At 39.7% G+C, this 68,446-nt stretch overlaps 1 protein-coding gene and 2 long non-coding RNA genes across 5 annotated transcripts; 1 reads left to right on the forward strand and 2 right to left on the reverse strand.

The window, feature by feature from the left end:
• Positions 1 to 9,903: 9,903 nt before the first annotated feature.
• On the forward strand, positions 9,904 to 14,828 carry LOC149746978 (uncharacterized). The gene is made up of 4 exons (XR_016388399.1): positions 9,904 to 10,777; positions 11,054 to 12,317; positions 13,327 to 13,422; positions 14,584 to 14,828. It is a non-coding gene; the product is annotated as an uncharacterized LOC149746978 (long non-coding RNA).
• On the reverse strand, positions 11,659 to 47,439 carry LOC149746979 (receptor-interacting serine/threonine-protein kinase 2-like). 3 transcript variants are annotated; one of them, XM_089898949.1, is made up of 7 exons: positions 47,048 to 47,431; positions 45,207 to 45,287; positions 42,208 to 42,361; positions 39,421 to 39,576; positions 31,175 to 31,332; positions 30,047 to 30,096; positions 11,659 to 29,206 (listed from the first exon to the last, which is right to left on the reverse strand). In XM_089898949.1, exons 2-7 carry the CDS (start codon positions 45,248 to 45,250, stop codon positions 29,040 to 29,042), a joined length of 729 nt encoding a protein of 242 aa, XP_089755075.1. In that variant the 5' UTR covers positions 45,251 to 45,287; positions 47,048 to 47,431; the 3' UTR covers positions 11,659 to 29,039. The 3 variants fall into 3 exon arrangements, with proteins under 3 accessions (XP_089755075.1, XP_089755074.1, XP_089755076.1); XM_089898948.1 differs by having other exon boundaries at positions 45,207 to 45,288; positions 46,949 to 47,431; XM_089898950.1 differs by lacking the exon at positions 39,421 to 39,576 and having other exon boundaries at positions 45,207 to 45,288; positions 46,949 to 47,439.
• A 16,783-nt stretch (positions 47,440 to 64,222) lies between these two features.
• Positions 64,223 to 67,167, reverse strand: LOC149746980 (uncharacterized). The gene is made up of 2 exons (XR_016388409.1): positions 66,740 to 67,167; positions 64,223 to 65,724 (listed from the first exon to the last, which is right to left on the reverse strand). It is a non-coding gene; the product is annotated as an uncharacterized LOC149746980 (long non-coding RNA).
• Between the last annotated feature and the right edge of the window lie 1,279 nt (positions 67,168 to 68,446).

Here is a 68,446-nt window from a genome sequence, read left to right on the forward strand (position 1 = left end):
GTGTGTTAGTTTCCGCTTTATAACAAAGTGAATCAGTTACACGCATACATATGTTCCCATATCTCTTCCCGCTTGCGTCTCCCTCCCTCCCACCCTCCCTATCCCACCCCTCCAGGCGGTCACAAAGCACCGAGCTGATATCTCTGTGCTATGCGGCTGCTTCCACTAGTTATCTACCTTACGTTTGTTAGTGTATATATGTCTATGCGTCTCTCTCGCTTTGTCACAGCTTACCCTTCCCCCTCCCCATATCCTCAAGTTCGTTCTCTAGTAGGTCTCTGTCTTTATTCCTGTCTTACCCCCAGGTTCTTCATGACATTTTTTTTCTTAAATTCCATATATATGTGTTAGCATACGGTATTTGTCTTTCTCTTTCTGACTTACTTCACTCTGTATGACAGACTCTAGGTCTATCCACCTCATTACAAATAGCTGAATTTCATTTCTTTTTATGGCTGAGTAATATTCCATTGTATATATGTGCCACATCTTCTTTATCCATTCATCAGATTACGGGCACTTAGGTTGTTTCCATCTCCGGGCTATTGTAAATAGAGCTGCAATGAACATTTTGGTCCATGACTCTTTTTGAATTTTGGTTTTCTCAGGGTGTATGCCCAGGAGTGGGATTGCTGGGTCATATGGTAGTTCTATTTGTAGATTTTTAAGGAACCTCCATAGTGTTCTCCACAGTGGCTGAACCAATTCACATTCCCACCAGCAGTGAAAGAGTGTTCCCTTTTCTCCACACCCTCTCCAGCATTTATTGTTTCTAGATTTTTGATGATGGCCATTCTGACTGGTGTGAGATGATATCTCATTGTAGTTTTGATTTGCATTTCTCTAATGATTAATGATGTTGATCATTCTTTCATGTGTTTGTTGGCAGTCTGTATATTTTCTTTGGAGAAATGTCTATTTAGATCTTCTGCCCATTTTTGGATTGGCTTGTTTTCTTTTTTTGTTATTGAGCTGCATGTGCTGCTTGTAAATTTTGGAAATTAATCCTTTGTCAGTTGCTTCAGTTGCAAATATTTTCTCCCATTCTGAGGGTTGTCTTTTGGTCTTGTTTATGGTTTCCTTTGCTGTGCGAAAGCTTTGAAGTTTCATTAGGTCCCATTTGTTTATTTTTGTTTTTATTTCCATTTCTCTAGGAGGTGGGTCAAAAAGGATCTTGCTGTGATTTATGTCATAGAGTGTCCTGCCTATGATTTCCTCTAAGAGTTTGATAGTGTCTGGCCTTACATTTAGGTCTTTAATCCATTTTGAGCTTATTTTTGTGCATGCTGTTAGGGAGTGATCTAATCTCATACTTTGACATGTACCTGTCCAGTTTTCCCAGCACAATTTATTGAAGAGGCTGTCCTTTCTCCACTGTACATTCCTGCCTCCTTTATCAAAGATAAGGTGACCATATGTGTGTGGGTTTATCTCTGGGCTTTCTATCCTGCTCCATTGATCTATCTCTCTGTTTTTGTGCCAGTACCATACTGTCTTGATTACTGTAGCTTTGTAGTAGAGTCTGAACTCAGGTAGCCTGATTCCTCCAGCTCCGTGTTTCATTCTCAAGATAGCTTTGGCTATTTGGGGTCTTTTGTGTTTCCATACAAATTGTGAAATTTTTACTTCTAGCTCTGTGAAAAATGCCAGTGATAGTTTGATAGGGATTGCATTGAATCTGTAGATTGCTTTGGGTAGTAGAGTCATTTTCACAATGTTGATTCTTCCAATCCAAGAACATGGTATATCTCTCCATCTATTTGTATCATCTGTAATTTCTTACATCAGTGTCTTATAATTTTCTTCATATAGGTCTTTTGCCTCCTTAGGTAGGTTTATTCGTAGATATTTTGTTCTTTTTGTTGCAATGGTAAATGGGAGTGTTTTCTTGATTTCACTTTCAGATTTTTCATCGTTAGTGTATAGGAATGCAAGAGATTTCTGTGCATTAATTTTGTTTCCTGCAACTTTACCGAATTCATTGATTAGTTCTAGCAGTTTTCTGGTAGCATCTTTAGGATTCTCTATGTATTGTATCATGTCATCTGCAAACAGTGACAGCTTTACTTCCTCTTTTCCGATTTGGATTCCCTTTATTTCCTTTTCTTCTCTGATTGCTGTGGCTAAAACTTCCAAAATTTTGTTGAATAAGAGTGGTGGGAGTGGGCAACCTTGTCTTTTTCCTGATCTTAGTGGAAATTCTTTCAGTTTTTCACCATTGAGGATGGTGTTGGCTGTGGGTTTGTCATATATGGCCTTTATTATGTTGAGGAAAGTTCCCTCTATGCCTATTTTCTGCAGGGTTTTTATCATAAATGGGTGTTGAATTTTGTCGAAAGCTTTCTCTGCATCTATTGAGATGACCATATGGTTTTTCTCCTTCAATCTGTTAATATGGTGTATCACAGTGATTGATTTGCGTATATTGAAGAATCCTTGCATTCCTGGAATAAACCCCACTTGATCATGGTGTATGATCCTTTGAATGTGCTCTTGGATTCTGTTTGCTAGTATTTTGTTCAGGATTTTTGCATCTATGTTCATCAGTTATATTGGCCTGTAGTTTCCTTTCTTTGTGACATCCTTGTCTGGTTTTGGTATCAGGGTGATGGTGGCCTCGTAGAATGAGTTTGGGAGTGTTCCTCCCTCTGCTATATTTTGGAAGGGTTTGAGAAGGATAGCTGTTAGCTCTTCTCTAAACGTTTGATAGAATTCGCCTGTGAAGCCATCTGGTCCTGGGTTTTTGATTGTTGGAAGATTTTTAATCACAGTTTCAATTTCAGTGCTTGTGATTGTTCTGTTCATATTTTCCGTTTTTTCCTGATTCAGTCTTGGCACCTTGTGCATTTCTAAGAATTTGTCCACTTCTTCCATGTTGTCCATTTTATTGGCATAGAGTTGCTTGTAGTAATCTCTCATGATCTTTTGTATTTCTGCAGTGTCAGTTGTTACTTCTCCTTTTTCATTTCTGATTCTATTGATTTGACTCTTCTCCCTTTTTTTCTTGATGAATCTGGCTAATGGTTTATCAATTTTGTTTATCTGCTCAGAGAACCAGCTTTTAGTTTTATTGATCTTTGCTATCGTTTCCTTCATTTCTTTTTCATTTATTTCTGATCTGATCTTTATGATTTCTGTCCTTCTGCTAACTTTGGGCTTTTTTTCTTCTTCTTTCTCTAATTGCTTTAGACGCAAGTTTAGGTCGTTTATTCGAGATGTTTCCTGTTTCTTAAGGTAGGATTGTATTGCTATAAACTTCCCTCTTAGAAGCGCTTTTGCTGCATCCCATAAGTTTTGGGTCGTCGTGTCTCCATTGTCATTTGCTTCTAGGTATTTTTTGATTTCCTCTTTGACTTCTTCAGTGATCACTTCGTTATTCAGTAGTGTATTGTTTAGCCTCCACGTGATTGTAGTTTTTACAGATCTTTTCCTGTAATTGATGTCTAGTCTCATAGCGTTTTGGTCGGAAAAGGTACTTGATACAATTTCAATTTCCTTAAATTTACCAAGGCTTGATTTGTGACCCAAGATATGATCTATCCTGGAGAATGTTCCACGAGCACTTGAGAAAAATGTGTATTCTGTTGTTTTCGGATTGAATGTCCTATAAATATCAATTAAGTCCATCTTGTTTAACGTATCATTTAAAGCTTGTGTTTCCTTATTTATTTTCATTTTGGATGATCTGTCCATTGGTGAAAGTGGGGTGTTAAAGTCCCCTACTATGAATGTGTTACTGTCGATTTCTCCTTTTATGGCTATTAGTATTTGCCTCGTGTATTGAGGTGCTCCTATGTTGGGTGCATAAATATTTACAATTGTTATATCTTCTTCTTGGATCGATCCCTTGATCATTATGTAGTGTCCTTTGTCTCTTCTAATAGTCTTTATTTTAAAGTCTATTTTGACTGATATGAGAATTGCTACTCCAGCTTTCTTTTGGTTTCCATTTGCATGGAATATCTTTTTCCATCCCCTTACTTTTAGTCTGTATGTGTCTCTAGGTCTGAAGCGGGTCTCTTGTAGACAGCATCTATACGGGTCTTGTTTTTGTATCCATTCAGCCAATCTGTGTCTTTTGGTGGGAGCATTTAGTGTATTTACATTTAAGGTAATTTTCTATATGTATGTTCCTATTCCCATTTTCTTAATTGTTTTGGGTTCGTTATTGTAGGTCTTTTCCTTCTGTTGGGTTTCTTGCCTAGAGAAGTTCCTTTAGCCTTTGTTGTAAAGCTGGTTTGGTGGTGCTGAGCTCTCTCAGCTTTGGCTTGTCTCTAAAGCTTTTAATTGCTCCATCAAATCTGAATGAGATCCTTGCTGGGTAGAGTAATCTTGGTTATAGGTTCTTCTCCTTCATCACTTGAAATATGTCCTGCCAGTCCCTTCTGGCTTGCAGAGTTTCTGCTGAAAGATCAGCTTTTAACCTTATGGGGATTCCCTTGTGTGTTATTTGTTGTTTTTCCCTTGCTGCTTTTAATACGTTTTCTTTGAATTTAATTTTCGACAGTTTCATTAATATGTGTCTTGGCGTATTTCTCCTTGGATTTATCCTGTATGAGACTCTGTGCTTCCTGGAGTTGATTAACTATTTCCTTTCCCATATTAGGGAAGTTTTCAACTATCATCTCTTCAAATATTTTCTCAGTCCCTTTGTTTTTCTCTTCTTCTTCTGGAACCCCTATAATTTGAATGTTGGTGCGTCTAATGTTGTCCCAGATGCCTCTGAGACTGTCCTCAGTTCTTTTCATTCTTTTTTCTTTATTCTGCTCTGCAGTAGTTATTTCCACTATTTTATCTTCCAGGTCACTTATCCGTTCTTCTGCCTGTTATTCTGCTATTAATCCCATCTAGAGTATTTTTATTTTCATTTCTTGCATTGTTCATCATTGTTTGTTTCATCTTTAGTTCTTTTAGGTCCTTGTTAAATGTTTCTTGCATTTTGTCTATTCTATTTCCAAGATATTGGATCCTCTTTACTATCATTATTCTGAATTCTCTTTCAGGTAGACTGCCTATTTCCTCTTCATTGGTTAGGTCTGGTGTGTTTTTATCTTGCTCCTTCATCTGATGTGTGTTTTTCTGTCTTCTCATTTTGCTTCTCTTACTGTGTTTTGGGTCTCCTTTTTGCAGGCTGCACGTTCGTAGTTCCCTTTGTTTTTGGTGTCTGTCCCCAGTGGCTAAAGTTGTTTCAGTGGGTTGTGTAGGCTTCCAGGTGGAGGGCAGTAGTGCCTGTGTTCTGGCGGATGAGGCTGGATCTTGTCTTTCTGGTGGGCAGGTCCACGTCTGTTGGTGTGTTTTGGGGTGTCTGTGGACTTATTATGATTTTCGGCAGCCTCTCTGCTAATGGGTGGGGTTGTGTTCCTGTCTTGCTAGTTGTTTGCCATAGGGCGTCCAGCACTGTAGCTTGCTGGTCGTTGAGTGATTCTGCGTGCTGTGGTTGAGATGGAGATCTCTGGGAGATTTTCGCCATTTGATATTATGTGGAGCTGGGAGGTCTCTTGTGGACCAGTGTCCTGCAGTTGACTCTCCCACCTCAGAGGCACAGCACTGCCTCCTGGCTGCAGCACCAAGAGCCTTTCATCCGCACGTCCAGGTACGTGGGGACTTTCTTCCCTTTTGGGAGGTCTGAGGTCTTCTGCCAGAGTTCAGTAGGTGTTATGTAGGAGTTGTTCCTCGTGTAGATGTATTTCTGGTGTATCTCCGGGCGGCGGGCACAGGTGCCCGTTTGCGGGCTTCTCTGGGCTCCCGGCTCCCGGCGGCGGGGAGCGGCGAAGGAACCAGGAGGGCTGGCGGGCGGTCTGGGAATGTGGCGGCCGCGCAAGAACGGCCCATGGCCCTCACTCACCGCTCCAGTGCAGCCGCGACACGGGCCCACGCCCACCACCCTCGGGTTCCGCCACAGCCGCTGGACACGCCGCGGACCCGCACGGCTAAGCGGAGCTGGGCTCAGGCGTCAGCCCTCCCGCTCCAACTAACTCCCCAGAAGTATTGCTTGGTGTGCATTTCCAGGCTCTGCCTTCTTTCTCATCTCTTGGTGGCAGGTTGAGGAAGAGGAGAAAAGGTTAAAGTTTTTCATAAACCGGCAGAATAAGCTTATAACATCCTCTCACTATCTCTGCATAGGTTCTAGTCTCTGCAGCACTACATAAGCTTTGCCCGAAGTAATGAACAGTTAAAAGTCAAGTGTAGTACTTCACCAAACGACTTAAAAATGCTTGCGCACTGTAAAGGATTACGTTGCAGAGAGCACACATGGACCCAGAGCAACTTTTGCCAAAAGAGAATATTGTGCTAAATGTACAGCCATAGCTCTTTTCCATATGAAGAAACAGTCAGAAGGATAAAAGAACTGGGTCAAAATCACACAAGTAAGTAGGACAGAATCTGGTCTGTCTGTCGTAAGGGTTGTGTTCTTTAACCAGCAGGCTAGCTTTTCTCAAATCTGATTCATGCATAGAATAACTAAACACCTCTGTTTGCCTTGAATATTCCCTGTTTATACGTAGGGCTGCTGCGGTTTCTCATATTGCCCACTTTGACTCCCAAAAGCAACCGAGAATACACAATAATTTGGTCATTCTATCCATGGACCACTGTGGTGGGACTGCCCAGGAAGCTTATTAAAAGTGCAGCTTCCTGAGCCCTACTCCACATCTAGATAAGTTTTCTTAGGGTTGGCTCAAGAATCCAGGTACAAGTCTTTTTAAGTGCTTTTGTGGAACCCCCCAGGTGAGTCTCTCGCTCCCGTAGTTAATAAACCATTTATTCTGCCTCCCCCAGATGCCCAGCCAGGTCCTATTAAGGTAGAAGTTCCCCCACCACATCAGAGGGATGCTCCCAGCCAAGTAATCTCTGGAGCCTTGGAGAATCTGAATGGTCTCATGCTGGCCCACCTGCCATGACAAAGCTCCTCCAGAGCATTCCCCTTCACATTTTACATTCTACCACTCCCAAAGGCAGTCTGCTCCAATGGGGCCTGACTTCGTGTGTCCTAACGTGCACCCGCTGATTCAAGCAGTTTAGGAATAGAAGGTGCTGTGGTTTTCAACCAGGGTGGCCCAACCTCTAAAATGGTAGTCGAAGCAGTCTCTACCTCCCGGGCACATCGCCTCTGCAACAGCCCCAGTGAACGAATGTCCCATCTTTGCTTTTTCGAGGTCGGCAACAGGGAGTCCCCTCCTAAAGAAGGTTGTCTCTCATTGCCACACTATCAAAGCCTGCCGCAAATGTTCCTTCCCGTAGGCTTGATCAGGCTAAGGGCAGAGTTGTCTCTTTCCTTCTCTGAGTCGGACCAAATCGTCTTAGAAACACCTCTTCACACTGTTGACCATGTTTTTCATGGGAGCTGCTGCTGAGTCTTTCTCTCATCCTTTCATGGTGGAGAGAAAGAGGATTCTAATGAGTTTTACTTCTAGGGGAGAGGGGAGTGTAATGATCATGTTGTCATTTTCTATTATGTCCTTGTGTCATGAATTTGTTTTCAATTTCATGTTAAAATGGGCCCACCATTTCCACTTTGTGAGGTCATTCAGCACCCTCCTTTTGCTCCTTTAACATCTCTCTCAGTATCACTTGGAAATATTTGAAATGGCATGAGCTTGTCCTCACGTTCCTATTAGCTGTAAATCTGGAGCCCCGACGTGAACCTAACCATTGAGCAGAACACCTCTCCACTACCTGTGTAACACTGGGTAGGCCCCTTAACCTCTTGGTTTTCTTAAGTCCTCAGTTGTAAAAATGTGAGGGTGCTATGGATTTATATTTGGGGCACGACAAGGTCGAGAGGAGTGTGTCTTTTCCTTTATTCTTCCAAACTGGAATGTCTTCCCTCTCTTCCGCATGGGTCCAAATCTCACTTGTCCTTCAGGCCGACTGCCAAGGAGCCTTCCCTGATTCCCCAGGCCACACAAATCTCTGCCTCTTAGGGTCAGTGCCATACAACCTAGCTGTCTCTTACGTTAATCTTGTCTCTCAAGCCAAACTCAGAATATGGGTCTCTCTTGCCCTCCCGTGGCCCCTGCGGCTGTGCCAGCCCACCGGCACGCCCCACGTGGGGTGTCTACTAGACTAGGGCATGGGTGGGGAGGCCCAGGGGTGAGGGGCGAGGCAGAGTACCTTTGCCTCTACCCTGTTCTCCTCCACAAAACTGCCCCTCCTCCTCAAGCCTGCCCCTCAAGTCAAAGGTTCCATATATGACGTCACTGGGTAGTGATGCCCTCACAGGCGTTCTCAGGGTTTCCATGGCAGCATAACTGTGCAAACGGGCTGCACTCAGAGAAACTTCGCTACCCGTTCTCCACCAGATACCGATCTTTTTGGCTGTCTGTGTGAGAATGTGTGACCGGGTAGTGTCTGTGTACTCTAACCTGTGCTCTGTTCCCTGGGTGGGCAGTGCAGCAGGTACACCCAGACAGGGCAACTCTACAGGCGGTGTGATATACACACAACCTCACCCGGCTGGCACATGTTCCTGTGGGGGTTGCCAACTACGTACAGCTGAGCACTTTCCCCCCAGATGTAAGTAATACCAGTGACCTGGGACGCCTTCAGGGACGCACAGTTCTCACTGCTGAGGACAAGTGAAAGCTCATCCCTGGACAAGTGTGCGGGACGGTTCTGAGCTTTATAAATATAGCCTTACCCTTTGGGCTACAGGATGCTTCCATTCAGACCCTTTCCTGATTGGCCTCTTAACAAAAGACAAGCGCATTTTTGTTGGCAAATTGCAAATGGAGCGGTTTGAGGAAGAGGGCCACTCTTGAACCGCACCTTCAAACCCAGGCACCACTGTGCTATCATGTAGACATCTATATCGGTCCCCTCAGACACATCCCTTACCGAGTTGCTGAGTACTAGGGGTGAGGGTGTTGCCATATTGATGGGAAGACCGTAAGAACGAAGGGGGGGGCGGTGATGAAGTGCTAATGAGACTGGAGGGCTGAGGAGATGGTGTCCCAGGAGGCTAGGTTGATGTGAGCCTAGACTTGGTACCCAGAACCCGGTTCTGAGTCTCCTGATCACTCTGCCTCAGTATTTGGCCTTGTTCTAATCGACATAAAAGTATTAGACAGCTAGAGTTCAGTGTGGTTGAAATAGGCAGTATAAATGGGGCCCAAGAGGGGTTGCCAAGGTGGGCGGGGTTCTTAACCAATTTATATTAGATTATTTTTTTCCAAAACTTGAAAGACATTTCCATGAAAGCCCCAGAAGTGACACACTGCAAGAAATGTTTTCTCTGCTGTGGAAGGGAGAGATGGAGAGGATCATGATTGCAATTACTTTCGGGTTCTACTGTTTTCCCTGGGAACGGTGAAGAGACTTCCTCATGTGCTGCAGCCCTAGGCTCTAGGGATTGCTTTTGCAGCCAGTGTCCCTTCTCTAGGGACTCATAGAGATGATGCGCCAAGGCTGTGTTTTGGACGTCAAGTAGATTAAAAGGTCTTCAGCCAGAAACTGGGAGAGACATGAGAGAGGGAAATTCTGGCAGGAGACTGTGCACAGCAGAAGTGACTGATCAGTTCTGATTTTCTTTGCAGCAGCAGTGGCTCCCGCTTCTCATCCTACACCTGGTCATTACCATGTCCTGTACCGCGGGTGTGGAGAAACGCAGTTGGGCTGGCATGGGGAGACATACTGCCTGGTTGGTGGCTACCGGCTCTACGGGGATGTTCCTTTGGCCACGCCAGCTAAGGTAGAAGCAGAGAAGCCAGTCCCCAGACGTGCTCCGAAGAGAAAGCACTCTCTGGAATGGTCGGACGAAGACCTGGGTTGCCCCAGACCCAAAATCCGGCGATTGGAGCTTTCAAGCAGCACAGGAATACAAGGTGCTTTGATTGTCAAGCAGGGTGGCCCAACCTCTGGGCACATCGCCTCTGCAAGAGCCACAGTAAACGAATGTCCCATGTTTGCTTTTTCAAGGTGGCAGCAGGGAGTCCCCTCCTAAAGAAGGTTCTCTCTCATTGCCACACTATCCAAGGTTGCCACACATGTTCCTTCCTGTGGGCCTCATCAGGCTAAGGGCAGAGCTGTCTCTTTGCTTCTCTGAGTCGCACCATATGGTCTTAGTAACACCTCTTCACCCTGTTGACCATGTTTTTCACGGGGGCTGCTGCTGAGACTTTATCTCATCCTTTCATGGTGGAGAGAGAGAGGATTCTAATGAATTTTACTTCCAGGGGAGAGGGGAGTGTTATGATTATGTTGTCATTTTCTATTATGTCCTTTTGTCATGAATTTATTTTCAATTTCATGTTAAAATGGGCCCACCATCCCCACTTAGTGAGGTCATTCAGCACCCTCATTTTGCACCTTCAACATCTCTCTCAGTATCACTTGGAAATGTTTGAAATGGCATGAGCTTGTCCTCACATTCCTATCAGCTGTAAATCCGGAGCCCCACCATGAACCTAACCATTGAGCAGAACACCTCTCCACTACCTGTGTAACACTGGGTAGGCCCCTTAACCTCTTGGTCTTTTTAAGTCCATAGTTATAAAAATGTGAAGGTGCTATGAATTTATATTTGGGGCGGGACAAGGTAGAGAAGAGTGTGTCTTTGCTTTTGTTCTTCCAAACTGGAATGTCTTCCCTCTCTTCCCCATGGAAGATGCTCCTTTGGCCTCGCCAGCCAAGGTGGAAGCAGAGAAGCCAGTCCCCAGACGTGCTCCGAAGAGAAAGCACTCTCTGGAAATGCCGGACGAAGACCTGGGTTGCTCCAGACCCAAAATCCGGCAATTGTAGCATGGTGGCAGGAGGCGGACCCCACAGAATCTTGCAGGTGAGTCATCCTGAAGAGAAGGCAATGGTTTAAATGCCTAAGGCAGCGAATGCCTCTTCCTGCACTGACACCCCCCGCCCCCCACTGCCCACTGCCACAGATTAGAACCTGCATCGTTTTGTCTGAGCCTTCCCCAGCCAGGAGCCTCCTTCTATACTAAATGGCCATAAGCCAGGAGCCTCAGAAACTGAGGTTTGTAATGAGAGTCTGCCCTGAACATCCCAGGGCTGAAGCTGGCCTGGAAGAAACCCTGACGTTCCTCTGCTTAATCCTCAGGGGCCCCTTTGTGAGCTGAAGAAAGAAAAGTCTAGAAAAAACGGATACCTGGGAGGGGAAGATGGCGGAAGAGTAAGACGCGGAGATCACCTTCCTCCCCACAGATACACCAGAAATACCTCTACACGTGGAACAACTCCTACAGAACACCTACTGAACGCTGGCAGAAGACCTCAGACCTCCCAAAAGGCAAGAAACTCCCCACATACCTGGGTAGGGCCAAAGAAAAAACGAAAAAACAGAGACAAAAGAATAGGGACGGGACCTGCACCAGTGGGAGGGAGCTGTGAAGGAGGAAAGGATTCCACACACTAGGAAGCCCCTTCGCGGGAGGAGAGTGCGCGTGGCGGAGGGGGGAAGCTTAGGAGCCGCGGAGGAGAGCACAGCCACAGGGGTGCGGAGGGAAAGCGGAGAGATTCCCGCACAGAGGATAGGTGCCAACTGGCGCTCACCAGCCCGAGAGGTTTGTCTGCTCAGCCGCGGGGGTGGGCGGGGCTGCAAGCTGAGGATCGGGCTTTAGTCGGAGCGCAGGGAGAGGACTGGGGTTGGTGGCGTGAACATAGCCTGAAGGGGTTAGTGCACCACGGCTAGCCGGGAGGGAGTCCGGGAAAAGATCTGGAGCTGCCGAAGAGGCAAGAGACATTTTCTTCCCTCTTTGTTTCCTACTGCGCGAGGAGAGGGGATTAAGAGCGCTGCTTAAAGGAGCTCCAGAGACGGGCGCGAGTCGTGGCTAAAAGCGCGGACCCCAGAGACGGGCGTGAGACGCTAAGGCTGCTGCTGCCGCCACCAAGAAGGCTGTGTGCGAGCACAGGTCACTATCCACACCCCGCTTCCGCGGAGCCTGTGCAGCCCGCCACTGCCAGGTTCCCGGGATCCAGGGACAACTTCCCCGGGAGAACGCACGGTGAGCCTCAGGCTGGTGCAAAGTCACGCCGGCCCGTGGCGCCGCAGGCTCGCCCCGCACTCCGTGCCCCGCACTCCGTGCCCCCCCCTCCCCCCGGCCTGAGTGAGCCAGAGCCCCCGAATCAGCGGCTCCTTTAACCCCGTCTTGTCTGAGTGAAAAACAGACGCCCTCCAGCGACCTACACGCAGAGGCGGGGCCAAATCCAAAGCTGAGCCCCTGGGAGCGGTGCAAACAAAGAACAGAAAGGGAAATCTCTCCCAGCAGCCTCAGAAGCAGCGGATTAAAGCTCCACAATCAACTTGATGTACCCCGCATCTGTGGAATACATGAATAGACAACGAATCATCCCAAATTGAGCAGGTGGACTTTGAGAGCAAGATTTATCATTTTTTCCCCTTTACCTCTTTTTGTGAGTGTGTATGTGTATGCTTCTCTGTGAGATTTTGCCTGTATAGCTCTGCTTCCACCATTTGTTCTAGGGTTCTATCTGTTTTTTAAAAAATTTTTTCTTAATAACTATTTTTATTTTAATAACTTTATTTTACATTACTTTATCTTCTTTCTTTCTTTCTTTCTCTCTTTCTTTCTTTCTTACTTTCTTTCTCTTTCTTTCTTTCTTTCTTTCCTTCCTTCCTTCCTTCCTTCCTTCATTCTTTCCTTCCCTCATTTAGACAAAGAATCATCCCAAATTGAGGAGGTGGACTTTGAGAGCAAGATTTATGATTTTTTTCCCCTATTCCTCTTTTTGTGAGTTTGTAAGTGTATGCTTCTGTATGAGATTTTGTCTGTATAGCTTTGCTTCCACCATTTATCCAAAGGTTCTATCCGTTCGTTTTTTTTTCTTAATAAGTAATTTTTAATTTAATAGCTTTATTATATTTTACTTTATTTTACTTTATCTTCTTTCTTTCTTTCCTTTTTCCTTCCTTCCCTCCTCCCTTCCTTCCTTCCTCCCACCGTCCCTCCCTCCCTCCATCCTTTCTTTCTTTCCTTCTTTCCTTCTTTTCTTCTTTCTTTCTTCCTTCCTTCCTTCCTTAAATTAAATTCAATATAGATATTTAAATTTAAGGTAAAACTAAATTATAATTTGAAATTATATGTGGAGTTTTATTTCCTAAAGAATATTTTGGAAATTTCAACTCCTATTTTAACTTATATTTTCAGAGAAGGTATTTGGTCCAAATGAAGAATATCTTCAATTATTGTTCTTCTATTGCAAGCAAAAAAGGATTTATACTTCTTTTCATGAAGTATGGTTGTTTGACAACAGAAGGATAAATATTTTATATTTTTAGAAACAACAGTCAGGCTACTGATATTCTTAATGAGTTTTAATAAATCTGAATGCTTCTTATCATCTACTCTTTAGCTGGTACCTGAGGAGTTGTATACCTCCGGGAAGATATGTGCTCCAGACCCGTAAATATGCAGTTCACAGAGCCCACCACCAGAGGACAATAATGAAGTAAAATCTTGAAACCATGTAGTGAAAATAGTGGGAGTTTAAATAAAAGCAACATTTCACAGTATGCTTTTCTGACCAATGTTATATCTAATAACCTAATGGATTATATGTACATGGATTCTGAAAAGTCAGCAGCACACTTCGCTGGTCAATTTCTATGATAAGGGGAACGGAATTTGAGTGTAGAAAAACAGTATACTTACATCTTAAAATTCCACCCCTACAGAATCTACTCACTATTGAAAACTGGTAAGAATAATAGCTTTCTGTGTCTCAGTGACCAGTTAACATTTTCAAGAGTAGAATTTATCTTCCTATGATGCTCAAATACACAGGGAAAATGCATATCTAGGACAGTGGATAAACTCTATATGACATGAGAAAATAGTTATTCAAATGGAAAAAGTATAAGATCTACAAGGCACAGTTTTATATGCATTAGTGTGGATATATACGTAAAGAAGCTCTAAGAAACATAAAAATCACTTCCAGGAAGTAATTTTAGGTAGAAGAGAATTAACATGGATGAGGAAGAAAAGAGAGTTGGTTTTAAAATGGTTTCATTTACTTGTTTTTTTGTTTGTTTATTTATTTGGTCTTTGGAATATAAGAAAACGGTGGCTTTCAGATCAGTATCCCAGTGGACCAAAGGGACCGAGGTCTATCCTGGAGCCCGGCCATTGTTTGACTATCTTGTAATAATACTGGTGAAATACAACCAAATCATTTGAACTATAAGCATCCTCTCTGACAATAAACTTAAGACACCAACATTATATATTAAAGAAAGTAAAGAGAGAATACTGTTTTCTTTAGAGAGAAAATACAGACCCTGGACCAAATCAATAATGTCAGCAAACCTCATGGGTATAAAATATTCTGCTGCCTATCATTTAGAACATGCCTCTACAAGAGGGAAACTGGGCGATAATTTCCCCAGATTTTATGTTTAATCCAAATATTTTAGATAAGAGGCATCTCTAGTAAAACATTGTATTATTGATTCTTTCCAATATGATAGCTCACAGGAGTTCCTCTTTCCTTCTCAAATACATATGGGGAAATGGAGGTGGGTGGGGGTTAGAGGAAGTATCTAAATAGAGCATAATAATCAACAGTGTGTTTTTTAAAAATAGAAATTTCTATTCAAATTGTTTCCAGAGACAGAAACACACAGAGACAATTCCATGTGACAAGAGTGAAAGAGACCAGAGTGATGCAGCTGCAAATCAAAAAACTGCCAACACCAGTGATTGATGGCCACCACCAGAATCTGGTTAAGACAAAGAAGGATCCTCCCTCCCCTTGAGGCGTCAGAAAGAACATGGTCCTCTCAACACTTTGAGTTTGAACTTCTGGCCTCTAGAGCTGTGATAAAATAAATTTCTGTTCTTTTAAGCTAACAAGTTTGTGGTATCTTGTTATGGTAGCCCTAGAGATGACAGTATTTGATTCCTGAGCTGGCAACTGTATGTTGATTATGTAATGACTATGCCAAGATAATCAACAGACACAAAGATAAAGGCAAAACTGAGACTAAGCCCAGTTCTTTTTATTCCCAGAATAATAAATGATTTTTTAATTAATTTAGATCTCTTTGTCTAACCCCTCTGCTTTTCAGAAGAGTATGTGGGACCAATCAAGTATTAATATGTTATACTTTCATTTTAATTCATCTCAACTTATTTCTAATTCCCCTTACGAGTTCTTACTTGACCCATGAATTATTTAGGAATATATTCTTTAATTTCCATTTGTGATTTTCAACAAATTTCTTTCTGTTAACGATTTCTTATTGCATTCTGTTGTCATCTGAGAGCACTCTTCGTATGGTTTATATCCTTTAAAATGTACTGAAATTTGTTTTATGCTCTAGCATATAGTATATCCATGTGCATTTGAAAAGAATGTATATTCTGATGCTGTTGGGTGGAATGTTTTTTAGATGGCTGTTAGGTCTACTTGATTGATAATGCTGTTCAAGGTTTTTATTTTCTTGTTGATTTTCTGTCTGTTCTGCTATTGAAAGAAGGGTTTTAAAGTATACGACTATTATTGTAGAACTGTCTGTTTCTCTTTTCTGTTGTGTCGATTTTGCTTCATTGTATTTTGAAGTCCTGTTGTTACGTGCATATAAGTTTATAATTATTATGCATTCTAGATGGAATAATCATTTTATCATTTTAAAATGTCTTTGTCTCTGGTAAAAATTTTCGTCTTAAAATGTAATTTTTTTCTGATATTTTCTTAGCCACTCCGGTTTTGTTGTTGTTGTTTTGTTTTGTTTTTACTGTTATGGTATATCTATTCCAACCCTTTTACACTTCACCTATATATTTTCTTTTTTTTTTTTTTAACATCTTTATTGGGGTATAATTGCTTTACAAAGGTGTGTTAGTTTCCGCTTTATAACAAAGTGAATCAGTTACACGCATACATATGTTCCCATATCTCTTCCCGCTTGCGTCTCCCTCCCTCCCACCCTCCCTATCCCACCCCTCCAGGCGGTCACAAAGCACCGAGCTGATATCTCTGTGCTATGCGGCTGCTTCCACTAGTTATCTACCTTACGTTTGTTAGTGTATATATGTCTATGCGTCTCTCTCGCTTTGTCACAGCTTACCCTTCCCCCTCCCCATATCCTCAAGTTCGTTCTCTAGTAGGTCTCTGTCTTTATTCCTTTCTTACCCCCAGGTTCTTCATGACATTTTTTTTTCTTAAATTCCATATATATGTGTTAGCATATGGTATTTGTCTTTCTCTTTCTGACTTACTTTACTCTGTATGACAGACTCTAGGTCTATCCACCTCATTACAAATAGCTGAATTTCATTTCTTTTTATGGCTGAGTAATATTCCATTGTATATATGTGCCCCATATTCTTTATCCATTCATCGGATGACGGACACTTAGGTTGTTTCCATCTCCGGGCTATTGTAAATAGAGCTGCAATGAACATTTTGGTACATGACTCTTTTTGAATTTTGGTTTTCTCAGGGTATATGCCCAGTAGTGGGATTGCTGGGTCATATGGTAGTTCTATTTGTAGTTTTTTAAGGAACCTCCATAGTGTTCTGCATAGTGGCTGAACCAATTCACATTCCCACCAGCAGTGAAAGAGTGTTCCCTTTTCTCCACACCCTCTCCAGCATTTATTGTTTCTAGATTTTTGATGATGGCCATTCTGACTGGTGTGAGATCATATCTAATTGTAGTTTTGATTTGCATTTCTCTAATGATTAATGATGTTGATCATTCTTTCATGTGTTTGTTGGCAGTCTGTATATTTTCTTTAGAGAAATGTCTATTTAGATCTTCTGCCCATTTTTGGATTGGCTTGTTTTCTTTTTTTGTTATTGAGCTGCATGTGCTGCTTGTAAATTTTGGAAATTAATCCTTTGTCAGTTGCTTCAGTTGCAAATATTTTCTCCCATTCTGAGGGTTGTCTTTTGGTCTTGTTTATGGTTTCCTTTGCTGTGCGAAAGCTTTGAAGTTTCATTAGGTCCCATTTGTTTATTTTTGTTTTTATTTCCATTTCTCTAGGAGGTGGGTCAAAAAGGATCTTGCTGTGATTTATGTCATAGAGTGTCCTGCCTATGTTTTCCTCTAAGAGTTTCATAGTTTCTGGGCTTACACGTACGTGTTTAATCCATTTTGAGCTTATTTTTGTGTATGGTGTTAGGGAGTGATCTAATCTCATACTTTGACATGTACCTGTCCAGTTTTCCCAGCACAATTTATTGAAGAGGCTGTCCTTTCTCCACTGTACATTCCTGCCTCCTTTATCAAAGATAAGGTGACCATATGTGCGTGGGTTTATCTCTGGGCTTTGTATCGTGTTCCATTCATCTATCTTTCTGTTTTTGTGCCAGTACCATACTGTCTTGATTACTGTAGCTGTGTAGTATAGCCTGAAGTCAGGAAGCCTGATTCCTCCAGCTCCGTGTTTCGTTCTCAAGGTTGTTTTGGGTATTTGGGGTCTTTTGTGTCTTCATACAAGTTATGAAATTTTTTGTTCTAGTTCTGTGAAAAATGCATTCAATTTGCATTGAATCAGTAGATTGCTTTGGGTAGTAGAATCATTTTCACAATGTTGATTCTTCCAATCCAAGAACATGGTATATCTCTCCATCTATTTGTATCATCTTTAATTTCTTTTATTAGTGTCTTATAATTTTCTGCATACAGGTCTTTTGTCTCCTTAGGTAGGTTTATTGCTAGATATTTTATTCTTTTTGTTGCAATGGTAAATGGGAGTGTTTTCTTGATTTCACTTTCAGATCTTTCATCATTAGTATATAGGAATGCAAGAGATTTCTTTGTATTAATTTTGTATCCTGCAACTTTACCAAATTCATTGGTTAGTTCTAGTAGTTTTCTGGTAGCATCTTTAGGATTCTGTATGTATAGTATCATGTCATCTGCAAACAGTGACAGGTTTACTTCTTCTTTTCCGATTTGGATTCCTTTTATTTCCTTTTCTTCTCTGATTGCTGTGGCTAAAACTTCCAAAACTATATTGAATAAGAGTGGTGATAGTGTGCAACCTTGTCTTGTTCCTGATCTTAGTGGAAATTCTTTCAGTTTTTCACTGTTGAGGATGATGTTGGCTGTGGGTTTGTCATATATGGCCTTTATTATGTTGAGGAAAGTTCCCTCTATGCCTACTTCCTGCAGGGTTTTTATCATAAATCGGTGTTGAATTTTGTCAGAAGCTTTCTCTGCATGTATTGAAATGATCATATGGTTTTTCTCCTTCAATTTGTCATTATGGTTTATCACATTGATAGATTTGTGTATATTGAAGAATCCTTGCATTCCTGGGATAAACCCTACTTGATTATGGTGTATGATCCTTTTAATGTTCTGTTGGATTGTGTTTGCTAGTATTTTGTTGAGGACTTTGCATCTATGATCATCAGTGATATTGGCCTGTAGTTTTCTTTCTTTGTGACATCCTTGTCTGGTATTGGAATCAAGGTGATGTTGGCCTCGTACAATGAATTTGGGAGTGTTCCTCCCTCTGCTATATTTTGGAAGAGTTTGAGAAGGATAGGTGTTAGCTGTTCTCTAAATGTTTGATAGAATTCGCCTGTGAACCCATCCGGTCCTGGGCTTTGGTTTGTTGGAAGATTGTTAATCACAGTTTCAATTTCAGTGCTTGTGATTGGTCTGTTCATATTTTCTATTTCTTCCTGATTCAGTCTTGGCAGTTTGTGCATTTCTAAGAATTTGTCCATGTCTTCCAGGTTGTCCATTTTATTGGCATAGAGTTGCTTGTAGTAATCTCTCATGATCTTTTGTATTGCTGCAGTGTCAGTTGTTACTTCTCCGTTTTCGTTTCTAATTCTATTGATTTGAGTCTTCTCCCTTTTTTTCTTGATGAGTCTGGCTAATGGTTTATCAATTTTGTTTATCGTCTGAAAGGACCAGCTTTTAATTTTATTGATCTTTGCTATCATTTCCTTCATTTCTTTATCATTTATTTCTGATCTGATCGTTATGATTTCTGTCCTTATGCTAACTTTGGGGTATTTTTTGTCCTTCTTTCTCTAATTGCATTAGGTGCAAGGTTAGGTTGTTTATTCGAGATGTTTCCTGTTTCTTAAGCTCGGATTGTATTGCTATAAACTTCCCTGTTAAAACTGCTTTTACTGCATCCCATAGGTTTTAGATCACAGTGTCTCCATTGGCATTTGTTTCCGGTATATTTTGATTTCCTCTTTGATTTCTTCAGTGATCACTTCGTTATTAAGTAGTGTGTTGTTTAGCCTCCGTGTGCTTGTATCTTTTACAGATCTTTTACTGTAATTGATATCTATTCTCATAGCGTTGTGGTCGGAAAAGATACTTGATACAATTTCAATTTCCTTAAATTTACCTAGGCTTGATTTGTGACCCAAGATATGATCTATGCTGGAGAATATTCCATGAGGCTTGAGAAAAATGTGTATTCTGTTGTTTTGGATGGAATGTCCTATAAATATCAATTAAGTCCATCTTGTTTAATGTATCATTTTAAGCTTGTGTTTCCTTATTTATTTTCATTTTGGATGATCTGTCCATTAGTGAATCTGGGGTGTTGAAGTCCCCTATTATCAATGTGTCACTGTCGATTTACCCTTTTATGGCTGTTAGTATTTGCCTTATGTATTGAGGTGCTCCTACGTTGGCTGCATAAATATTTACAATTGTTATATCTTCTTCTTGGATCGATCCCTTGATCATTATGTAGTGTCCTTCTTTGTCTCTTCTAATAGTCTTTATTTTAAAGTCTATTTTGTCTGATATGACAATTGCTACTCCAGCTTTTTTTGGATTTCCATTTGCATGGAATATCTTTTTTCATCCGTTAACTTTCAGTCTGTGTGTGTCTCTATGTCTGAAGCAGGTCTCTTGTAGACAGCATATATATGGGTCTTATTTTTGTATCCATTCATCCAGTCTGTGTCTTTTGGTTGGAGGATTCAATCCATTAACATTTAAGGTAATTATCGATATGTATGTTCCTATTCCCATTTACTTAATTGTTTTGTGTTGGGTATTATATGTCTTTTCCTTCTCTTGTGTTTCTTGCCTAGAGAAGTTCCTTTAGCATTTGTTGTAAAGCTGGTTTGGTAGTGCTGAACTCTCTCAGCTTTTGCTTGTCTGTAAATGTTTTAATTTCTCCATCAAACCTGAATGAGATCCTTGCATGGTAGAGTCATCATGGTTGCAGGTTTTTCTCCTTCATCACTTTAAATATGTCCTGCCAGTCCCTTCTGGCTTGCAGAGTTTCTGCTGAAAGATCAGCTCTTAACCTTATTGGGATTCCCTTGTATGTTATTTTTTGCTTTTCCCTTGCTGCTTTCAATAATTTTTCTTTATATTTAATTTTTGGCAGTTTGATTAATACGTGTCTTGGCATATTTCTCCTTGGATTACCCTGTATGAGACTCTCTGTGCTTCCTGGAGTTGATTAACTATTTCCTTTCCCATATTAGGGAAGTTTTCAACTATAATCTCTTCAAATATTTTCTCAGTCCCTTTCTTTTTCTCTTCTTCTTCTGTAACCCCTATAATTCGAATGTTAGTGAATTTAGTGTTGTCCTAGAGGTCTCTGAGACTGTCCTAAGTTATTTTCATTGTTTTTTCTTTATTCTGCTCTGTAGTGGTTATTTCCACTACTTTAGCTTCCGGGTCACTTATCCATTCTTCTGCCTCAGTTATTCTGGTATTCATCCATTCTAGAGGGTTTTTTTGTTTTTTTTGTTTTTTTGTTTTTTTGTTTTTTTGTTTTTGCAGTACGTGGGCCTCTCACTGTTGTGACCTCTCCCATTGTGGAGCACAGACCCCGAATGCGCAGGCTCAGTGGCCATGCCTCACGGGACCAGCCGCTCCACGGCATGTGGGATCTTCCCAGACCCGGGCAGGAACCCGTGTCCCCTGCATCGGCAGACGGACTCTCAACCACTGCGCCACCAGGGAAGCCCCTTCTGGAGTATTTTTAATTACATTTATTGTGTTGTTCATTGTTGCTTGTTTCATCTTTAATTCTTCTAGGTACTTGTTAAAGGTTTCTTGCATTGTCTCTATTCTATTTCCAAGATTTTAGATCATCTTTATATCATTATTCTGAATTCTTTTCAGGTAGACTGCCTAATTCCTCTTCATTTCTTAGCTCTGGTGGGTTTTTGTCTTGCCCCTTCATCTGCTGTGTGTTTTTCTCTCTTCTCATTTTGCTTATCGTACTGTGTTTGTGGGTCTCCTTTTTGCAGGCTACAGGTTCATACTTCCTGTTGTATTTGGTGTCTGTCCTCAGTGGCTAAAGTTGGTTCAGTGGGTTGTGTAGGCTTCCTGGTGGAGGGGAGTACTGCCTGTGTTCTGGTGGATGAGGCTGGATCTTGTCTTTCTGGTGGGCAGGTCCATGTCTGGTGGTGTGTTTTGGGGTGTCTGTGGACTTATTATGATTTTAGGCAGCTTCTCTGCTAATTGGTGAGGTTGTGGTCCTGTCTTGCTAGTTGTTTGCCATAGGGTGTCCAGCACTGTAGCTTGCTGGTCGTTGAGTGAAGTTGGGTGTTGGTGTTGAGATGGAGATCTCTGGGAGATTTTTGCCATTTGATATTACGTGGAGCTGGGAGGTCCCTTGAGGACGAGTGTCCTGAGTTGGCTCTCCCACCTCAGAGGCACAGCACTGATTCCTGGCTGTAGCACCAATAGCGTTTCATCCACATGGCTCAGAATAAAAGGGAGAAAAATTAGAAAGAAAGAAAAAAAGAAAGAGGATAAATAAAATAAAGTAAGGTAAAATAATATAAAGTTATTAAAATAAAAAATAATTAGAAAAAAAATTTTTTAAAAAGTAAAACATAAAAAACAAAAAAGGATGGATAGAAGCCTAGGACAAATGGTGAAAGCAAAGTTTACAGACAAAATCTCACACAGAAGCATACACATACACACTCACAAAAAGAGGAAAAGGGAAAAAAATAATAAATCTTGCTCTCAAAGTCCACCTCCTCAGTTTGGGATGATTCGTTGTCTATTCAGGTATTCCACAGATGTTGGGTACATCAAGTTGATTGTGGAGATTTAATCTGCTGCTCCTGAGGCTGCTGGGAGACATTTCCCTTTCTCTTGTTTGCACAGCTCCCGGGGTTCAGCTTTGGATTTGGCCCCACCTCTGCTTGTAGGTTGCCGGAGGGCGTCTGTTCTTCGCTCAGACAGGACAGGGTTAAAGGAGCTGCTGATTCGGGGGATCTGGCTCACTCAGCCCGGGAGGAAGGAGGGGTACGGATTGCGGGGCGAGCCTGTGGCAGCAGAGGCCGGCGTGACTTTGCACCAGCCTGAGGCGCGCTGTGTGTTCATCCAGGAAGTTGTCCCTGGATCCCGGGACCCTGGCCGTTGCGGGCTGCACAGGCTCCCCGGAAGGGAGGTGTGGAGAGTGAGCTGTGCTCGCACACAGGCTGATTGGTGGCGGCAGCAGCAGCCTTAGCGTCTTATGCCCGTCTCTGGGGTCTGCACTTTTAGCCGTGGCTCGCACCCATCTCTGGAGCTCCTTTAAGCAGCACTCTTAACCCCCTCTCCTTGCGCACCAGGAAACAAAGAGGGAAGAAAAAGTCTCTTGCCTCTTTGGCCGGTCCAGACTTTTTTCCGGACTCCCTCCCGGCTAGCCGTGGTGCACTAACCCCCTGCAGGCTGCGCTCACACTGCCAAACCAAGTCCTCTCCCTGTGCTCAGGCCAAAGCCCGATCCTCAGCTGCCAGCCTCGCCTGCCCTGGCTGGTGAGCAGACAAGCCTCAGGCTGGTGCATGCTGGTGACGACCGATCCTCTGTGCGGAAATCTCTCTGCTTTTCCCTCTGCACGCCTGTTGCTGTGCTCTCCTCCGCGGCTCTGAAGCTCCCCCCTCCGCCACCCGCAGTCTCTGCCCGCGAAGGGTCTTCCTAGTGTATGGAATCCTTTCCTCCTTCACGGCTCCATCCTACTGCTGCCAGTCCCATCCCTATTCTTTTGTCTCTGTTTATTCTTTTTTCTTTTGCCCTACCCAGGTACGTGGGGAGTTTCTTGCCTTTTGTGAGGTCTGAGGTCTTCTGCCAGCGTTCAGTAGGTGTTCTATAGGAGCAGTTCCACATGTAGATGTATTTGTGATGTATCTGTGTGGAGGAAGGTGATCTCAGCGTCTTACTCTTCTGCCATCTTCCCACACTGAGATTTTTAAATCGAACAATTGTTTTTTGATGTCAAAGTGTGTTTTGCTTTGTTGTGTATTTTGTTTTTTAAAGTATGTAGCCATTTTTTCCTTTTTTTTTTTCGGAACGTGGGCCTCTCACCGCTGTGGCCTCTCCCGTTGCGGGGCACAAGCTCCGGACACGCAGGCTCAGCAGCCATGGCTCACAGGCCCAGCCGCTCCGCAGAATGTGGGATCCTCCCAGACAGGGGCACGAACCCATGTCCCTTGCATTGGCAGGCAGACTCTCAACCACTGCGCCAACAGGGAAGTCCCATTTTTTCCTTTTCTGTTCAACCGCAGTTGTCTTATTCACTTTTAAAAGTTGCCAAAGGGCTTCCGGAAATATGGTGGAATGGTAAGATGGGGAGATCACCTTCCTCCCCACAGATACACCAGAAATACATCTACACGTGGAACAACTCCTACAGAACACCTACTGAACGCTGGCAGAAGACCTCAGACCTCCCAAAAGGCAAGAAACCCCCCACGTACCTGGGTAGGGCAAAAGAAAAAAGAATAAACAGAGACAAAAGGATAGGGACGGGACCTGCACCAGTGGGAGGGAGCTGTGAAGGAGGAAAGGGTTCCACACACTAGGAAGCCCCTTCGCGGGCAGAGACTGCGGGTGGCGGAGGGGGAACCTTCAGAGCAACGGAGGAGAGCACAGCCACAGGGGTGGGGGGGCAAAGTGGAGAGATTCCCACACAGAAGATCGGTGCCGACTGGCACTCACCAGCCCGAGAAGTTTGTCTTCTCCCCCATCGGGGCGGGTGGGGCTGGGAGCTGAGGCTCGGGCTTTGGTCGGAGCGCAGGGAGAGGACTGGGTTTGGCTGCGTGAACACAGCCTGCAGGCATTTACTGCGCCACGGCTGGCCTGGAGGGAGTCTGGGGAAAAGTCTGGAGCTGCCGAAGAGGCAAGAGACTTTTTCTTCCCTCTTTGTTTCCTGGTGCGCGAGGAGAGGGGATTAAGAGTGCTGCTTAAAGGAGCTCCAGAGACGGGCACGAGTCGCGGATGAAAGCGCAGAACCCAGAGATGGGCATGAGACGCTAAGGCTGTTGCTGCTGCCACCAAGAAGCCTGTGTGTGAGCACAGGTCACTGCCCACACCCCGCTTCCGGGGAGCCTGTGCAGCCCGCCACTGCCAGGTTCCCGGGATCCAGGGACAACTTCCCCGGGAGAACGCACGGTGAGCCTCAGGCTGGTGCAAAGTCACGCCGGCCTGTGGCGCCGCAGGCTCGCCCCGCACTCCGTGCCCCTCCCTCCCCCCGGCCTGAGAGAGCCAGAGCTCCCAAATCACCGCCTCCTTTAACCCCGTCCTGTCTGAGTGAAGAACAGACGCCCTCCAGCGACCTACACGTAGAGGCGGGGCCAAATCCAAACCTGAGCCCCTGGGAGCTGTGAGAACAAAGAACAGAAAGGGAAATCTCTCCCAGCAGCCTCAGAAGCAGCGGATTAAAGCTCCACAATCAACTTGATGTACCCCGCATCTGTGGAATACATGAATAGACAACGAATCATCCCAAATTGAGGAGGTGGACTTTGAGAGCAAGATTTATCATTTTTTCCCCGTTACCTCTTTTTGTGAGTGTGTATGTGTATGCTTCTCTGTGAGATTTTGCCTGTATAGCTTTGCTCCCACCATTTGTCCTAGGGTTTTATCCGTCTGTTTTTTTTTAAATTTTTTTCTTAATAATTACTTTTTAATAACTTTATTTTATTTTACTTTATCTTCATTCTTTGTTTCCTTCCTTCCCTCCTTTAGACAACCAATCATCCCAAATTCAGGAGGTGAACTTTGAGAGCATGATTTATGATTTTTTCCACTTTTCCTCTTTTTGTGAGTTTGTATGTGTATGCTTCTGTGTGAGATTTTGTCTGTATAGCTTTGCTTCCACCATTTGTCCTAGGGTTCTATCTGTCCGTTTTTTTCTCTCTTAATAATTATTTTTTTTATTTTAATAATTTTATTATATTTTATCTTATTTTATTTCATTTTACTTTATCTTCTTTCTTTCTTCCTTCCTTCCTTCCTCCCTCCCTCCCTCCCTTCTTTCTTTGTACTGCTACTAATTCTTTCTTTCTAATTTTTCTCCCTTTTCTTGTGAGCCGTGTGGATGAAAGGCTCTTGGTGCTGCAGCCAGGAGGCAGTGCTGTGCCTCTGAGGTGGGAGAGCCAACTTCAGGACACTGGTCCACAAGAGACCTCTCAGCACTACATAATATCAAATGGCAAAAATCTCCCAGAGATCTCCATCTGAACACCAGCACCCAGCTTCACTCAACGACTACCAAGCTACAGTGCTGGACATTCTATGCCAAACAACTAGCAAGACAGGAACACAACCCCACGCATTAGCACAGAGGCTGCCTTAAATAATAATGAGCCCACAGACACCCCAAAACACACCACCAGATGTGGACCTGCCCACCAGAAAGACAAGATCCAGCCTCATCCACCAGAACACAGGCACTAGTCCCCATACAACCATACAACCAAGCAATTCCACTCAGGTAGTTACCTGAGAGAAATGAAAACATATATGTTCACACACAGACTTGCACATGAACAGTCATAGCAGCATGATTCATAATAGCCAATGAGTAGAAACAATCATAATTACCACTATTACTACAATAATATATGGACCTGTTGCTTAAGGGAGAGGCCAGGGCTCTAGATATAAAACTGAGCATCACTAACATACAGATGGTATAAAAGCCATGATCTGGTCTGGATCATCTAGGGGGAAAGTACAGATGGCAAACAGTAAAGGACCCATATTAGAGCTCTGAGGCATTCCAACAGTTAGAAATTGAGCAGAGGAAGAAAAAAAGAGATAGAGGAAGAGAGGATAATAGGGAGTATGGTCTCTTGTGTCTTGGAAGCTATCAGAGGGAAAGTTTCAAGGAGGGAAGAGTCAGCCATATCTAATCTGCTGAGAGGCCAAGTAAGATAAGCAGTATTTTCCAAAAATTGCCATCGTTGGTAACTTGAACAAATGCAGCTTTAGTGGAGATATGAAAACAGAAGACTGATGTAAGTTTGTTAAAAATTGAATTAGAGGTGAAGAAGTAGAGAAAATAAGTATGGACAATTCCTACACGGTGTTTAGATCTAAATGGGAGTAGAAAAACGAGGTGGTAGCTGAAAGATGATATGGGGTCAAGAATTTTTTTCCTAGATAAAGATAGGATATAATAATAGCATAGATCTGTATGACAGATGAACGATCCAGTAGACAGGCAGAGATTGGCAATGCAAGAGCAGAGAGAGAATATAAACAACAGAATGCTGGAGAGAGTAAGGGAATGGCATCCAGAGCACAAGTAATACTGTTTACAATTGTATAAGGACACTTTTTTCCCACTGTAAAAGAGATAAAGCAGGAAAGACAGGTCAAGTACAACTAAGTTTATAGATCTGGTAGTGGAACTATGAGGGAGTTCTCTCTCATGGTTTCTACTTTCTCAATGCTCAAAAGAAATACAGAACCTAGGGTGTAGGAGGTTTAAGAAGGGAAGATAAGGTACAATATGCATTACCCCGTCTTGTCTTCCTAAGTTCAGAATCTATTAAGAAAAGCCACACAATAATGATAGATGATGATCAAAACATCACCTTTATTACTGATAAAGCTAATTGGAATATGTCCCTTTTTAGATCTGTAGCATATGGGCTTAGTAACACTTTGTCCCTTCAGTTGACAGTTTTACTCACTCAGCTACAGGCCTCACCTGCTTCCATATGGGGAAGCACAAAATGTGTGCATCCTTTAGACAAGCTTACTTCTAAAAGGAGGAGAAAACTGAGAAGGGACTAGATAAGTACGCTTGCTTTTTCTCTAAAACTAACAAATGAGGAGGAGGAGTGCTGAGGGGCAGATAGGACTAGAAATGTTCCTCCCATGCTTTCCTTCTTAGGGATTGAAATGGAATTTCATCTTCACTTTGGAAACATGAAGTATGGGACTTACGCATCTCCTACAGTAGTACAAGATGATCATCTAAGTCTGTAATTCGCAAACTTTTGGGTCTCAGAACTCTTCAAAATTATTAAGAGCTTTTGTATATGTTGGTCATATCTATTGATATTTACTACATTAGATTAAAACAGAAAATTTTAACACATCAGAGTATATGAAAACACATTCCATTATCCATTGGAGCAATGATACCATCATACTTAATTTAGTCTCTGGAAAGATCTTTCCAGAGGATGAGAGTAAAAAGGGAAAATAATACCTTAATATTTATTATTTTGAAAAGTTTTGATTTTGTGAACCACTTATAAAAGTCTCAGGAACCAACCCCACCTCCAGAGGTCCCTGCACCACAACTTAAGAACAGGTGATATATGAGAATGGAATAGTAGATGTATTTGAGAAACATAACAGAATTGCTAAGTAGAGTTTAGTGCCTAGTTTTAGCCATTAATTTAAAGAGAAACCAATGAATTCCATTTCTGGCCAAGATGAAGAAACAAGGACCAATTCACCCTCCTGCCTTAAACAACCATTAGCCAGACAAAATGCATGAAACAGTGGTTTTCAAGACACTAGATATCAGGCAACAAAGGACAGTGATCTCTAAGTGATAGGAAACAACTGAGGTCAGCCTTATGACAGCCTGACTACCCAAGCTTACTGCCTTGGGAGAGTTTCCAGCTATACTACAGGGTAGGGAAGTAAGGCGGGGCCCAGAGGAAGCTCAGAGTTGAAGAGACGGGGCTGGGAGTTAGGGTAGACGGAGGCAGATAGAGTTTATAGGACAGAGCACCAAAGAGGAGAAGTACACAGACAGAGAACTCCAGAGATCCGCAGAGCGCTCCTCTCAAATATTCAGCAGCACTGATCAATGCAGGATGTAGAAGGAAGTAAGCCAAAAGCCATTGTTCTGCAATGAACAATAGGGAAAAACCAGGAAGTTTGTAGAGAAGTACTGCCTAATGGCATGATCTTCAGAAGAGCTAGAGTCTTTAGGGAATGGAGAAGAAATTATAGTTTGGAAGTGGCACTGGGGACAAAGGAGGTATGTATTGGGATGGCCAAAAAGTTCGTACAGGTTTTTGTAAGATCTTGTAGAAGAAGCCAAACAAACTTTTTGGCCAAGCCAATACATACATACATATATATACATATACACACACACACACACACACACACACACACACACACACACCCTATTACATGGTTCTGGGAGATAAGAGATAAGATGTTAATCCATTATTATAGCAACTTTTGATTTTTTTAAAATACAATGCTGATGAGCACTAGACATAAGTTTTGAATGGAAAATATATTTGGTTTTTTTTTTTAGTTGGAAAGAAGATTCCCAGTCTACAGCTTGTCTTTTCATTTTCTATAGCATCTTCTGAAGTGTAAAATTTTTCAATTTTTTTGAAGTTCAATTATCAAAGAATTTTTTTAATAGGTCTTGTTTCTGATGTCATATATAAGAGCTCTTTGCTTAACCCAAGATCATGAAGATTTTCTTCTATGTTTACATTTAGGTGATGATTCATTCTACTTCTGAAATAAACCTTAATTCTATCTGATTTTTCGATCTCCAGGATTGGTCTGGAAATTCTACTCTTGCCCTTCTCCAATCAAGTTTATACATAGCAGTGAGTGATATCTCCTAAACTTAAATTTAATCATGTTATTTCCCTGAAAAACTCACTTTAATGGCTTTCCATTGTACTTGGAATAAATTTCTAACCTTTTTATGATGATAGTCAACAGCCTCCCCTTACCACTTCAATCTCATCTCATAAAATAAAAACAACTTTGAATTAGAAGAAAAAAACCTTTGAGCTTGTCAGCTAACTTTCGTAGTTGTTCAAGAATATTTTATTTACAGCGTATTTGTTATTTTTGTAATTCAAAAGGCCCAGATTAAAACTGTACACTAACTTAAGAAAGACGGTCTTTCATCTGGATTTTGTGCCCATCCACTTTCTATGAGAGAGATCATAAGTGCTCGATGAGGTATATCAAATGGCAAACTTTCTTCAGTAGTGTCAGGTCGATGTCCTTGTGACACACTATACATAATCTGCAAAGGATTGGTGACTTCTGTCAAAACAAATATATTTCATTCATTAGAAATATATTATGATTTAATATATTAAATACATTCTAAAGCCAACCAAATGAACATGAGGGAATCTTAAAATCTTAGGAATAATTCATTACTTCCCTTTCTGTCAAAGGAATATTTAGATCCCAGCTATTGTCAGACTTGCTGCCTCTCGTGGGAGGAGTTTATATCTTCACCTCTTTAATTCTGGGCTTGGCCATGTGATTTGATTTGGCCAATGGAGTATGAAGAGAGCAGAGTAAAACAGAGCTCAGCAGAGCTGAGCAGAACCTAGCAGAGCCAAGAAGGGCCACAGCAACTAATAACCCAATGTGAATGAAAAATAAATGTTTAGTTTGTAAACTACTGAGATTCTGAGGTTGTTACACAGCAAACTGACCTAAATGAACCTCAAAATAAAGAAAGAGACAATATTATCAGAAAATTTTTAAAATATTCTTCAGTATTTGCTGGTCTTTAGAAGAAGCACTAGTTAAATTTTCATACAAACGATTTTATAGCTGGAATGAATCTTAGGAATAAGAATTCAAAATTCTTATTTTGCAGATAAAAAAAATGAGGACTTAAGAGATTTAGTGGCTTATAATAGAGTTAATTACTATCAGAACAAGAAGAATCTACACATTTTTCTGATCCTTAATCCAGTACTTTCCAACATACAGTGGATTCACAATGACAAATTGTTGTTTTTCTAGTGTGTTTTCCACAAAATGACTGTTAGGCAGATTTAAAATAAGTGATCTTTATTCAGATAGTTCTGAGTATGACTTACCAATATGATGTCACCTAGAATAAGGAAGTCAAAGTACACTTACCTTCAAAAGGCTGTTTTCTAGATAAGACTTCCCATGTGATAACTGCATAGCTGTTTAAGATAAAAATATACATATAGTACTTTATAAACTATTCATAATAAACTAAAATGGTACTGATTTTAAAAGCTGACTGTGAGATACCATTTTTTAAAGTAATAATGTAGTGAAATGCTGCTTAAAGAATCACTGTATAGAACCAAGATGATGAATATTCATATACAGTTTTGTTTTGAAAGGGAATTAATTCAATTTGAAAAATTAGGAAATTACTGTAATAAGAACTTGAAGTTATAGGCAAGGATAACTTGTGGATGATTCTTTCACACCTAGATAAGCTATGCCCTTTAACTACATGATTCCATTATTCACACAAAATAAAGAGCAATAAAAAAGGCTGTCTCATGTAGCCCTATTCTATTGACTCTTTTTCTGGTGTAAGTACTGTCTCTTTTGGTAGTGTTAAATGTTAATTGCACTGTTTCCCTCCCCCTATCAAGGTCACATATGATAAAAACCCTTGAATATTATAAATTGATAGGACAACAAGATATGCTTTAATAATTTTTAAGGATGTAAAAGTAGCTTAAGGCGAGGCATCAGGACTTCCCTGGTGGCGCAGTGGTTAATACTCCATGCTCCCAATGCAGAGGGTCCGAGTTTGATCCCTGGTCAGAGAACCAGATCCCACATGCATTCTGCAACTAAGGAACCTGCATGCTGCAACCCAGGAGCCCATGCGCCGCAACCAAGGAGCCCACCGCCGCAACCAAATAAATAATAAATATTAAAAAGAAAAAAAAAAGCAAGGCATCTTTATTTTCATATTTTTAATTTTTAATTTTTTTTTTTTGGTTGCACCACACAGCTGTGGGATCTCAGTTCCCTGACCAGGGACTGAACCTAGGCCACGGCAGTGAAAACCGGGATCCTAACCACTAGACCACCAGGGAACTCCCAAAGCAAGGCATCTTTAATATGAAAAACATTAACCACTGTCTCTAATTTATTTTCACCACACTTATGAGAGAAGCATAAAAATCACACTTTTAAAATGTAGCTTCAAAATTCGGATTGATTAATCTTGTTTTTTAGACAAGGTTAACTCTGAGCAAAAGTAACATGCTGTACCTGTATATATCATGCTTGATAGTAGCCCTTGATTTTTGTCCAGGTTCATAGTTTTCAGGTGGCATATAGATAATTGTCCCTCCTTCTGGTGCATATTTACTACTTCGTGATTGTGAGAGGGACATCATGCGCCATTTTGATAAGCCAAGATCTGCAATCTGGAAGGGAAAAGAGTAGTTGAATTTTGAAATTTTCTCTTTAAAAAAATTCAAGGGCTTCCCTGGTGGCGCAGTGGTTGAGGGCCCGCCTGCCGATGCAGGGGACATGGGTTCGTGCCCTGGTCCGGGAAGATCCCACATGCCGCGGACCGGTTGGGCCCGTGAGCCATGGCCGTTGAACCTGCGCGTCCGGAGCCTGTACTCCGCAACGGGAGAGGCCACAACAGTGAGAGGCCCGCGTACCGCAAAAAAAAAAAACAAAAACAACAACAAAAAAATTCAAGAATTGTTTTTCTTTATATTTATTATATTTAGACATGAGACCAGAGTAAATGCTATATATATTAATATTTTATTTCTATAATAGTCTATTAGTTTCTTAACAAATTGGATTCCATAGTGCTGAACCCAACAACTCTAAAAGCAATATAAACTGACTTGAAGTTCAGCATAATATTACAAATTTTAAAAGAGACTAAGTTTTGAAAACTTAAACAGGAGTATTTCTGCCTTTTATTCTGAATGAGTATATACACTTCACTTTTTGTGACAAGTAGCTTTATATCATGTGCTTTCAAAATTTACCTATACCTCACAAAACTGCTAAACTATTCATATCTAATACGATTGTCACTGGGTATTGTTTACAACTCAGGTTTATATGTTCTTATTTATAATGTGCTAAAAATAGTATCCTTAAATTTTGAAATAAGTAAAATTCCAATATAGTATAACTCATTATTATGATTTATGCCTCCCACTAAAAGAATATCTGTTGACAATAGTATAGTTAGCATATAAAACATATTTATGTCCATGACAAGGAGTGCCTAAAGCATTATCAGTGACAAACATTCTGTACTTTTGATATGTCCTTTACAGTTTTACTTCACTTGTAAATTTTGTGCAGATACTATCAATACACAATATCTTATAACTAAGTATCTAAAACGTTCCAATGTTTTTTTTTAAAAGGGAGACAAAAATGTAAGAACAGAAACAATATTTAGTGAACAAAAGAGTATAGGAAAACTCTGAAGACATTTAATTTAAATCACTTAGACCTTCACACGGCACAATTTAGGAGCCAACAGAGTGGAATGAGCTCTATCCAGTACACCATCTGTGGTTCAATCATTTAACTCTTAAAATGTTCACTAGCTTTAAGAGAAGAAATAATTTATTTAGTGTTTAGATGAATTTGAGATTAAAAAAATTATGGCCCCACTCCAAAAAGGGAGGGGGTAGCCTATATGAATCTTTCATACATTATCATAATCAAAGGGTAAGTCTAAGAAAAAAAATTAGAAAAGACCAAGAGGAAACATGGTGCCACTACATGAAGATAAGCTGGATTGATTTCTAAAGGCACTATAATATGTGTTCTGGAACATGGGTTCTAGAGCCTTGATTACTTAGATTTACATTCCATTTCTACCCCTTAATTAGCTGTGCAACCTTGGACAAGTTTTCTAATTTCTCTGTGCCTCAGACTACCCATCTTTAAACTGGGGATAATAACATAACACAGGGTTGTACTGAGGATGTTAAACTAGTTATTCTAAGTGAAGCACTCAGAACAGTATCTGACACATAGTAAATGACCCCTGTGTGTTAGTATTATTAATGTTTTGTACATGGGAATAAGCCTCTAAAGATTGCTCTTATTCATACAATACTAATAAGCACAGTACATAGTTTCAGGGCCTTTAATACACTTTGAGGTGGTATTAAGACTCTGGGGAACCGTATATCCTACTTACTTCTACTTGCCACTACAAACTCTTATTCCTCCTACTCATTCTCTAAAAGCAAAAACAGTCCTCCAGCTGCACATCTGCTAGGATAATAGGCATTACTATGAGAAGCAAAGTTTATTTCTGTGCCACAGTGAGAAATGTTAAAAAAAAAACAACAACTGGGATGTGGTCCATCTTATACCTGACCCACAAATTGCAAACTACTGGGCTAAATACTGGTTTGAATACAGTGCTGGAGAAAATGTATTCTGAGCTTGCTTCCTTATGTGCTCCTTTTACTTCACCTAAGGTCTTCATCTATGTTTTTAAATCTCACGTAGAAAACTTAATCAGAATTCCCTTTATCAGCTAATTTAGTTTGGTTTTCACATGGAACCATATTTGTCCCCCTTCTCTATTACAAACACCATATACCAAAGACACGATTCATTAAATCTGGATCTTCCAGAGAAGAAAAAAAAGTGAAGAATATGATGAGAGGAATACAAGTTCCATGATTTCTTGAGGGTCCTGGTATCATTCAGCAATGAAGACAGAGAATAGGAACTTTTCTATTCTATACAAGATCTTAACATGCATTTCAAAGGCAAAGGTTCTTTTTAGCTAAAAAAGATGATAAAAGCAACAAGAATTTACTGTATTAGCACAGGAAACTATATTTAGTATCTCAAAATAACCTATAAAGGAAAATAATCTGAAAAATATATAAAACTGAATCACTTTGCTGTACACCTGAAACTAACATAATATTGTAAATCAACTATACTTCAATTTAAAAAAAGATTTAAAAACTAGAGGAAATTAAAACACACTATTCATAAAAATCATCCATAATCTTATTACCCTACCAGAATAGCTATTTTCATTTATATAATACTATCCATGTCTGTAAATTTATAAAGTTATCAGTAAGAAGCTATGAGGAATAACTTTAAGTATTCTTAGAAGTTCCACACATGATGGACAGAATAGTTGAGAAATCAAACATGGTACATATAAACATTTATTTCAAATAAGCCTACCACAGGTTCATTTGTATTTAAGGTGCACTAATTGATACTGACCAGCAGATAAACAAATTGAATGTATTCTTTTTAAAGTAGAAAAGTCCTGGTTGATCTTAATTGGTAGTACATGTTTTTCTTTTAGATACTATGTCCCTGGTTAGCATTCCAGTATAAAAATTTACTTCAAAAAACTGTAGTAAGGTGTGTTTCCATTTAATTTCATTAAGTATTTTAAAAGATTTTTTGCACTTCATTTAAAGGCCCTTCCAAGAAGATAGGTAGATCAGGTAACTGTTACTTTTTTCATGAGTCACTGATAAACTTTGACTTTTAAGGGACATTTATAAAATAAAAAGTAGAGACACACAGGATGCATATAAAAGAGTGTCATAATTTATAAGAATAGTATTAGAAAGGTCACAGTTTTGTATGTGCTAAAGCTAATAAAAGTTAAAAAAAAACACACAAAGCCAAACTATTTTATATTCTATTTATTTCAAAGAAAGACCATGGGTACCCTACTGATCAATGAAAAAGAGAAAGTAGGGATCATCATCACCTATTACTTTGCTTCTGTTTTCTGTATCAAGAATAGTTTCTGGACTGAGATGAAGAAAATAAAGTCCAAGGAGGTTGAAAAGTTTATAAAGTACAAATCTCAGGTCATTTTACATATATTTCAGGTTTAGTTAGAATACTCGCAAATACCTCCATGGTGATGGAGAGGTATTACAGGATACGAGAAAAGCAAATGTCATTCTGATTTTTAAAAAGGGAAAATAATATTGATTTTGCAAATCTATATATTGGCAGAGACTATCCTTAATCCCAGGTCTAAAAATTTAATGAAAGGGTTACTTTATGAATAATTGATAAAAGAGCCAGAAAGAACTAATGAAAAATTATATTAGCCCAGTGATCAATTTCAGACCTCATGCGACATATCCCAAGTACTTGGGATGTCTAGCACAACACTGTTGCTCCACAAATACTTAATAAAGGAATGACAGACTTCATTTCCTTTTTTGTCAGTAGTACTACTGTCAAAGAGTAAACGTTAAAACAGTTTGTATATTATAAAACAGTCTGAGGTACTTTAATAATATCCTTGACTATTAAATTATCAGGCCTATTGGGTATATATAGAAGATCTGGAATTCATTCATTTGTTCATTCAACAACTACTTATTGAATGCTTCTATACGGCATATGCTAAGCAGGTGGCAGTGAATAAAACAGACTACATTTTAGTCTTTGTGAAGCTTATTATATTATAATTGGGGAAGATGGTCAATAAACATATTAATAAAAAATGTTTTGTAAGATGGTGAAAAATACTATGGAGAAGCATTAATCAAGGTATGAGGATACAGAGGAACTAGGCAGGTTGTCAGGGAAAGCCACTCTGATAATGAGGAAGAAAAGGAAAGGGAGTAAGTCATGAGTATGTAACAAGGAAGAATAAATCTGACTCCATATTGGATCTGTTTCTTTTGCTTTAACCTTCGTATTCTATTGCTTTTGCTACAAGTTAAGAATGTTGCCTATAGCCTGAAATATACAAGACAGCCCATTCTCAAGGCTCTGACCTTTAAGGGTATAACACTTTTCTATTCACACAGAGATAAAAAGTTACAGAACAGACAATTACATTTGTCTTGTTGGAGGTTTACAGGAACATCAAGATCTGACCTACATGGACTGCTGCAAGAACAAAGGATTCCAAGAAATTTGCAACAACCAACCACACCCTATCTCCTTTTAGTCTGAATTCTAGCTGGGGTAAGGTGGTTCTTTGGGACACGAGTCCACCATCTTCTTGGTCTACTGGCTTTCTGAATAAAGTTGCTATTCCTTGCCCCAACACCTCGTCTGTTGATTTACTGGCCCTGTCCTGCAGTGAGCAGTATGAACTTGGACTTGGTAACAAGGACACCTGGGAAAGCAGTCAAGCAAGGACTTTTGTAATATTCTAATGGAAAAAAATGGAGAAATATGGGCTGTATAACAGCTCTTTTAGGAGTATTCCAAACAAAATGAATGCTTATTCTCCAAAAGCCCTAATTAATAAAAGGATTGATATTGACCTGAAAGGAGGTTTTCAGACCATGTTGTGTAGCTCTGATTTGAGCTCTGTACTGCTTAATAGTTAACCATGACTTGAAGACACAAAAAAGCAGCTAATTAAATTTGAAGATGACACAAAGCTGGAGGACAAAGTTAAAAATCCTTGGACTACAGAAAAAACATTCAAAAAGGTCTTAAGAGCTGAAGTTATCACCCAAATCTAACAAGATAAACTTTGATGATGTCCAGAAAATATTCTGTAAAGTACATGACAAGGAGACATGACTTAAGTAACAATACATTAAAAAAAAAAAAGAAAGAAAACCTCTCAGTGTTTTTTGTTGACACTGAGCCCAATTTGAATGTTGTTATAGGACTGCCCCCCAAAAGATGAATTAGTAAGGAACTATGAATACGAAGTAAAGTATTTAAGGACGATTCTACATTTATCACACCACATCAAGGGTGTAACTGAGCAGGACCCTATGAGGCCTTCCTGGGACAGACCTCCCCCCACATATCTACTGCTTTAGCTCCTCTCTAAAGTACCTAGATAATAGTATCTGATGCATATTTCCTGAGTTTTTCAGATGCTAAAACCACCAACAAATGGAAGAAATTAACTACTTGATGATCATGGGCATGTAATCCCCAGACCTTCTAGCACCTAAGGATTGACCACCATCAACCAATTAGAGAATCTGTGCAAGAGCTGACCACATACCCAAGGTGTGCCCCTTCCTCACCTTGCCTTTAAAAATGCTTTGCTGAAACCCTTTGGGTAGTTAGGGTTTTTTCAGCATGAGCTACCTCTTCTCCTTGCTTGGCCCTGCAATAAACCTTTCTCTGCTCCAAACTCTGACATTTTGCTTTGTTTGACCTCACTAATGTGTTGGCCACACAAACTTGTGTTAGGTAATATGGGTATTTTGATTAGTTTTGAGGATCAAAATTTAAGAGAGATTTAAACACAGATGCATCTAGATAGCACCTGGGATTAAAACCTATGTAATAAGGAAATTGGCTGAATAAACTAAAGATGTGTATAAGGGAAAAGTGTATGTGAGAAGTAAGGGGATTAGAGCTAACTTCAAATCTCAGAAGGACTGTCAGGTGGAAATAAAATTGGACTTTGAACTCACTTTATCACTAGGACCGATGAGTGGAAGCAACAGAGAAGGAGTTTTGACTGATCGTATAAAAAAATGTCACAGTCATTCAGTTACGGATCTTAAACACTCTCTTGTCACAGGGTAACTGCCTTGGGAGATGAGGGATTGTTGTAGTGAGGATTCAGAGGACCAGCTGATTAGGGGACTAGAATAAGTCACTTCTACCTGTATGGTTCTATAACTGATGTAATAGATTTGTCTCTTTTTTTTAAGTAGTATTGAGGCAGCAGCTTGCTTCTCTCTTCCTTTTCCTTCCATTTTATTCTAGGCAGAGGGAGTGCCTTCAATAAAGGTTTATTTTTTCACTTAACTTTTCTCACACTTTTTATATTTATTTTTCTATTGTTCCAACTTCCTTATTACTTATTTGAACATTTTTGGATACTTATAATAATCTTCAATTACGTATATTATTTGAAGTGTAGCAAAATACTATGTAAAAATAAAGTGAGTTACATTTAGTATTAATTTCTCAGCAACTACTTTTTATTTGCTGTCATCAGTTACATATAGGGTAACTGAAATCACTACTCCTCTGGTGCCTTTAGGTATCTAAATCTTATGCTTTATGCAAAAAATTAATTCAAAACAGATCACAGATTTAAATGTAAAACATAAATCTATGGAACTTTTAGAAGATAACATAGAAGTAAATCTGCAATACCTGTGGCTTCGTGAAAAGTGCTTAGACACGACAGCAAAAGCATGATCATAAAAGAAATAAATTACAACTTTTGCTCTGTGAAAGACCCTGTTAAAAGGATGAAAAGAACAAACTTTGGATTGGCAAAAAATTTTTGCAAACTACATATCTGATTAAGGACTTATATCTAAAAAATATACAGAACTCTTAAAACCCAATAGTATAAAAGCAAAGAATCCAAGTAGAAAATGGTCTTAAGATATGAAGACATGTTTCACTGAAAAGGATATAGAGATGGCAAATAAATAAATAACAATATTCAACATTATAGGAAAATGAAAATTAAGACCATGGTGCTATATCACTATACATCTATTAGAATGCTAGAATAAAAAACTATGATAATACCAAATGCTGGTGAGGGTGCAGAAAAGCTGGGTCTTTCATACATTGCTGGTGGAATATACAACAGTACAGCCACTGTGGAAAGTAGCTAGGTAGTTTCTTAAAAAGCTAAACATATGCTTACCATATGACCAAGCAGTTACACTCTTGGGCATTCATCCAGGAGGAATGAAAACTTATGTTTGTTCAAAAAGTTGCACAGGACTGTTCCTAGGAGCTTTATTGTAATTGCCAAAGACTAAAAATAACCAAAGTATCTCTCAATAGCTGAATGGTTAAACAACTTTTGTACACCCATACCACGGAATACTATTCACCAATGAAAAAGAAACCAACTGTTGACACAAACAACAACTTAAATGGATCTCAAAGGCATTACGCTAAGTGAACAAAGCAGTCTCACAATATCACACACTGTATGATTCCATTCATATAGTATTCTCGAAATGACAAAATTATAGCGATGGAAGACAGGTTAGTGGTTGACAGTAGTTAGGTATGATGGAGGGGAGAAGGTATGACTATAAAGGGGTAGCGTAAGTGATATCTTTCTTGTGATAGAGTAGTGCTATATCTTGATTGCTGTGGTGGTTACACAAATTTACACATGATAAAGTGATACAGAACTATATACATGCATTGTACCAATGCCAAATTCCTGGTCTTGAAATAGTACTATAATTATATGTGATGTAACCACTGGCAGAAACTGGGTGAAGGGTACATGGGACTCCTTTGTATTATCTTTGCAACCATCTATGAATCTATAATAATTTCAAAATAAAAAGTTAACAAAGGTATAATCGACAATTTAAATTAAGAACAGAATGACTGTATTTTGAACCATAATTTTACCAATGTCTGTAGTCTAGGAATAACTAACTCACTGCAGCAGGAAGAAGTGGCACTGAATTAGGGGCTATGGAAAAGGCAGAGATATTAAATTGGTAAGATAGAAGAAATAACTAAAAAGTCTTTAAAACTATTAAACACAAGGATGCAGATAAGCTTTTTTTTTAAAAAAAAGTAACTACCTTAACGTGAAATTCATTATCCAATAAGATATTCTGAGTCTTCAGGTCATGATGAAGTAGAGGAGGATTCATATTGTGCAGGTAATTTACACCTAGTGCAATTTCATGCAGAATACGAAATCTTAATGGCCAAGGAACATCAGGATATTCATTTTTCTTCATATATATGGAAAGAAACAAAACTAAAATTAGTGGCCAAATTTATTTCCACTTAGAAAATGAAATATTCCATGAGGAAATATAGTATTAAACTAAATATCTGGTATAACTAAATTCAGGGCAAAAAATACTCATTTTGTTATATTATCAATTTGACGTTATTTAACATCCTTGTATCTTACTTTCCTCAATTTTTAGAGAAAATAATGACTTTACAGTACTGATATTTCCTTTTAGTTTATACTGGTAATGCAACTACATGGTATGGGGTCTTTCTTCAGTTGAGACAGTTTTAAATTAGTTTTTATCTGTATAATACCCAGACATAGATTTATACTCATACCCATCTTCCCATTCTATGGCTTCTTATCAAATAACTTGTGCCCATGAATGTGTACACACACACACACACACAATTTGTTTCTATTCAAAATTTATATTTTAAATTTCCTATTAATATAAAACCATACTTGATTACGATGATAACCACTGCATCAATTAAAATTATGACCATAATATATTTACTTACTAAGCATTAATACTTCATATTTTTAAATCATATATTTACTTGCATTTCAGCTTGAAAAATTAGCATTTGGGAGTTTTGCTTTTGTGAAGGAGACAAAAATCATCTTCATTTCTAAGTATATATAACATAGAAACATTAAAAATATAATGTTTTCTATTTCCTGGTACTTACAAGTGACAGTCATCTGAACTTTCTTAAATGTTTTCTGAACATAAAAGTTAATACAGCTTCCCAGGAGAATGAACATACTCAGAAAAATTAGATAATTTGGGAAAATCCAACAATGAATCATCAGGGACCATGCCACTGGGTACATTTTACTAAATAATATGAAAAAGTATGCTTCCACTGAGCTCAAAACTGTTCTTAAGAATTTTTTTTCTGCAAATGGGTCAGCTTATAGTTCATTGATTAACTAACTTGGCAGGGGAGTGGCTCAAAATACTTGTCTTTACATAGTATTTTGATTTTTTTCAACAATCTTTTGTGAGGTTGGGGGAACGTGCTTCAAGATAAATCCTGACCTAATAATACAGGACACCAAAAGAAACACAAAACACAAATGTTCAACATTACTTCCTCTTGTATACACAGATTCCCATCCCCTTGAGTAACTGGATCTTTTAATCTTTAAAAAGGTAACTTTTTCTGAAAATTATATAGTTTAAAGAAGTAACAAGGCCTCTCTGCAGTACAGTGCTATATGGAAGCTTTTGATCATGGAGAGGAAGGTAGATGAGTGCTCACTATGTATTTTATGATTCCTTCCAGGAGTCAGCAATCCCCCTGTAGGAGGCTCTAGAATTTCTAATGGGCTCCAAATTTGGGTACCAGAGCATCTACTGTGGTGCTGGGGTATGGGAAGACAACATTAGAATTTATGCTTATACTCATGTAACAAAAGGAAACTGTGTTTAATTAGTATTTGTATCTTACTTGTTCTGTTGGTTACACAAATCTTATGCACTGACACTAGTTACTTTACTCTGCCCTTGTTTCAGATGGTCCTGTCACAAACAGAATGTGTTGTATCCTGAAATAAAGAGGAAGTCACTCCATGAGTGGTGACAGTGGCACCCATTCTCTCTTGTTTGCTTATAGAACACTGTGATGTATCAGAATTTAGGAGTGTTCAGTGACTAGATTTGACAGATTATGTTACTACTCAGTTTTAACTAAAGCACCCCTCACAAAAGAGACCGAGTTCTTGAAAAATATTTCTTGACAGAAACTGCAGGCTAGAGATAATCTTAGTAATATGAGATCAAGCAAACAACAATAGATGGATACACATATTTTGAGAATGAGGACACCCCCCACAACCGGGCCATATTTGTTTACTGATGGGATTCACAATTAAAGCCAGATAACTGATACCTTGGGAAAAAGGTACATGGCTCATGCCATTGTCTATTATTGGAAAAGCTCATGTATTTGATACTCAGATTTATTTGGTCTATTAATTCAGAACTTTATGAACTGGTATTATTAACATTTAATTTGAACCCTACATTGTCTTTAACATAAAATGAAATCTGGCTTAAACTAACAATAAATTGTATGGTGTGCAGAGTTTATCTTTTCTCTCTCCTGTTCCTCTCTTACATATATATACATGTGGATATTAGAATTCAGTGTAAACCTCAGGAACAGTAACCTAAGCAAAATAATCTAGGTCACTTAGAATGCAGGGTCTGACTCCACAGTAGTTTTCTTTTTCTTTTTTTTTTTTTTTTTTTTTTGCGGTACCCGGGCCTTTCACTGTTGCGGCCTCTCCCGTTGCGGAGCACAGGCTCCGGACACGCAGGCTCAGCGGCCATGGCTCACGGGCCCAGCCGCTCCACGGCATGTGGGATCCTCCCGGACCGGGGCACGAACCCATGTCCCCTGCATCCGCAGGCGGACTCTCAACCACTGCGCCACCAGGGAAGCCCCACAGTATTTTTAACAACACAAAAGAAGCCATAAATGGTGAAGTTTTTCATTATTCTTATTTTGATTCATCTATATATCCCCAAATAATCTGATCATTTGTAAAACGAAAGTACTATATAGGTTGAATAACAGAATTATAACGACTGAAAATGTATAATATTTACCCTATGTAGGAGTTCATTTAATGACCCATTTGGCATGTATTCAGTAACTATTCCCAAAAATTCAGGCTCATTGCAAATTCCCAAAATTGGAAGAATGTAACTAAATCTAGCTTTGTGTAAAATTTCAGCTTCTCTTAAGACATCATTTCTTTCACTAAAGAAAGAAAATGTATAATTATTTCAAAGTAAGGAAAAATACACAATTATCAAGCCCATAAATATTAATTAATCCTGGATTTTTTCATTCATTAGCTTTTGACCTCATGTAAATTATGCAGCTTCTCTAGTTTCTTCGTGTTTAAAGTTGGGATAATATCTACCCTATATATTCCATAGGTCTGTTTAGAGACCAAAATACCTGTATAAGCCACTGACAGAAAAAAGTGCTACATACAGATTATTATTGTACTCTTCTCAGGAAAGGGAAAGAATACCATGTTTAAGTTTATAAAGTCTATATTAGAATGATAGGTGCTTGAACTAATTACATTAAGTTTATGTTGTATTAAAATGATCAAATTTGATTAGACTATTATATTAAATTTTATGGTTGCATACCACGTAAAAATTTTCTAAATATCCTGAATATTAAAACACTTAAATGTTGTAGATTTTAATGACTAGATGATAATAGTTGCATAAGGGTCAATAATGCTTAGAAATTATATACTGGAACACAGGAAAAGGACACTGAGAACAGGTAAATGCTTATAATGGATCCCTGGGCTAACTCTGGATCCCAGGTTCATTTGATTTTTCATTCATAAAACAAATAGATATTGAACATTTATTATGAATAAAGAACTGTGCTCAGCATTATGGAGACTAGTAAGTTTAAGAAAACCAAAAAACAAAACACATAGTCTGTGACCTCAAACTGTCCAGAAATCTTTTTAAGAAAAATAAGTACTCACTGTGGTCTTGATTTACACTTCTCCAATGATTAGTGATGTTGAGCACCTTTTCATATACCTATTGGTCATTTGTATGTCTTTGGATGTGTTAATTATATTGATATTGGTAATTATTCCATGATGATGTATATGTATAGCAAATAATCATGTTTTGCACTTTAAATATATATGATTATATTTGTCAATTATTCCTCAATAAAGTTAAAAAACAACAAAAGCAAATAAAAAAAGAAAACCAAATACTTAAAATATAAGGCAGAATATGATAAGCGCCATCAAAAACAAGTAAATAAGCAAGCAAATAAATAAATAAATATAGGGAGCTCAGAGAACTAGTAAATCTGGGCTAAGGGAGTTGCTACAGCCTTCAGAGAGAGATGTCAACAGTACTTTAAGGATGGATAGAATTTCAACCACTGGAAAAAGGGCATCCAAGATATGTGGTCCCTCTCCAAGATGGAAGAGATTTTGCCTTTCTTTTTCATCTGTGTATCCCCAGGATCTGGAACAGTACCTGGCACACAGAATTTGTCTAATAGATGTGTATCAAATGAACTCAAGGAAGATAAAGTAAAGGCTATATCTGGAAAATGACAAATTGTTTAATATGAATCAGGATGTGTAACAGCGTGTGTAAAGGGAGTGAAGGTGAATAGGGTAGGGTAGGGCCTCATCTCAGAGCCTGAAAGCCAGGTGAGAGCATTTACACTTTATTTGGTAGTCACTGAGTTGTGACTACAGGTTATTGAGCACAGGAGTGACAGGAGTGGAACAAACTTTTAGGATGATTAACTTGGCAGCAAGGTGTAGGATCAGCAGAAGGAGGTAGAGTTTGAAAGCCAGGTATTAGAAGATTATAATACTAGTTAAGATGTGAAGCAATGAGAGTCTGAAACTATAAAGGTTGCAGTGTAAATAGAAAGAAAAACACTAGCTGAATAGAATACCCAGGCTCTGGTGGCTGACTGATTGACCCTGATTGACTAAGGGAGGTATATACATATATATGTGTGTGTATGTATGTGTATGTATGCGTGTGTGTACGTATGTGTGTGTGTACATATATATGAAGGGAACTGGATTTGTCACCACTTTTTTCCATGGATGATTTGGTATTGGTAGCAGCAGTAATAGAAAGAGAACTGTCTCTAGGAGAAGCTTATTAGGTAAACAATGATGATTAGCTGGTGCTTAAACCACCCAAGCTCTTGATGAATGGCTGCTGAAATAAGAAAAGCAACAGACAATCCAGACCAGACTACGAAGCCTCCTTTAAAAACAAACAATAAGCAAAATAAAGCAAAAAAATCTTAGTCATCTAAGTTTTGAATAGGTAATATACTTACATGTTTCAAAATTCAAGAATTACAAGAATGCATAAAGAGTTTCTCTTCTTCTCCCTGCTCTTCAGCCACTTAATATCCCAACTGTGAGGCAACCAATTATACCAGTTTGTGAGACCTGCTTTAATTAAATTTATATTTCCTAAGCTGAAACAGGTCTGTATTTGCCTCATGAAATGTAGGTCAACAAGACAGTTATTGAGTAGCACCTTTGCCGGGAAGGTTCCTGGATACTCTGAGAAAGAATTATAGAGAGGGCATCCTAGGGGATATCTTAGTGATACTTAATATACTAATTCCCCCTCCCATTAAGAGTATGATGCATTCTTCCTTCTCTTGTGATCCTATTATGTGTTGGCCACTTTACTACAGTTGGTTTCATTATCCCTACTTTATATATGAGAACACTAAGTCTCACATAAATTAATAGTTTCTATTGGTCATACCAACAATAAGTGGCAGATTTGGAGTCAGATTTGAATTGCAATTGTGGGACTCTAAAGCCTTTGTTTTTTCCACTCACTGCTTAATCAGAGAAGGAAAATTCTTGAAGTCAGATTTCAGGAAGAATGAATGGGAAAACAGAGAAAGCCAAAACAGTTTAAAAATAGGTTTTTATATTAAAATATTAAAATGTAAAACAGCTTTTATAGACATATTACCTAAATTACCCATAGCAAATTTCAGTTACAAAACAGTTACACTGTTTACACAAGGTATTTGAACAACCTATCAGACTCACCTATTCATAAGGCGTTGGGAGATTGTTGGGGAAGGTCCTCTCATGGGCAGAAGTCAGGTTACAGAGAATAATTCACCAATCACTAAAATAAGAACATGTTACAGCACAGAAACTTATTTTTCTTTTGTGATCTCAAAGAACAATGCAAACATTATCCACACCAGAGCCCAAGAAGTACATGTATCTGTTATTCCCACTTCATAAGTGAGGACATAAGACACCCTGTGAGTCAACTGCATAGCCCAGTCTTATGCTCAGACTACATAAATACCGCTAATGTTAACATTCTAGGAAACAAGTGGAAGAAAAAATGTGATGCAGTAATGCCAGAGTGTTGCACTGGTCCTTATGGCGTCTTTGACGGCAGAATTAATTTCCTACCCGATTTAGTGAAGAATTTTAGATTATGAAATTGTTAATGAGCACGAGAGGGAACTCCCTTCATTTCTTGGCCCCAAATGGCACAAAACTTAGATAAATTAAAATCTTGAGAAGCAGCATCCAAAATGGGAGGATCAGTCTCCTTTAAAATACCTAAGGAGTCCATCAGTGCTAGATTTCCATGTATTTTAATAGTTGATTCTAAAATACATCTACCCTCTCTAATCAACCACCACCCTTCAAAGTTGACTACATACACATAGTTTCCCAGTATTGCTCCACAGAATTCAAGACCCAGGGTAAATAGACCCTGTATATCACTAAATCAGGATTATGGTACACAAAAAGCGGGAACAATTTCTAGAGGTGTCTCAAACTTACTGTGAGATCTAGCCCATCCAAGCCTGATCGCAAGAGAGCAAGTAAAAGCCACAGGCAGATGAAAGTCAATACCATTAGCAGGGCTGAAGCTGAGGAATTTATCTGCTATTGGATACTGACGGCCTCTGGCTAATCAGGCATCTAGCATGATGTATTTTCACTTTAGATAGAGGGGGAGGAGAGGAGAATGTTGCAATCATGGATGTTAATTCACTAAGAATTGAATGCAGGGCCTAGTTAAATTCCTATTGGAAGGAAAATACACAAGACTAGTGACTAGACTCACTGATTAATATATATGGTTGAAAGGTTTTTCTGGAAACAGGAACTAATCTAGCCTTCCCTTGAAATCTGGACATTGCACTAAACTTGTTCAGGATGGGAGAGACATTCAAAAGTTTTGGTCATTTAACAGCTTTCTGATTTCCGTTTATTGTTAGCAAAGATAATACAAGTTTCCTCTAGAGACAGGCTTCCTTCCCTGTGACGGTAAGAGGAGAAACTAAATTGAGTTTGATATCTAAACTTTCATGCCTACATGTGTAAACCAAAAACAACAAAAAGCCCAAACCAAAACGTCCCAGACTCTACAGCAGCGCTGTTCAATAAAAATATGTGAACCACACATACAATTTGAAATTTTCTAATAGCCACTTAAAAAGAAAAAGTAATAGCCACCTGTGGCTAAGAGCTACCTATTGGGCACTGCAGCCCTAGAATTCGACTTCAAAAAAAAAAAAGGGAAAAACAAAGCAAACAGAACCCAATTTCAATAAAGAGGACGTTTAGAGTTGGGCTGTGATCGCTGATTTTTGGTGTCTGGAGAAAGGAGGCCCAGGAGTAAGAAAAAAAGGAGAGGGCAGTGAAAAGAAGCGTGATTGCTGCATCTCCAGAGAAGCCTGCTCTCCCCACCATGTTAGCCCAAGCGTTGAACGGCTGCCTAGAGGTGACGAGGTGTGCGGCCGATCCCAAGTGCTCACCGTCGCTTGGGCTTCAGAGCCCTCTTGCCGGGGCTTAGAGCCAGTGGCGTGGGGAACGCAGATTTCGGGGCTCCGCGGTGGAGCCGCCAGGGCGCCCTAACTGTCGAGCAGCGGGGTGTGAATGTGCACGTGTTTCACCGCCACCCGAACGCGCCAGTCTGCGTGGCGAGCAGAAGACACGGTGCCGGACGCGCCGCGGCTCAGGTAGCGCAAGTCGGCGAGCTTGTAGTACGGGATGGTGAGCAGGACGCTGCAGATGGCCTCCTCGTTCATGGTAGCGGGTGTCGCGAGCACTCAGGCAGCCGGTCGATTCCGGAAGTGCCCGCCGCTGCCGCGGCTCCACCCCCTGCGCGAGCCGCGTCGGCAGGCCCTACAGCCTGCCGGACATGAGGTCACGAGGCCGTCCATTCTCCGCGCAGCCCACGCCAAGCCGCTGCTTATCCGGAGCCGGAGCGGACTCTTCTCTTTTAGAGACTGGTCAACTCTGCGGCGGCGGGGCGCACAGGGCAGGAGCTTCCTCTCTCCGACCTGGCCCTCCCAGGCGCTGCCTGCCACCCGAGCCCGCCTTTCGGAGCTCCTCCCTCCTCAGACTTCTCAGGCGACGTCAGCGGCGGATGCCAAGGCGGGGATGAGGCCACTGGCCCGCGATCCTCCCAGCAAGGCTCCGGCCTCGGCCTGAGGCCCGAGATCTCTGCCTTGTGGCGCCCAGGCGACGTGTGCCACACCGGCGGGGCTCGGGCGGGGGCTTGGGAGTGGGGAAGTGAGGCAGGGGCGCTCAATTTGTCTTCTCTCCACCCAACCCACTAGGTTGGAAAGGTTTTCTTTTGGGGAAATTTCCTCTTCGCAGCTCCACACCCAGGCAGCGGACCCTCCCACCCGGGAGGAATCTCCCCTGGTCCCCTCGGCGCGTCTTCCGGGAGTCACCAAACACCAGACAGAGGTAGTGGGGTGGGTGTGGCAGCTGCCATTTCCTGACTCCAAGCCTGCGCGGAAAGCCCTTTGAGGACGTGCAGTGGTGACTTACTAGGGCTCCGCACTCCTCAGCCCGGTGAGTCAGGTAGGGGTGTAGATTCACTTGCTTATCTGGGCTCCAATCTAACCTCACTTCCAACTACTTCAGTCGTGTGGGGGTGGCTGATAAGCCCTGTCAGAGTTTAATCCTGTCTAAACGTTCAGATGTTTAGTTCCTGTTGAGTGCTTCTCTACTAGGGACGTAGTTTTCTGACTTTTTTTTTTTTTTCTCTCCTGACATGCATAATTACAGACAGAGACTGAAAAGTAACCTTGAGAGAGCCGCTCCCTTGATTCCAGGTAAGACTGCAAACATTTCTTTCTTATAGATCTGGGAAGAATGCGGTGTTTAATGCCAGCCAAAAAAGACTCCAAAGATCTTTTTACCTTAAACAAACACTTTTCTACACCTGAAATGGCTATTTTGCAAAGTGTGGTGCAAATATTATACACAATACCAAGTCCATGCTAGGCATTTAATGAATTCTAAAGCAAAAGTAATAGGGAATGCCTGACTTCAATCAGGGATTTCTGCCTACAGAAAATCAGTGCTTCCTGTATTTTTGTATTGCCTGAAATGAGAGTAGCAGTGTTACATTTTACAATAAATGGAAGCTGTAATGAAAGAGTGTGTTTTAAAATTTGATAATTTAAAATAAAATACTTAGCTTTAAAGATATGGTCTGATAATCTGTGGTTCATTCCTTAATAAGCTTTTTGCTACAAAAAGTGCTCAGAAAACTTTTCCCATTCATTCATTCATGCAGTCAGTTTACAAACTAAGAATTCTAGAGAAAGAGAACAAAAATTAAGAAGGGAGGAAATGATCAAAATAATAATTCAAGAATTTCTTCCAGGACCAAAAGACAAAGATGTTCATAGTTAAAGGACCCACCAGCTACCCACAATGACTGAAAAAGGACCTATGTTAAAGCAGACCATTAAAAGGATCAGAACACTAAGAATAAAGAGAGGATTCTAAAAGTTTTCAGAGGGAAGAAGCAGGAATAAACAGATGAGAATTAGAATGGCATTGGGTTTCTCAACAATAACACTTTTATGCTAAAACACTGCAGTGAAATTTCAAGTTTTGTAAGACAATACTTTCCAACCTAGAATCCTATAGTCAAACTATCCATCAAGAGTAAGAGTAGAATAAAAACATTTTCACATATACAAGGATGAAAACATTTATTTTCCATCCATCCATCCACCTTTTTTTTTTTTTTAAGGGAAAGTTACTAGAGGATGTGCTCCAACAAAACATGAGAGCAAGACAAGAAAGAGAAAGACATGGGATCCAGAAAAAAGGACCAGGAGAATGTGAAGGGAAATGCCAGGGTGAAAGATATGTGGCAGAATTAGAGAGCAATCGTTTTCACCGGAGAAGGAAGATGGCAGACTCCAAGAAGAAAGACTGGTTAGTGTAATTGAATTTATTTAGATTACTAGTTTTGAGTATTTGGGTAGTTACATTGATAGATGTTTGATCTAATGAAATACGTGATAAAATTCGAGAGAGAACTTAAAAAATATAAGCAAGTAAAAAACGGAAGCAATTATTAATTCCATGAAAACTAAAAATTAGAGAAGAATGGAAACAGCGTTTCTCCAACTGTTGTGTGGTGAAAATTCTAAGACTTTTTAGAGCTTCTGAAATACTTGTGTATTATAAACCTCGAAGGAGAGAACATGCAGCATAGAGCACTCTGAAATTTATGTATATTTTTAATCACATTACTTTAAAATTTTTAAAAATTAGTATTCACATGGTTCAAAATTTAAAAGTGTAACAGACAGATAATTCAATAGAAAATTAGGCAAAACACCTAGATACTTCACACAAAGGTATATCTAAATAGCAAATAGTAAATGAATGTGAAAAGGTGCTCGACATCATCAGTCATTAGAGAACTACAAGTTAAAACCACAGTGCAATATCACTACACAAATACAAGAATAACTAAAATTAAAAGGACAGAATATAGCAAGTGTGGGTGAGGTTTTGTAACAATTGGAGCTCTTGTACATTGCTGGTGGGAGTGTCAATTGGTACAATCAGTTTTGCAAACTGTATGGCAGTACTATTAAAATTGTAGATATGCAGATCCTCAGCAATTCCTTGCCTAGGTATATGGACATGCATATGCATATACTAGAAAGTTCATAGTAGTGCTATTTATAATAGCTTCAAACTGGAAATTACCCAAATATCCATACATAGTAGAATGAGTAAATGATTTGTGGCCCATTTTTTTACACAGTGGGATACTAAACAGCAATGATATTGAGCAGTGTGCAATATTGATGAATTGCACAAATACAATACTGGATGAAAAAGCCAGACACAGAAGAGTATACATTTTATGAGTCAATTCCTATTAAGTACAAAAGTAAGCAAAACTAGCCTATGCTTTTAGAAATCAGGATAATGTCTGCTCTTGTAGAGTGGTCATAGTGAGTAGAAGGGACAGGATGAGGCCTCTGGGGTGATAGAAATGTTCTGTTTCTTGATCTAGGACCTAGACTCTTGGTGCCAGTTACATGGGTATGTTCAGTTATGAAAATTCTTTGAGGTTACACAATGTGCACTTTTCTGTGTATATATATGTTATACTTCAATAAAAGGTTAATAGGTTTAAATACAAAATAAATAATATATGTGGGTGTATATTATGTCTCTTACTTTTATTTAATTAGTATTACAGTATATACTGTTCACCTTGCTTGTCTTTCACTTAGTAATCTATTTCAGATATCTTTCCATACAAATACATAAAAAGCTTTCTCAACTTTTTTTTTTTTTAAATGATGGATATGCCATAATTTACCCCTTATTGGTGGACACTTAGCTGGTTTCCACATATTTACTATTACAAATTATGCTGCAATAAGTAATCATTACATATGTCATTTCATACATGTGTAAGTGTATCCATATATATGTCCTAGAAGCTGAACTGCTGGACAAAAGAGTTATGTTCATTTGTAATTTTGGTTTGTATTGTTGAATTGACCTTCACTGAGGTTGTTCCAGTTTTCTTTTTCTGCAGACAAATGAGAGTGCTGTTTTTCCACACACCTTCTTTCATTTCTTTTCAAGATAGATAGTATAATGTTGATCTGCTGATTCCTGTATTTCAGTGCTTCTAAACTTATTTAAATGCTAAAATTCTTTTTATTGCAGACCTTCTAAATACCTGGCTTCAATTTTTTTATCACAACATCAAACTTTAGCTTTCATGATAGTTTCACCATTATACAGCTTAAAAAATATGTATTCTTAGTGATATGTACATTGTTTAATTAATGCCCATAATGAATGGCTAATGACAGGAAACCTAAAGAATACTGATGCTAAACTACATCAACTAAATGAGAAACAAAAAACATGAGAATAATTGTGCAAATTAGACTTAAAAACAAGCCTCACACCTATATGTTGAATTCATATATTCAAAATTCTGTAGAAGCATATTAAGTCATACTTTCCATTTACTGAGAATAAACGTTATTTATATCTGCATGTGCTGTTTTAGGGACATGGTAGCTTGAAATGGCATGCTTGAAATCTCTCATAGTCTGTTTTTTTGTTTTGCTTGTTTTTTTAACTTCAATGCCTTTTATTCCTGTAAGTTCTTTATATTTATTTATTTTTCTAATTTTTTTAAAAATTAATTTTTATTGGACTATAGTTGCTTTACAATGTTGTGTTAATTTCTACTGTACAGCAAAGTGAATCAGCTATATGTATACATATAATGTCCATGGACAGAGGAATGGATAAAGAAGATGTGGTACATATATACAGTGGAATATTATTCAGCCATAAAAAGGAATGAAATTGGGTCATTTGTAGAGACGTGGATGGAGCCAGAGACTGTCATAAAGAGTGAAGTAAGTCAGAAAGAGAAAAACAAATATCATATATTAACGTTTATATGTGGAATCTAGAAAAATGGTATAGATGATCTTATTTGCAAAGCAGAAATAGAGACACAGATGTAGAGGACAAACGTATTGACACCAAGGGTGGAAGTGGGGAGGGGGATGAATTGGGAGATTGGGATTGACATATATACACTCTTGCTGCTATGTATAAAATAGATAACTAATGAGAACCTACTGTATATAGCTCAAGGAACTCTACTCAATGCTCTGTGGTGACCTAAATGGGAAGGAAATCCAAAAAAAGAGGGGATATATCTCATAGTCTTTAAAATTAGAAACAAGACAGAAAAGTTGAAAAATAAACCACTTAAAAAAGTGCAAATGCAAGAATTTAAAACATCTCATATTCTAATTTTTCTATTTTTTGGTCTGAAAGCATCTGGTAACCATTGGGGGAAAATGGGTGAAGGATATGTGGGACCACTCTGTATTATTTTTACAATTTCCTGTGAGTCTATTATTATCTCCAACTAAAAAGCTTTAAAAAGTTGTACCTGGGTGTATTAGTTTCCAGGGACTGCCATAACAAAGAACCACAAGAATTATAAAAAGGTATGTAAAGGAGAAGTAAGGCTTCCTGATTCTTCAGATCTCCAGTTCACCTTCCCTAAGACAACAAATAAATTTAACAAATATTATGTGCCATAATGCTAGGTGCTGGAAATACAGGGATAACAAAAGACACATGGTCTCTGTCCTTAAAATGCTTTTAGTGTTCTAAGGGAGATAGAACCTAAACATACAATTACAGTAGAGTGTGATAAATGTTCTGGTAGGGAAGTCCAGGGCACACTCAGAAATTAGGGGAAAGAAACCTGCATGGTAATTTAATGAAGAGAGGTAAGGCAAACTGCCCAAAGTCATAGAGTTTTTAAACTACAGAGACATGATTCCTGCACAAATCTATTTGAATTAAAGCTCATATTCTTTCTGGGAACTGCTTGCTGTGTCACTAGGGTATTACATTTTCAGTTTCACTTTACATGATATCTCAGGAGAGGAATTTAGTAGCAAGAGGGAATTTCCCAGCTACAAAAAGACAGTGATGGACAAAAATTTATTATTAATGGACATTTCATGGGAAATTCCATTTTCTTTGACATTTTAATTGGCAGGTTTCCAAGAGTGTGGAAAGATGTGTTACCAGTAGCTCAGTCTGCATTTAAAAATTTTAGCTCCTGAATTAAGCAGGATATTTTGCTTTTTCAAATGTCTTCAGAACTCAAAATCATTTTCTCCAGCTGTCACTCCTAGCTTGTAGGCAAAATATACTAAGATATATTTTTTAGGCAATACACATACGCACACACACACACACACACACACAGACAGACACACTTTTTTTTTTTCTGCTTTAGGCAGTGGCTATATGAAAGAGATTATAAGTTCAGTACACTTTTTAGTGTCCTTTTTTGGGCAAGCATAGACAAAGTTGTGGAAGAAGGCAGAGCTTTTCTTATTGTAGTAGCCAATATAGTTCAGGAGTCCCCAACCCCCGGGCCGCAGACTGGTACCGGTGCACAGGCCTGTTAGGATCTGGGCCGCGCAGCGGGAGGTGAGCGGCTGGCAAGCAAGCGGAGCTTCATCTGCTGCTCCCCATCGCTCCCCATCGCTCGCCATCCCCCCCACCCAGTCCGGGGAAAAATTGTGTTTCACAAAACCGGTCCCTGGTGCCAAAAAGGTTGGGGACCACTGGTGTAGGTCATAACAGCGCCGGCTGGTGCAATTTGGAATCGGAAACATGACTGAAGCAGGGGTCCAATGTCAGCAGCTGAACAGGTTGCCAGAGAGAACTCTTAAGGCTTATTGGGAGCTAATGAACACTCAGGAAGCTTCTTTGACTTAATTTTTATAATTGTAAAAAGGAATAGAAATGTCTGCCCTGCCAGGGAAACCTTGTTGCACAACTCCTGCCAAGGACACTGTTCACACTGGGGAGGTGCCATTCACGTGGAATACGTTATGAATGGGCCCCCTAGAGTTGTGCGATGTGGAGGCCCTATAGCCTACCTGTCTCCCAGGATTGTTCTGAGAGACTCAAGTTTTACAATGAATATAAAAGAACTTTATAAGTTATAAACCTGTCAATCTATGTAAATAATAATATTAATAGTTATTTTCCTGGCCAGCTCTGCCCTTCAAGCAAAGCATTCTTACCTAGTTTAAAAAAGAGAAAAGCAGCCCTTATTAGCTGGGAGCTGGCCTGGCACTCCCAATGAATCTGTGGCATTCTCCTGTTCAACATAAACACTTTCATAGAACATCAACGTCAGACAGGACTATTTTGTCACTGTAGTGGAGCAAGAAAAAATAAGACCACTTCATTATCATGTTTGAACAGACAGAGGTAAAAACATTGTTCAAACCACAAAAATGAGCAAACATTGCCCTTTCCTGGCTAATAATAAGTGCCTGCTTCTTCTTTACCAATTATAGCTTTATCTCAATTTCATTATTCTCACTGTCTAGATATAAATTATTGAGATACCTGATCAGAGAATCACTCCTGCTTCCAGGCAGCATCCAATGCAGGGAAGATACCCGTTTCCTTGAATGCTCCACAGAATCACCTACAAGAAGTCCAAATCCTATAATAAATTATTTCTAACATCCTCTTACTGAGATGTCCTGATTCCTCATGGTACCCATAACTCCTGATTGCAATGAGTCAGTAAACCCAGATTTATAGAACTGCAGATGTGTTCCTGGTGATCTTTGGATAGAGGACATTGGCAGATTCATAGAGCAGTTATTACCCAGCCTGGAGCCCTCACTGTCTGCATTTCAGTTAAAGAACTGGCTCCTCTAACTTCTCTAGGGACTTAGCTATGGTGTAGGTTCTTTTTCATAGCCCAGAACTCCTGAGGAAGAGATTCTGGTTGGCCATAATATCACCCTTCAAGTCCTTTGTGGATTACGGGGATATGGACATGAGGTACTGAATTTCTAAAACAGCAACAACAACAACAATATCGACAACAGCAATAATAACTAAGACTTATAGGTTAAGAATCCGCCTGCGAATGCAGGGGGCACGGGTTCAAGCCCTGGTGCGGGAAGATCCCATATGCTGTGGAGCAACTAAGCTCGTGCACTACAACTACTGAGCCAGCTCTCTAGAGCCTGCAAGCCACAACTACTGAGCCCGCGGGCCACAACTACTGCAGCTCGCGTGCCTAGTACCTGTACTCCACAGCAAAGAGAAGCCACCGCAATGAGAAGCCCACACACCGCAACAAAGAGTAGCTGCCTCTCGCCGCAACTAGAGAAAGACCGCGCACAGCAACGAAGACACAATGCAGCCAATAAATTAATTAATAAATTAAAAAACAACAACAACCTAACATATAATGCTTGCTTCGTGTCAGGGACTCTTCTAAGCAATTTCCATAGAGTAACTCACTTAATACACCAAGACAAAGGTAAAATTATGACAAAAGTACCACATTTTTAAACATCTTTGCAGCCAATATTCTGATAATTCTCTGAATCTAAACTTTATCTCTAAACTCTTAGACTGTAGTCTAAGTAGCAGTAGTATTTTCTTTCACCTATTTAGAAAATTAAAATATTATTAAAGAAACCATGTACGACTGAATATGTTGGATGGAAGATATTTTATTTCAAGCATAATTAGGTATTAAGTTTATTCCTTTTAGTAGACTTAGTGAAAACTTAGTCATCTGATTGAATGAATATATCAATCTTCTTTAAAAACTTATTATGAAATAGATGAAAGAAGTATTAAAATTGAAATACTAACTTCTCACACATAAAAATGTTTTACATTCTACCAAATACAATATCATTAAGACAAGCTTGTGTTGTAATTATTATCTCTATTGAGATATGATGGGGCTAATAAATGATATTATAAAGACAGGAAGATTCCAAAGAGAAAGGGAAGAAAAAAAGATGAGCTACTATGTTACCAAACCTACAAGTCAGGTAAGATACTTCTCTTTCCCTAGGAAGGAGTACTGGCCTGATGAGGGAAGGGGAATGGATGGTACAGCGAGAGCCTGGGTACATTATTCCAGTGAAAGAACTCCCCCTGGAAGAAAATACGTGGAATGAGGGGATGGTGGTAAGTGTTCTCCCCAACAATTCCCATTTTAAAGATGGGAAAACTAAGTCTAAGAGTAGATTGACTAGCTTCAAGTATTACAAGTAAAAGGTGATAGAACTGGGAGTAAACCAGATGGTTTATTTCAGGTTTATCAGAGGGCCCTTATTAATGAGGTACACGATATAGTATCCTAGAATCACAGTAAAACCAGGACCTATACATGTAAAAGTCAGAGCCGAATATCATAAATTTGCAGCTTTCTTTATATTTGCTTTGTGATGAGGTAATGAACTTATTAGAATAAAAGCATTGTATATATTTTTATTTAGTGAGTACTCAAATGGTGCATACATCTGAATTAAATGCCTGAAATATCTCAGTTATTAAGAAGCTATCATTGGAGACGTAGCAGAGTGTACACATGTTTATGCACGCAAATATTTAACAGAAACACAGTAAAGAGGTTCAATTATATTCATGCTGAAGTATGGAAGTTACCAGAGAGTTAGTGAACGAGGAATTTAATCACTATTATTTTGTAGAGTGTAAATGATTGAGAAAAACTTACAGAAAGAGGTGATCTGAAGGTCAGTTCAAAGGAGAGAGTCATTTTTAGCTGTTTCCAGAGAGTTTTTGTTACATTTTAGAGAGGGCTACAAAATCCAAGAATGAGAACCATGTCCCACCAGGACAACTGGTGGGTGTGTATGTTGCAAAGAAGCAATAGCATGGTGAATGAAGTCTGTACCTCACTACACTCTGGGCAATAAAACGTTTTAAGAGTCAGGTTCCATAATATGAGTTTGTAACATCTTACCTATAATTTGTGGGTAGATGGGCAAAGGCTTGGCCTTAATCACACATATAAAAACACGTTAACAAGATCATGTTTGGTTTTAACCCCAGTCTCTATTTTCGTACCTGCATTGCTTATCCTTACTGAAACTTGCTTTCCTCATCCGTAAGGGAAGTACTTTATGAACTGTGACATACTAATTAATTTTAGTTTTGAATCATGGCTCTTCTTTAAGGTTTTCTTTGTTCTAGTTTAGTGTCATTTGAGGGTGAGCACTGCACAAGGCACATATAGAAAAACACAGGGTATTTCCTGCCTTCCAGGAGTTTTCAGAAAAGAGAGAACAGTTTTTAGAGGCTTAGCACTTATTCCACCCTTGGATGTTTCCCTACTAACATGGTTTCTAAAATTACTCATCTGTGTGGAGCTCAATAAATATTTCTCCAGTAACTAACATAAGACAGGCAGATCAAATAATTAGATGTAACACTGATTCATACAATATAGCGTGTTATCTTACACATGAAAATTGGCAACATGTTCAAAGAGTAACCAAGCTGGCTTTTAGGATCTAGCTGTGTCAGTCAGTTTTGGTTTATTATCTCTCTCCTCTGCCTGCTGTATCTTGTATTTATTTATGTCATCTTCATGTATAACTTCTAAACTATAAGAGCTAGCCACTATGGCTTTGAATGTAATGAAGTCACAGTATGATGAAGGAATTGTTTTCTAATGCAACTCTCCCTAAACCTCAAAACATTAGAATAATTCTGTAGTCCTCCATTTGTCTCAGTTACTGCTCAGAGCGCTAATGCAGCAGGTTGTGTGCCTGGGCATTATGGGTTACTTGCTTTCACTGCTGAGCTTTCTAACACTACAAATAAAACATAGATTATTCAGAAAGTACAAAGGTTCAACATCTTCCCACAAAATCGTTGATGAAGTTATTTCATTAATTAGCTCTTAAAAACAAAACAACTGATAACAACAGGATACCTATTGATTTATGAGGTAAACAATTTCCTTTGAAAAGATAAATATTGATGCCAATACACTGGTGATGAAGTGGAGCCTAGGGGATGAGGGGCTCCTCATGTGGGGATGAGGCCAGCTAGCAGGCGTTGTCTGAGTCAGGACCTTGAGCTGGGTCAGGAGGTATAGACCTTATAACTCTCTTATTGATCATTGATCCTGGGGGTGAATGGCAACATCCTGTGAGATTTCTGAGTCAGTTCTGAAGTAGGTTCTCGTTCGAGTTGGGCAAACATGTAAGAGCAGTATATAATTGCTTGGGCACCAGCCCAACCTGGAGTTGATGCTTAGGATGAGGTAGGTAGACAGAGACTAAAGGATCAATTTTTTAAACCAATGAGAAAATTGCTGAAGTTGCTCTACTCAGGCCAGGCGTTGCGGGGTGCAGAGTACAACTGAGGAGTGGTTTATCCTTAATTCTTAAGTGTGCTAAAAGTAAATGTGTAGTTTTATTATATGGTATTTTGGGTCAGTAATGATAGTCGTACATACATGTCTGCTTCTATATGTTACTTATACATTATATACATTACATATGTGTATCTATATATGACATTAGTTCATACATGTACATTGTATAAAATTTAGAAGAATCAAAAGGGGTATAGTGAAAAGTTAGTCTCTACCCCTTTCTATGCCTCCCAGCCACCAATTTCCCTCCTGGAAGGTGAATTACAATTGCCAGTCTCTCACTTCCTCCTTTCATGCTCTTTGTTCTAGCCGATTAATCTCCCCAAGCCCAAGGGCTCCTGCTCAGAAATTTTCCAGCTTCTGCATTTTCCTGTCTGGTTAAATTTAACCTTATTTACCTATCTTTCAAAGCCTCAGTGTTTTATTTATTCTTCTTTAATTTCTTTTGTCCAGTTCTCCTAACAAGCTCCCTATGTCTCATTCCTACATGTACTTGTTCTCACTTCTCATTCATGATCTTCTCTCTTCTCTAGTCTATGTGAAATTTGTGCTTCTTTGAGACTGAAGTCAGACCCTATTTCTTCTGACTGCTCCACCCATCCCCATTGATTTCCTTCTTCTCTGAACTCCTAGGCATCTACAAAGTGGGTTATGCTTCAGTATCCCAAAATGATGCCAAAATATGTTAAATAAAATATTAAGTTGCATTATTTGGCTGGAACTATATAAATCCAAAGAGGCAAAGAGGTTAGCTCAAAGCTATCAGCTGTTACAATTAACTTTGATTAATGAAAAAAATTAACATACAGAATTTTTCAAAATATGGTTCTTGCGGGGAAAGAGAAAAAGGAGTACTTGCTGGGGAGAAGTTGCAAACCACTAACTGTACACACATCTAGTACCTAACTATGTAGTCAAGTGGTTGAGAGCATGACCTTTGAAGTCAGGCACACCTAGTTTTGACACTCTCTGATCTTTTAGAGCCTTGGTTTCTCAACAAGGAAATGAGTTAGCAGGTAAAGCACTCAGCACAATGCCTACTGTATGGTAAATGTCCAATAAATGTTATGTGTTATTGTTGTTAAATCTTATTTGCTATTTTGTAAGGTTTGTCTCCTGTGTTGGGCAGAATAGTTGACCCTCTTCCCCCTCCAAATGTCCACATCCTAATCACCAGAGCCTCTGAATGTTACCTTACATGGCAAAAGGGACTCTGCCGATGTGACTAAATCAAAGATATTAAAATAGGGAACTTATTCTGGATTATCAGGTAGACCCAGTGTAATCACAAGGATCCTTTATAGATGGAAGATGAAGGCAGAAGATTCAGGGAAGAAGAATCCGTGTCAGAGTTAGAGTGATTTGATGTGAGAAGGAGTCAACCTGCTGTTGCAGGCTTTGAAGATGGAAGAAGAGCCAAGGAATACTGGCATCTAAAAAGAAGCTGGAAAACATAAAGGGATTGTCTCCCAGAGCCAGCAGAAAGGCTTTTAGCCCAGTAAGATCTGGTTCAGATTTGTGAGCCCTAGAATTGTAAGATAATAAGTGTGTGTTGTTTTAAGCCACTAAGGTAGTGGTAATTACTAAAGCATCAATAGGAAATGAGTGCACCTCCCCAGCTGAAGACCAATTTCGTAAAGCTCATAGTGTCCAGAGTAGTGCGGGATGGGAAGATAAATGCAAAAATTGGGTCTACTGAGGGTTCCAGCAGAGAGGCATAGCAACTTGTAAATTGCCCTTTATAGTGAAGAAGAGGAAATCAGAGTTAGCTACAAGCCAGGTCTCTTTCTAAATGTGGATTTCCATTACAATATAAATTGAAAATACTGGGGAAATTCCCTATCTCACTGCCCGGGAAAGATGCCAACAGGCCATAAATTCACCTATACTCCAGTCAGGTTTTCCCCCTAAGTGTCCTTGCCTCCCTTACTTACTGCTAATTTACAAGATCAGTAATAATCACTATCACGCACTGGGTGCACAGTCTGTGTCAGGCATTGTGCTAAAGGTTTGTACACATTATCATATTTAATCCTCACAAAATTCCCATGGTGGTAAAAAGAAATGTAGTACCTTGTTTTTCAAAGTTCAGGTCATGAGTCTCAGTGGAAGTTGAAATCAGTTTGGTGAGGATTGACAAGGAATTTTAAACAATAAAATACAGTAGAAAAATACCAGTGTACTGCATAAAATGAATAAGTATATTTTCATAAAATTTGGTTTCAATTATACATATAACAAAGACTCTCAAGTTACAGGTGAGTCTTAATTGATAAAATATATATGTATTGGGTTGTGTTGTAGAACATATTTCTTTTTTTTTTTTTTTTTTTTTCCTTGCGGTACACGGGCCTCTCACAGTTGTGGCCTCTCCCGTTGCGGAGCACAGGCTCCGGACGCGCAGGCTCAGCGGCCATGGCTCACGGGCCTAGCCGGCTCCGCGGCATGTCGGATCTTCCCGGACCAGGGCACGAACCCGTGTGCCCTGCATCGGCAGGCAGACTCTCAACCACTGCGCCACCAGGGAAGCCCTGTAGAACATATTTCTTATAGTGGGTTACATTAAAAAAATTTTAAACCCACCAGTAAAGTGGTTAAGAGTACAGGCTCTGGCAAAAAGGTTACCTTGCTTTAATCCTAGTTCTTTGTCTTACCAGCTCTGTGATCTTGAGTGGGTTACTTGTTCTCTCACACAGTTACTTTGTCTCCTTGGGTCTCCCCTCAAAGGGTCTTTTTGAGGATTAAATGGATGAATCTAAGTAAAGCAGTTTGAACGGTGCTTTAGTAGCAAACACTCAGTTACTGTTACTTTCCCAATGTTACCTGGTTAGCAAGTGGCAGAACTGGGCAGATTCCTGTTCTGTCTGATAAAGTTTAGTCTTGAGTTTGAAATCAAAGGTAATTTCAAGCTGACTTAGGTGTCCCGTCAAAACAAACAAAGAACAAAATAAGTCTGCCTTTAAAATAATTTACCAGCAAGTTAAAAAGATGGGAACCCTCATCTTCTCAGGAAGTTGGCCTACGTTGGCAGAGTCTTGTCTCTGAGAGAGTACAGGTTTCCTGTCTTGTTCTGCTCTGAGTTACAGGAGAAGAATATGTGGAAGGCACTAGGTTGTTTGACATATAGAACAAAGTGGTGACTCACATAAAACTTTACCGTAGGATCACCATATAAATGTTTACATCTAAAAGGAATCAGGTAAAGGGGGAAATCATGCAAGAATCCGGAGGGAGGCCTTCAGCTAAAAGTTTGTGAGATGACTGCTTTTGTTGTTGGTTGTATTTGTCCTTTGTTTTTTTCTGCTCTGTTTCCTCCCTCTGCTCCAGCAGGCAGCTGAGGCATTTTATCAATTTCTTAAAAAATTTTCTGATGCTACCTGGTGTTACGTGCTTTGAGTGTTGGTTGAAATATATAGCCAGGCTATACTCCTTTCACAGGCTCTGAAAATTTAAGAATTTAAGAAGCTAATGAGTTTCTTAAGTTATGCGTAAGCCTTAGTTGCTGAAAATTATTCTGGGCCTTTAAACTGCTGATTTTTATATTCAGCCAAAAGCCAATTTAAAAATGAATTCCATACTACCTCCAATTTGCTTGATTGTAGAGTAATTTTATATCTAGTTAAGGTTCTGTTGGAATATGTATTTCTAGATTTTACGGTTTGGAAAGTGTGTGAATCCAGCCTCTCTACCAGGATGTGGCAGGGAGTTAGCAGTGTTTTGAACCATCAGGGAAAGGAAGTAGATATATTCAGCACCCTGCCCCATCTCAACAGATCCATTTTCTCATCTTAGTAGTGGTAATCTTTCATTTGTTATTTTGGTTTGAATGTTGTTTGTAGCATATGGCCCTAATGCCTTAGAGCTCTAAGTAGAAGGGAAAGCAGTGCTAATAATTCTCTGACGGAGATGTACCCCTTCTTCCTCCACTTCGTTGTTCTTGAAGGATATGAATTCTCTTTTATTATTTATTTATACTTTTTAAAAGAGCAGTTTGAGGTTCACAGCAAAGTTGTGGGTAAGGTACAGGAATTTCCCTTATACTCACTGCCCCTGCACATGCATAGCCTCCCCTATTATCAGCATCCCCCGACCAGAGTGGTTCATTTATTACACCTGTTTAACGTACACTAACACATCATAATCATTCAGAGTCCATAGTTTACATCTGTTTACATTACATAGTCTACATTGCAGTTCATTCTTGGTATTACACATCTCACACCAGTCAGAATGGCCATCATCAAAAAATCTAGAAACAATAAATGCTGGAGAGGGTGTGGAGAAAAGGGAACACTCTTTCACTGCTGGTGGGAATGTGAATTGGTTCAGCCACTGTGGAGAACACTATGGAGGTTCCTTAAAAAACTACAAATAGAACTACCATATGACCCAGCAATCCCACTCCTGGGCATACACCCTGAGAAAACCAAAATTCAAAAAGAGTCATGGACCAAAATGTTCATTGCAGCTCTATTTACAATAGCCCGGAGATGGAAACAACCTAAGTGCCCGTAATCTGATGAATGGATAAAGAAGATGTGGCACATATATACAATGGAATATTACTCAGCCATAAAAAGAAATGAAATTCAGCTATTTGTAATGAGGTGGATAGACCTAGAGTCTGTCATACAGAGTGAAGTAAGTCAGAAAGAGAAAGACAAATACCGTATGCTAACACATATATATGGAATTTAAGAAAAAAAATGTCATGAAGAACCTGGGGGTAAGACAGGAATAAAGACAGAGACCTACTAGAGAACGAACTTGAGGATATGGGGAGGGGGAAGGGTAAGCTGTGACAAAGCGAGAGAGACGCATAGACATATATACACTAACAAACGTAAGGTAGATAACTAGTGGAAGCAGCCGCATAGCACAGAGATATCAGCTCGGTGCTTTGTGACCGCCTGGAGGGGTGGGATAGGGAGGGTGGGAGGGAGGGAGACGCAAGCGGGAAGAGATATGGGAACATATGTATGCGTGTAACTGATTCACTTTGTTATAAAGCGGAAACTAACACACCTTTGTAAAGCAATTATACCCCAATAAAGATGTTAAAAAAAAAAAAAAAGAAAATATATAGGTGAAGTGTAAAAGGGTTGGAATAGATATACCATAACAGTAAAAACAAAACAAAACAACAACAACAAAACCGGAGTGGCTAAGAAAATATCAGAAAAAAATTACTTTTTAAGACGAAAATTTTTACCAGAGACAAAGACATTTTAAAATGATAAAATGATTATTCCATCTAGAATGCATAATAATTATAAACTTATATGCACGTAACAACAGGACTTCAAAATACAATGAAGCAAAATCGACACAACAGAAAAGAGAAACAGACAGTTCTACAATAATAGTCGTATACTTTAAAACCCTTCTTTCAATAGCAGCACAGACAGAAAATCAACAATAAAAACCTTGAACAGCATTATCAATCAAGTAGACCTAACAGCCATCTAAAAAACATTCCACCCAACAGCATCAGAATATACATTCTTTTCAAATGCACATGGATATACTATATGCTAGAGCATAAAACAAATTTCAGTACATTTCAAAGGATATAAACCATACGAAGAGTGCTCTCAGATGACAACAGAATGCAACAAGAAATCGTTAACAGAAAGAAATTTGTTGAAAATCACAAATGGAAATTAAAGAATATATTCCTAAATAATTCATGGGTCAAGTAAGAACTCGTAAGGGGAATTAGAAATAATTTGAGATGAATTAAAATGAAAGTATAACATATTAATACTTGATTGGTCCCACATACTCTTCTGCAAAGCAGAGGGGTTAGACAAAGAGATCTAAATTAATTAAAAAATCATTTATTATTCTGGGAATAAAAAGAACTGGGCTTAGTCTCAGTTTTGCCTTTATCTTTGTGTCTGTTGATTATCTTGGCATAGTCATTACATAATCAACATACAGTTGCCAGCTCAGGAATCAAATACTGTCATCTCTAGGGCTACCATAACAAGATACCACAAACTTGTTAGCTTAAAAGAACAGAAATTTATTTTATCACAGCTCTAGAGGCCAGAAGTTCAAACTCAAAGTGTTGAGAGGACCATGTTCTTTCTGACGCCTCAAGGGGAGGGAGGATCCTTCTTTGTCTTAACCAGATTCTGGTGGTGGCCATCAATCACTGGTGTTGGCAGTTTTTTGATTTGCAGCTGCATCACTCTGGTCTCTTTCACTCTTGTCACATGGAATTGTCTCTGTGTGTTTCTGTCTCTGGAAACAATTTGAATAGAAATTTCTATTTTTAAAAAACACACTGTTGATTATTATGCTCTATTTAGATACTTCCTCTAACCCCCACCCACCTCCATTTCCCCATATGTATTTGAGAAGGAAAGAGGAACTCCTGTGAGCTATCATATTGGAAAGAATCAATAATACAATGTTTTACTAGAGATGCCTCTTATCTAAAATATTTGGATTAAACATAAAATCTGGGGAAATTATCGCCCAGTTTCCCTCTTGTAGAGGCATGTTCTAAATGATAGGCAGCAGAATATTTTATACCCATGAGGTTTGCTGACATTATTGATTTGGTCCAGGGTCTGTATTTTCTCTCTAAAGAAAACAGTATTCTCTCTTTACTTTCTTTAATATATAATGTTGGTGTCTTAAGTTTATTGTCAGAGAGGATGCTTATAGTTCAAATGATTTGGTTGTATTTCACCAGTATTATTACAAGATAGTCAAACAATGGCCGGGCTCCAGGATAGACCTCGGTCCCTTTGGTCCACTGGGATACTGATCTGAAAGCCACCGTTTTCTTATATTCCAAAGACCAAATAAATAAACAAACAAAAAAACAAGTAAATGAAACCATTTTAAAACCAACTCTCTTTTCTTCCTCATCCATGTTAATTCTCTTCTACCTAAAATTACTTCCTGGAAGTGATTTTTATGTTTCTTAGAGCTTCTTTACGTATATATCCACACTAATGCATATAAAACTGTGCCTTGTAGATCTTATACTTTTTCCATTTGAATAACTATTTTCTCATGTCATATAGAGTTTATCCACTGTCCTAGATATGCATTTTCCCTGTGTATTTGAGCATCATAGGAAGATAAATTCTACTCTTGAAAATGTTAACTGGTCACTGAGACACAGAAAGCTATTATTCTTACCAGTTTTCAATAGTGAGTAGATTCTGTAGGGGTGGAATTTTAAGATGTAAGTATACTGTTTTTCTACACTCAAATTCCGTTCCCCTTATCATAGAAATTGACCAGCGAAGTGTGCTGCTGACTTTTCAGAATCCATGTACATATAATCCATTAGGTTATTAGATATAACATTGGTCAGAAAAGCATACTGTGAAATGTTGCTTTTATTTAAACTCCCACTATTTTCACTACATGGTTTCAAGATTTTACTTCATTATTGTCCTCTGGTGGTGGGCTCTGTGAACTGCATATTTACGGGTCTGGAGCACATATCTTCCCGGAGGTATACAACTCCTCAGGTACCAGCTAAAGAGTAGATGATAAGAAGCATTCAGATTTATTAAAACTCATTAAGAATATCAGTAGCCTGACTGTTGTTTCTAAAAATATAAAATATTTATCCTTCTGTTGTCAAACAACCATACTTCATGAAAAGAAGTATAAATCCTTTTTTGCTTGCAATAGAAGAACAATAATTGAAGATATTCTTCATTTGGACCAAATACCTTCTCTGAAAATATAAGTTAAAATAGGAGTTCAAATTTCCAAAATATTCTTTAGGAAATAAAACTCCACATATAATTTCAAATTATAATTTAGTTTTACCTTAAATTTAAATATCTATATTGAATTTAATTTAAGGAAGGAAGGAAGGAAGAAAGAAAGAAGAAAAGAAGGAAAGAAGGAAAGAAAGAAAGGATGGAGGGAGGGAGGGACGGTGGGAGGAAGGAAGGAAGGGAGGAGGGAAGGAAGGAAAAAAGAAAGAAAGAAAGAAGATAAAGTAAAATAAAGTAAAATATAATAAAGCTATTAAATTAAAAATTACTTATTAAGAAAAAAAAAACGAACGGATAGAACCTTTGGATAAATGGTGGAAGCAAAGCTATACAGACAAAATCTCATACAGAAGCATACACTTACAAACTCACAAAAAGAGGAATAGGGGAAAAAAATCATAAATCTTGCTCTCAAAGTCCACCTCCTCAATTTGGGATGATTCTTTGTCTAAATGAGGGAAGGAAAGAAGGAAGGAAGGAAGGAAGGAAGGAAGGAAAGAAAGAAAGAAAGAAAGAGAAAGAAAGTAAGAAAGAAAGAAAGAGAGAGAGAAAGAAAGAAAGAAAGAAGATAAAGTAATGTAAAATAAAGTTATTAAAATAAAAATAGTTATTAAGAAAAAAATTTTTTAAAAAACAGATAGAACCCTAGAACAAATGGTGGAAGCAGAGCTATACAGGCAAAATCTCACAGAGAAGCATACACATACACACTCACAAAAAGAGGTAAAGGGGAAAAAATGATAAATCTTGCTCTCAAAGTCCACCTGCTCAATTTGGGATGATTCGTTGTCTATTCATGTATTCCACAGATGCGGGGTACATCAAGTTGATTGTGGAGCTTTAATCCGCTGCTTCTGAGGCTGCTGGGAGAGATTTCCCTTTCTGTTCTTTGTTTGCACCGCTCCCAGGGGCTCAGCTTTGGATTGGGCCCCGCCTCTGCGTGTAGGTCGCTGGAGGGCGTCTGTTTTTCACTCAGACAAGACGGGGTTAAAGGAGCCGCTGATTCGGGGGCTCTGGCTCACTCAGGCCGGGGGGAGGGAGGGGCACGGAGTGCGGGGCGAGCCTGCGGCGCCACGGGCCGGCGTGACTTTGCACCAGCCTGAGGCTCACCGTGCGTTCTCCCGGGGAAGTTGTCCCTGGATCCCGGGAACCTGGCAGTGGCGGGCTGCACAGGCTCCGCGGAAGCGGGGTGTGGATAGTCACCTGTGCTCGCACACAGCCTTCTTGGTGGCGGCAGCAGCAGCCTTAGCGTCTCACGCCCGTCTCTGGGGTCCGCGCTTTTAGCCACGACTCGCGCCCGTCTCTGGAGCTCCTTTAAGCAGCGCTCTTAATCCCCTCTCCTCGCGCAGTAGGAAACAAAGAGGGAAGAAAATGTCTCTTGCCTCTTCGGCAGCTCCAGATCTTTTCCCGGACTCCCTCCCGGCTAGCCGTGGTGCACTAACCCCTTCAGGCTATGTTCACGCCACCAACCCCAGTCCTCTCCCTGCGCTCCGACTAAAGCCCGATCCTCAGCTTGCAGCCCCGCCCACCCCCGCGGCTGAGCAGACAAACCTCTCGGGCTGGTGAGCGCCAGTTGGCACCTATCCTCTGTGCGGGAATCTCTCCGCTTTCCCTCCGCACCCCTGTGGCTGTGCTCTCCTCCGCGGCTCCTAAGCTTCCCCCCTCCGCCACGCGCACTCTCCTCCCGCGAAGGGGCTTCCTAGTGTGTGGAATCCTTTCCTCCTTCACAGCTCCCTCCCACTGGTGCAGGTCCCGTCCCTATTCTTTTGTCTCTGTTTTTTCGTTTTTTCTTTGGCCCTACCCAGGTATGTGGGGAGTTTCTTGCCTTTTGGGAGGTCTGAGGTCTTCTGCCAGCGTTCAGTAGGTGTTCTGTAGGAGTTGTTCCACGTGTAGAGGTATTTCTGGTGTATCTGTGGGGAGGAAGGTGATCTCCGCGTCTTACTCTTCCGCCATCTTCCCCTCCCAGGTATCCGTTTTTTCTAGACTTTTCTTTCTTCAGCTCACAAAGGGGCCCCTGAGGATTAAGCAGAGGAACGTCAGGGTTTCTTCCAGGCCAGCTTCAGCCCTGGGATGTTCAGGGCAGACTCTCATTACAAACCTCAGTTTCTGAGGCTCCTGGCTTATGGCCATTTAGTATAGAAGGAGGCTCCTGGCTGGGGAAGGCTCAGACAAAACGATGCAGGTTCTAATCTGTGGCAGTGGGCAGTGGGGGGCGGGGGGTGTCAGTGCAGGAAGAGGCATTCGCTACCTTAGGCCTTTAAACCATTGCCTTCTCTTCAGGATGACTCACCTGCAAGATTCTGTGGGGTCCGCCTCCTGCCACCATGCTACAATTGCCGGATTTTGGGTCTGGAGCAACCCAGGTCTTCGTCCGGCATTTCCAGAGAGTGCTTTCTCTTCGGAGCACGTCTGGGGACTGGCTTCTCTGCTTCCACCTTGGCTGGCGAGGCCAAAGGAGCATCTTCCATGGG

This window comes from Delphinapterus leucas, chromosome 17, assembly GCF_059928025.1.
Source record: "Delphinapterus leucas isolate spDelLeu-1000000601 "Yukka" chromosome 17, BTC_Dleu_Yukka2, whole genome shotgun sequence".
Lineage (NCBI taxonomy): Eukaryota > Metazoa > Chordata > Mammalia > Artiodactyla > Monodontidae > Delphinapterus > Delphinapterus leucas.

What these genes read in the sequence shown, in the direction of transcription:
- LOC149746979 (XM_089898949.1), bottom strand. Translation starts at nt 45,250, where the DNA reads ATGAGAGGACCTTCCCCAACAATCTCCCAACGCCTTATGAATAG. An exon ending in ATCAAGCATGATATATACAG is followed by an intron (nt 30,097 to 31,174) that starts GTACAGCATGTT and finishes TATCTTAAACAG; the next exon opens with CTATGCAGTTATCACATGGG. An exon ending in TAGAAAACAGCCTTTTGAAG is followed by an intron (nt 29,207 to 30,046) that starts GTAAGTGTACTT and finishes TTGTTTTGACAG; the next exon opens with AAGTCACCAATCCTTTGCAG.